This window comes from Phaenicophaeus curvirostris, chromosome 38 (genome assembly GCF_032191515.1).
Source record: "Phaenicophaeus curvirostris isolate KB17595 chromosome 38, BPBGC_Pcur_1.0, whole genome shotgun sequence".
Lineage (NCBI taxonomy): Eukaryota > Metazoa > Chordata > Aves > Cuculiformes > Cuculidae > Phaenicophaeus > Phaenicophaeus curvirostris.
In genome coordinates, this window is record NC_091429.1 from 1,674,735 (window position 1) to 1,732,929 (window position 58,195).

Sequence of the window (58,195 nt, forward strand, 5' to 3'; positions counted from 1 at the left end):
TCGCCCTGGTGTGCCAGTGGGATGAGGATGAGGATGAGGATGCTCGCCCTGGTGTTCCAGTGGGATGAGGATGAGGATGCTCGCCTTGGTGTTGCCAGTGGGATGGGGACGAGGATGCTCACCCTGGCGCTGCCGGTGGGATAGGGATGCGGATGCTCACCCTGGCATCACCATGGATGAGGATGCTCACCTTGGTGTGCCGGTGGAACGGGGAAGCTCACCGTGGTTTGCCGGAGGAGCCGGTGGTTTGGGGTCTCCTCCGGCAAGCGTAGCCGCAGAATTGGCCGGAGGCTCCGTGTGGGGAGCAATTCCGCTAACGCAGCAGATTCACCTCCCACCCTCGGCGCTGGGAGTTTTTCGCCGCGTTCCCAAGGCTTTGTCTGCCCGCAGTTCCCCTCCGCCCGCGGCCAACCCTGGCGCCAAGCGGCCACAAGCCCACACCGGGGCAGAACCATCGGCTCCCGCCGCGACCCCAGCACTTATCCCGAGGGTGCCGGACGGCTCCGGCTGGGCGTCACGTGCCCAAAGCACCGAGGCCACGCGGGAGGGAGCCCCCGGCCACCCGGCACGTCCACACCCCACGTAGCACTTAGGGGCGGCCGCGGCAGAGCCGGGGGCACCCGGGATGTTTAGCACTTGGCCCCGGCTCCACGCACCCAGGGACGTGGCGGTGCCAAAGCTGAAGCCTCCACCACCTCGCCGGGCGCCGAAGCACTTAGGGCCCCTCGCGCCGAGCTCCCTGTGCACTGAGGCCAACATCGCCGTCGGTCCCAGCGTCGCGGCCGGACACAAAACCAGGGGGCTGTGCCGGGAGAGTGTCCCCTCATCACCATCTCCACCACCGCCACCATCACCGCCACCGTCATCCCTCGAGGCCGAGTGGGGAACACGGCTCAGCCCCGAAATCCCTCGTGGAAGCCAAAAGTCCCGCGCCAGCAGCTCTACGGTCAAGATCCCCCAGCCCCACGGTTGGTGCCGTGGGTCAGTGCCGGCTCTCGCCCTGCACCGGAGCCGAGGACGGCGCAGCCGGAGGGGAAGAAACACCGCAGCCCCCGCCGGGGTCCCCCTCTCCACACCATTCAGTGCCTTCTGGGGGGCCACGTCCCCCGGCAGTGCCGCGTCTCACCGCGGAGCCACAGCAGCCGGAGGAGGGGGGAGTGCCGCGGTGGTGCCCGGCCGGTGCCACTCGTGGAAACACTTTGCTGGTCCCTGTCTCGCTTCCAACCATTGTGGAGCGTGAGGGCTCGTCCGGCTCCATCCGCCACCGCTCCTGTCCAGCCCCGAGACCAAGCGCAGTGGCCACAGGCAAGGGTGTGCCGGCACGGGGGGCACTGTCCAGCTAACCCAGCACCAGGACACGCCGCCGGCAGCGGAGCCACACGCCGTGAGAGCCACAAGCTGCTTGGAAAGGACTGGAAGGGGCACGGAGCCACCATGGATCTACTCGGGGTCTGGGTGGGATCCTCCTGGGATCCTCCTGGGATCCGCCGGCCTGTGCCGGAGCCGCAGCTGATGCCGAGGGGTTCCCAAAGCCCCCAGCCCAGATGGTGGCCACTGGCCTCGTGTTTGGGGGATGTGATGGGCGCTCACCCCAGGATTCAGAGCCTGGAACAGGGGGTGGTGGAGCAGGAAGACAAGGGGGACCTCCCGCAGCCATCGATCCCCCATGGCCATTGTCCTCCATGGCCATCACCCCCATGGCCTTCATCCCCCATGGTCATCATCTTCCATGGCCTTCATCCTCCATGGTCAACGTCCCTCATGGCCATCACTCTCATGACCATCATCATCCTTCATTGCCATCATCATCCCCCATGGCCATCATCCCTCATGGCCTTCATCCCTCATGGCCATCACCCTCATGGCCATCATCCCTCATGGCCGTCATCATCCTCATGGCCATCACCCTCATGACCATCACCCTCATGGCCATTGTCCCCATGGCCTTCATCCCTCATGGCCATCATCCCCATGGCCACCATCATCCCTCATGGCCATCGTCCCCATGGCCATTGTCCCCTCGCCCCGGCACAGCGAGGTCCAGCCCACAACCAGGAGGTCCCATCCACCCCTGGCATTGAGGAGCCATGGATCCCACCCCCCCCAAAAAAACCCCACCTCCCAACAAGCCCCACAGGGCTCTTGTAGGCAGATGGCGCTGACCAGTCCACCTTGGTCACTGGTCCCAGTTTGGAGGCACCACTGGTCCCAGTTTGAGGGCACCACTGGTCCCAGAGCCCCTCAGGAGCAGCGCTGCGGGCTGGGAGGGGGGTGGTTGTGCGTCCCCCTTACTATGTTATAATTATTATCATTATTTACCGGTGTAATTGGTTCTGTGCGTAACGTCTTAGGTTTCTTTTCTGTTTGTTTGTTCGTTGTTTTGTTCCTCGTTTCTGTCGTTCTGGGGTGTCCGGGGGGGACAGGAGGCGCTGCCAGGGTGGGGGCTTTGAAGGGGGCACACGCGGTGAGGCCGGAGCGTGACCGAGGCTGGCAGGGGGGGTTTGAATGGCGAGACCAAACACAGCACTTGGACATCGACAATAAACACGGAAAAAAAAAAAAAAGACATTAAAAACATATTTAAAAAAAAAAAAAAGAAACAAGCAAAGAGTTCAAAGTGTCCAGCTCCATTCGGCACCGCGGCTCCATCGGCACCATGGGCTCCGTTTGGTACCGGGGGCTCTGAGGGCTCTGTTGGCACCAGGAGCTCCATCGGCACTGGGAGCTCCATCAGCACCGGGAGCTCCACCAGCACCAGGAGCTCCATGGGCACTGGGGGCTCCACTTGGTACCAGGGGCTCTGGAGGCTTCATTAGCACCGGGAGCTCCATCAGCACCAAGGGCTCCATCAGCACCAAGAGCTCCATCGGCACCAAGGGCTTCACCGGCACCGGGGGCTTTGGGGGCTTCATTGTCACCAAGGGCTCCAGCAGCACTGAGGCCTCTGGGGGCTCCATTGGCACCAAGGGCTCCATTGGCACCAGGGGCTCCATTTGGTACGAGGGGCTTTGGAGGCTTCATTAGCACCAGGAGCTCCATCAGCACCAGGAGCTCCATCAGTATCAAGGGCTCCATCAGCACTGGGGGCTCCATTTGGCATGGGGGGCTCCACCAACACCAAGGGCTCCATTGGCACCAGGGGCTCCATCAGCACTGGGGACTCTGGGGGCTCCATTGGCACTGGAGGCTCCAGAGGTTCCATCAGCACCAAGGGCTCCACCGGCACCAGGGGCTCCATTTGGTACCAGGGGCTCTGGGGGCTCCACCGGCACCGGGGGCTCCATCAGCACCGGGGGCTCCATCTGGCATGGGGGGCTCCACCAGCACCAAGGGCTCCATCGGCACCGGGTGCTCCATTTGGCACCGTGGGCCCCAGCGCCACAGCGGCTCCCTCTGTGCCGTCCCCTCCACCACGTCCCTCGGGAGCTCCCGGCCGGATCCCGACCTCGGCCTGGGAAACGGTTCCCGATGCTTCTCATTTTTCCCACGCCCCGAGCGCCGGCCGGAGCCACCGACGGGCGCGTGGGAAGGGCCAGAAGCCGCCCCGATGCCCTGTGCCTGGCGCCGAGCCGCTTGCTGCCGGGGACGGCGATGGGGTCGTCTCCGGGAACACCGTCCTTGGTCAATGCCAGCACAACACCGGGACAACCGGCCTGGAGGACACGGCCACCCCAGAATCGGCTCAGGCCACTGCAGGGTGACATCCCCGTCCTTGTCCCAGGCAAACACAGGGACCCGTTGGTGCAGGGCGGCTGGTGCCACCTTCATCCCCTCCAGGTGCCCCGAGGCTGAGCAAAGCTGGGGGGTTGGCTCCAAGGAGAGGATGGAGGAGGTGGGACAGGGCTGGGGACACCTGGGACAGGGCCGGGGACACCCAGGATGGGGTGGGGGACTTGAAACAGGGATGGAAGCACCAGGAACACGGATGGAGACCATGGGACAGGGATGGGGATACAAGGGACAGTGTTGGGGACACCTGGAACAGGGATGAAGAGAGTTGGGAGAGCGATGGAGGACACGAGACAGGGCTGGGAACACCCAGGATGGGGTGGAGGACATGAGACAGGGATGGGGACACCTGGAACGGGGATGGAGAACATGGGACAGGGCTGGGGACCATGGGACATCGACAGGGTCCATGGGAAAGGGGTGGGGACCCCCATCGTGGGACCTTCATCTCCAGATAATGGCCGGGTGGGAGCCCCCCTCCCCGCGCTTCCTCCCGCTGTAAATCTGGGATTTACAAGTGGCCCCGAGGAGCAGTTTATGGAGCCTCATTAGGGGCTGAGCTATGCCGGGAATGTCACAGCTAATTACGGCCGGAGGGACAGGGTGGGCAGCCCAGGGGTCACTGCCCCCGGCCGGACGTTGGGGACCAGGCGCAAGGACACAGGCGCTCGCCCCGCCGGGGCAGCCACACTCTGTGGATGTTGGCCACGTCCCAGCACGGATCCTGCAGGCAACCAAGTCCCCTGTCTCTGCTCTGCACCCCTCGTTCCTGCTGGGGTGGAGCCACCATCCCATCCCAGCCAGGAACCCCCATCCCAACCCAACCAGGAGCTCCCATGGAGCCCCCATCCCATCCCAACCAGGAACCCCTATCCCAACTCAACCAGGAGCTTCCATGGAGCCCCCATCCCATTCCAACCAGGAGAAGGAGGAGGAGAAGGAGGAGGAGAAGGAGGAGAAGGAGAAGGAGAAGGAGAAGGAGAAGGAGAAGGAGAAGGAGAAGGAGAAGGAGAAGGAGAAGGAGAAGGAGAAGGAGAAGGAGAAGGAGAAGGAGAAGGAGAAGGAGAAGGAGAAGGAGAAGGAGAAGGAGAAGGAGAAGGAGAAGGAGAAGGAGAAGGAGGGCAAAGAGAAGGAGAAGAGGAAGGAGGTGATGAAGAAGGACAAAGAGGAGGAGGAGAAGAAGGAGGAGGAGGAGGTTTGGGAGATGATGCTGGTGGGACGCAGAGCCTCACTGGCACCACGATATTGGGTCCCCGCTCCCGGCCCCCTCTCCAGCCTGACCTAGGCGCCCGCTGCCATTTCCAGCCCCGCGGCCCCCGTGACGAGCGCCTTCATGGCGCATTTGGGCTGGGCTCGGCGTTGCCGGCTCTCACGCGGCGAGCCCCGACTCTCCTTTTCTTTCGCTCCCTTTCCCACACTTTTCCCCGCTCATTGTGCGCCCGCTGCTTTTTTTCTCCCCCTATTCAGCCCAAATTAGTCACGAGCAGCCGCGGCTCAGGGAGGGAAAATAAATTAGAGGTGTTTGATGCTCTGGGATTGGGCTGATTCTCCTCTGCAACCGGTGAGGGAAAGGGGCAGCAGCCTCTGGAAAACGGTTTGGGTGCCCATGGCCAAGGGAAGCTCATCCCAACAACGGGAGGAGACAGCAAGGGACGATGGGGAGAGGATGCAGGTGTTGCTTGGCCAGGAGGATCCGCTGGGAAGGACCAACAGGATGTCCTGAACGACTGGAGCAAGTCTGATGAGGGGATGAAGAGTTGGGATAGCGATGGCACTGGTGAGACCGCTCCTCGAATCCTGGGGTCAGTTCTGGGCCCTCCCCACAAGAAGGATGTTGAGGCTCTGGAGCGAGTCCAGAGAAGAGCAAGGAAGCTGGGGAGGGGGCTGGAGAAGAAGAGGAGCGGCTGAGAGAGCTGGGGGGGTTTAGGCTGGAGAAGAGGAGGCTGAGGGGAGACCTCATTGCTCTCTGCAACTCCCTGAGAGGAGGTTGTGGAGAGGAGGGAGCTGGGCTCTTCTCCCAAGGGACAGGGGACAGGACGAGAGGGAATGGCCTCAAGCTCCACCAGGGGAGGGTCAGGATGGACATCAGGAAAAATATTTCACAGAAAGGGTCATTAGGCACTGGCAGAGGCTGCCCAGGGAGGGGGTTGAGTCCCCTTCCCTGGAGGGGTTTAAGGGACGGGTGGACAAGGTGCTGAGGGACATGGGTTAGTGATTGATGGGAATGGTTGGACTCAATGATCCTGGGGGTCTTTTCCAACCTGGTGATTCTGTGATTCTATGACACAGGACAGCACTGGGACCCCTCCGTCCTGCCCTCATCTCAGGGTGAAGCCGATGGGATCCATGGCCGGAGCAGCATTCCCAGGGGCCACCCTCAGCACCACAGGAAGACGGGACACTGGGAGCACCCATGGGATCCCAGTAGCACCGCTGCCCTGAGCCCCTGGAGAGCACCGCACAAGCCAGCAGTGCCTGGATCATTCCATCAGGACCTGGAATAAGCGGCGATGGTGAAGCAGAGAGGAATCCACGCTGCCCTGGCAGTTCAGCACGGATTTTGGGCCTCAGCACCCAACCATTGGCTGCAGGAGGCAGCCCCGTTACTTGCCCGTGGTTCCCACTGGGGTGCCAGCTGCATCCAGACTACCACGCCGCTGCCTGAGGTCGGAGCAGGAGGATCCGAGCAAGGCCGTGAGGATGATCTGGAGAGGCAGGAGGGGCTGGGGCTTCATCCAGGTCACCCGATGGCCACGCTGGGACGATCCCGAAGCCGAGTCCCCATACAGCCACGTCTCCGGCTGCTCTGGCTCCCTCCCGGCCCCTCGCTCCAGCCCTGAGCTGCAGCCACGCCGAACCGAGACCCAGAACCGCCTCCAAGAAGCCGTTTTATTATGAAACCATGGAGGAATGGCCAACGTCCGCCCTGGCACAGAACAAGCATCGCGAGCGAGGAAGCAGCAAGAGATTATGAGCCAAATAGAAAACCCCGTACAAAATCCAACACGGGAGCCACCGGACTAACGTGGCTACAAGAAATCGGGAAGGAGCGAGGGAGAGCGATTCACTCGGCCACAGATGAAGCCGGATGAAACCCGGAGCTGTGGCTTTTAGCTGCCCTGTGGGAACATAATCAGACACCTGGGGATCACCGGGAGTCGCCGAGGGCACGTGGACACCAAGAGCGAACATCACAGCACAGGAGCGGGCGAAGAATTCCACATTAAAACCATCTCTATTGCTTCAGGGATCAGGCGTGTATCCTCCGAAGAGCTCGGAGTGTACGGAGCGGCTGCATCCAGCACCCAAGGAATCACCGGTAAGAGGTTACGGTCAGAAACACGAATCCCAGGACGTCTCCAGAAAAGAGGATTTCAGCCACGGTGCCCGAGCGGGTGGATTTCCACGTGCGCCAAGGCATCTGCGGGAGGGAAAGCTCAGCACAGGGTGGGAGACGCGGAGGGATGAGCGACGCTGATTCCTGAGGGAAAGGGGAGCAGGTGGCTCCCTCCACCCCAGCCCAACGCCACTGGGGTCCAGGCACCCTGGGATCTGCTCCTCACAGCCCCCTGGAACAAAGGTGTCGCCGGGAATGCAGAAGCCGCGATTTCCGAGCTGCGGCAGTGCTGCCTCCGCAGGACTTGGCTGATTTGTTTCTAGCATTTCACTCACAGGGTTGTGGTTAAAGCAGCGAATGAACCGTGTCCCTGTGCAGCTACCAAGAGCTCCCAGCCGGGTCCTGGGATAACACCGGGTTCTCCCACAGCTCAGAGAGGGCCAAGGCGAATCCGTGTGGGAAAGCAGAGAGGGCCGAGGTCAAACCCAGCCTGCGAGCAGAGCCAGGAGAGGAGAGGATGCGAGGGACCTGGGGAACACTGGGAGCCAAAGATGGAATCGGGTGGGACGAAGCGAGCAAAGGCATCGCTACGTTTCCCTCCTGGCTTTAGGTGGGTTCCTCAGCAATCCTGGCTGTGAGATTCCAATCAGCCTCAGGCAATCGGGAAACTACCCTGCGCCTCGGCTCGTGCAGACACTGTGGCCATCGCTGGGAACACCAGCTGATTTATCTGAAAAAAAACCCTCTCTGGTGCTTGGGCTGAGACAGGGATGATCCCAGAGCTCTGGAGCAGGACCCGGGTAAAGCACCTGCTCCAGAGAGACCTCGGCACAGCCAGAGCTCAGGGTTAATCGCATGGAGAACAGGGCTGTCCGAGCGCTGGAGCACAAATGGACACGGCACCTCAACGCAGGCTTTGCCTTAGTGGCTTTGAGTCCGAGGGCAGAGCAGAGCCTGCTCCGGCTCCATCCCTCTCCAGTTTCCCTTCCCTTCTCCTCCGTTCCCCAGGCAGAGCTGGACGCAGGCGTTTCCCTGCGGCGCTCGGGACACCGGGACGCTCTCCGTCCCTCCCTGCCGGACCCGGGCGCCACCAGCAACTGGGAAACACCGAGAACACCTCCTTCTTGGTCCGACTTTTCCTTGCTTTTGAACTTTGTAACTTGGAAAAAACACGGAGCACAACCATAAAACTACGGGGATTCCCTGCCTACTCCGACTAAAACGTAGGGAAAAGGGTGCGGGAGCGGGAGAGAGAGAGAGGAGGGGAACGCACGCTCGGGAGGCACGGCGCCGACGGGCTGGAGGACGGCATCAGACGATCCCGAAGCGCTCTGCTCTTTTCCTCTTCTTTGCCTGCAAACAGGGAATACGAGAAAAATCAAACCCAAAGAGAAACTAAGAGTTCTTTAACATCAACAAGGAATTAATGAGAAATGGGGTATCGGTAACAGCACAAGAAGGACATGGAGCTGGTGGAGCGAGGTCGTGAAGATGATCCAAGGGCTGGAGCACCTCCTGTGCGAGGAGAGTTGGGGTCATTCAGCCTGGAGAAGCTCGTCGTTCAGCTTCAGAGAGAGCTTAGAGGAGTTTCCAGTACAGAAAGGGGCTCCAGGAAAGCTCGGGAGGATCAGGGAGTGCAGGGAGAGGATGAAGGGGAACAGTTTTGAGCTGGAAGAGGGGAGACTGACATGAGATCTTAGGGAGAAATGTTCTCCTGGAAGGGTGGGGAGGTGCTGGACCAGGTTGCCCAGGGAAGTGGTGGCTGCCCCATCCCTGGAGATGTTCGAGGTGAGGTTGGATGGAGCTTGGAGGTGTCCCAGGGCTCCCACCCTGATCCAGTGGGAGGTGTCCCTGCCCATGGGGTTGGAACTGGATGAGCTTTGAGGTCCCTTCCAACCATCCCACTCCACGATTCCATGATTCTCGGCTCTCCTCCCTCATGCACCAACACAATCCGAGATGCACTTGCTGATCTGAAAGGTCTTTTCCAACCTGGTGATTCTATGATTAACACCAGCTTCGTTGAAGGGAGCGACCAAGTGTTTCCCCGGACAAAGAGCAGCCCTGGCTGGAGCAGCCGCGCTGCTGGAGTCACCTCGCCTGGCTGGCAGCGCGCTACAAAGGGGCTGAGCCGGGAACAATGCCGACTTCAGGGGCCTGGAAACCCTTCCCGGCGGAGGGGAGGTGGGAAATGTAAAAGGGCAAGGGGTTAACACTCGCCTATTCATGGCAAAGGTGAGGGGGACACACTCACCCACATTAAACACGCTACTCCAGTCGCTCCGATCCGCCTGCAGGGCGATGCACGAGGGGCGTATAAATCTTGATTTTTAGCAGGATAAATAGCACAGGGGGCAGCCGGACCCGGATCGGGAATCCCCAGGGAAAGGTGCATTTGAGTGCACACAATGCTAGTAAAAAGCTCTTTTTGTTCCCAGCACAATCTCCGAGTGACCTAACGGAAAAGCCTGGAATCCCTAGCCCAGCCGAAGGGGCTCTTGCTCCCAGGAGCAGCAGAAGGCTGGGAACGCTGTGGCGCTTCAGCAGTAAAACCCAAAACAAAACAGGCACAAAAGCACCTCTAAATCCCACCAGAATTGTGGAAACGGCTCTTGGGAACCAAACAAATCCCACTTCTCCATCACTGGGCCCAGGAGATGCCATGAAAGCTGTTTCCAAGCCTCACTGCTCACCCTGCCACAACCTCCACAGTCTGAATCCATCTGGATTCCCCTCCCGGCACGGTCCCTTTGTCCCCAGGAGAGGGGTCTGAGCTGAAGTGGCAGCAGAGGTGTGAATGCAAACCTCGCCTAACAATGCAGGAGCTACCGTGCTGGAGCACGTGGTGATGTGGGACAGGGTAAAAGTGGGTAAAAGTGGACAAAAGAACCCAAAATCCCCATGCAGAGCTCGTGGGATGGAAACGCAGGGAGAGAGCAGGGCCTGGAGGGGAAGAGATGGACATAGGGCTAGCATCTCCAGCTTCATTACAGCATACAGGGATTTATGGATGGAGACCAACAAGAGCATCCAAGGGGAATCCAAGGGGTTGTTTAGCCTGGAGAGGAGGAGGCTGAGGGGAGACCTCCTTGCTCTCTGCAACTACCTGAGAGGAGGTTGTGGAGAGGAGGGAGCTGGGCTCTTCTGCCAAGGGACAGGGGACAGGACGAGAGGGAATGGCCTCAAGGTCCACCAGGGGAGGTTCAGGCTAGACATTAGGAAGAAATTTTTCACGGAATGGGTCATTGGGCAGTGGCAGAGGCTGCCCAGGGAGGGGGTTGAGTCACCTTCCCTGGAGGGGTTTAAGGGACGGGTGGACGAGGCGCTGAGGGACATGGGTTAGTGATTGATGGGAATGGTTGGACTCGATGATCCAGTGGGTCTTTTCCATCCTGGTGATTCTATGATTCTATGACTCTATGAATCAGGGTGTCCAGAGCATCCAGGATGCAGAGAATAACAAGGAGCAGATGCATCAACCCCCCTTCTGGAAGCATCCAGCAAGAGGAGCTGGATGCCACCGTGTGTCGTGGTCGGCTCGGTAACAGGCTCCAGCCTGTTACCAGCAGGAGCTGGAGGAAAAGCCACAGCAGATCGGACACCAAGGAGAAAGGGGCTGAGCACCATGGGATCGCTCCCACCCACTCCCCATCACTCAGGAACAGCTTTTACCTCTGTGTCCTCTGTGGCTCCAGTCCCGGCTGAACTCGTCACGATGCCAAACCGCTCCTTCCTCTTCTTCAGCTTCTCATCTTCCTCGCTCTGCCATGAAGGACCAGGATTTATCTGGTTGGCAACCCCCAGGGTGTTCATCCCATTCCTCCAACCTCCCGCCCGCAGCTGGCTACCGGAGCACCAGCTAAAAGTAGGAGCAGGGCAGCCGAGATGCCAAGAGCACCTCAAAAAACCCTTGGGAAGCAAGTAGGAGAATCCAAGAGCCACCCCACGGAACCAACACTGCGCCGCTCCTCTTGTGAACGTTCTCACTGGGAGATGCAGGCTTCACCCTCAACCCATCTTCCCAAAGTCCCATTCCATTATTTCCGGCCCAAGCGAGTGTGTTGCTACCAACAATTCCCAGATTTCTGCTTCTCCAGGGCCTCCAAAACCCCTGGAAGCTCTTTCCCTCCACTGCCAACACCCACGCCAATGTCTTGACCATCAGCACTATCTTGGCTGTTCTCATCCCGGCTGTTCCAAGCCTCTTCCAGGCCATTTCCCACCATCCCTCCCTCTCCTACCCCTGAACCCATGTCAGAGCTCTCAAAAACCAGAACTCCATCTTTTACACCCCGTTTACACCCACCGGATCATCGAGTCCAACCATTCCCATCAATCACTAACCCATGTCCCTCAGCACCTCTTCCACCCGGCCCTTAAACCCCTCCAGGGAAGGGGACTCAACCCCCTCCCTGGGCAGCCTCTGACACTGCCCAGTGACCCTTTCCGGGAAAAATTTTCTCCTAATGTCCAGCCTGACCCTCCCCTGGTGGAGCTTGAGGCCATTCCCTCTCGTCCTGTCCCCTGGCCCTTGGGAGAAGAGCCCAGCTCCCTCCTCTCCACAACCTCCTCTCAGGGAGTTGCAGAGAGCAATGAGGTCTCCCCTCAGCCTCCTCTTCTCCAGCCTAAACCCCCCCAGCGCTCTCAGCCACTCCTCTTCTTCTCCAGCCCCCTCACCAGCTTCCTTGCTCTTCTCTGGACTCGCTCCAGAGCCTCAACATCCTTCTTGTGCTGAGGGGCCCAGAACTGACCCCAGGATTCGAGGAGCGGTCTCCCCAGGGCCGAGGCCAGAGGGAGAAGAACCTCCCTGGCCCTGCTGGCCACGCCGGGTCTGATCCAAGCCAAGATGCCATTGGCCTTCTTGGCCACCTGGGCCCCTGCTGGCTCATGGTCAGTTGCTGTCAACCAACACCCCCAGGTCCTTCTCCTCCAGGCAGCTCTCCAGCCAGACACTGATCCGTTTAAGCTCCAGGTCACAAACATCCCCGTTGGCAGCCGAACGCACGCAGGGTTGGCCGTGGGGAAGCCATCAGCGAGCAGCGGGGCAGCCTCACCGTGCCGAGCTCTGACGTCAAGAGGCCTCTGGCACCGGCACAGCGCTCCTGGCATTCCCGTGTTGTGGCAACAGGGCAGCTGAACCACAAGCTCCGAGGTTCTCACACGCTCTGGCTCCGTCAGGAGCCACCGGCAGCCCTGTGGCCCCAGCGTCTTTGATCTCTGCTGTGTTTCCAGCCCCTCACCACGGGGATCGCTGCTGAATTGCATGGCAGAGCACCCCTCCTTCCCAGGAATCCTCTCATGGGGTTCTCCTCTCCATGCTTTGATGCTGGAGCCATCAGGAAAGGTACAACCATCCATTCCATTGATAAGGATGAGGGGACAGCGGGAAGGTGTCCATCCTAGGTTTTGGTTGGGAAGCCACCAAGCTCAAGCTCCAGCTTTCAGGAAGAAGCGACATCCCCGAAAAGCAAGTTGGGAACAAAGAGCACCAGGAGGGATTATCCTCACAGGGATGGAGAACAGGAGGAAAAGGCCGGAGCAGCTCAGCACGGGCACAAACCACACAAAGAAAACCCACCCTGGGCACCAGCCCCACCCAACTGGTGCTCAAAACCATCGCTGCTAGGTGAATCCCAGTGCCACCTCCACGGAGCAGCACCATGTCCTTAATAAAGGGACATGGAGGCTCCTGGGAACGCAGGGAGCTGCGGGTTTGAATTCATTTTCTCGCTCCACCAACCCCCTGCCCTGCAGGGAGAGCACGGAACCATCGCAGTAAATCAAGGCGGCCCTAACGATCCCACTGCCTTGACCCCCGGCCCGGCAGTGTCAGATGCACCCGCGTGTCCAATAAACTTCACTCCATCGCAGCCCTCGCTGACAGGGTTTGATCCATGGGGTGCTGAAACCCAGCTGAGCAAAATTACCCATCAACCGGCCGCCAGCGCGGCATCCATCAACCCCGGCAGCACCGGCACCGCGTTCCAGCCTCCCAGTTGGTGGGTTTATTCCCCAGCCCCCTCACCAGCTTCCTTGCTCTTCTCTGGACTCGCTCCAGAGCCTCAACATCCTTCTTGTGCTGAGGGGCCCAGAACTGACCCCAGGATTCGAGGAGCGGTCTCCCCAGGGCCGAGGCCAGAGGGAGAAGAACCTCCCTGGCCCTGCTGGCCACGCCGTGTCTGATCCAAGCCAAGATGCCCTTGGCCTTCTTGGCCCCCTGGGCCCCTGCTGGCTCCTGTTCCACCAACACCCCCAGGTCCTTCTCCTCCAGGCAGCTTTCCAGCCACTCCTATTATCATAGTATCATAGAATAGTTTGGGTTGGAAGGGACCTTAAAGATCACCCAGTTCCAACCCCCACGATGGGCAGGGACACCTCCCACTGCACCAGGCTGCCCAAACACCATCCAACCTGGCCTTCAACACCTCCAGGGATGGGGCAGCCACAACTTCCCTGGGCAACCTGTTCCAGTGTCTCACCACTCTCAAAGTGAAGAAATTCCTTGTTATGTCAAGTCTAAACCTGCCCCTCTCCAGTTTATACCCATTGCCCCTTCTCCTATCACTCCAAACTTTTGTGAACAGTCCCTCTCCAGCTTTCTTGGAGCCCCTTTCAGGTACTGGAAGGTCTCTATAAGATCTCCTCAGAGCCTTCTCCTCTCCAGGCTGAACAACCCCAACTCTCTCAGCCTGTCCTCGTATGGGAGGTCCTCCAGCCCTTGGATCATCTCTGTACCCTCCTCTGGACTTGTTCCAACAGCTCCATCTCCTCCTTATGTTGAGGATTCCAGAACAGGACCCAGTTCTCCAGCTAAGTTTTCAAACCACCCCATCTTCCCATCATCACACAACCACGGCCACACACGGGTCAGGCAGTGGCCGGCTCCATCGGGGCAGCTCCTGCTGCGCTGGAAAATCCCACGTGGCTGCGAAATCCCTGCCCCGAGGCTGTGTCACGCTCTGTGAGCAGAGCAAAGCTTTCTCATCAGATTAAAGCATCCCAGGAGGAAACGCTCTGGATCTGCAGATGAACCCTGAGCCTCCTCATCAGGGATGCAGAGTGACAGGAGCCTCCATCGCCGCATCCCTGGCCGCGTGCATTTCAAGCCAGACCCTTCTGGTCCCCTCCCAGACCTCGTGTGAGATGACGGATGGGAGGGATGAAAAGTGGAGCCCCAAGGCGCTCGGGCGACGGCAGATTAATGACGGTGTGGCCTTGACCTCCCAACGGTGGAGGTGACGGAACACTCGAGGGTGACCACGCTTCCAATTTCACACCCAGAGGCAAAACAGCAGTGGACGAGGGTTTTATTCTCCGCCACGCTCCAATCTGGGATGCGCAGCTGCCACCCGCCGCCTTCCCAGAATTCATCTCCACCTATTTATTCTTCCAGCTCCTTTCTGGGGGTCCAAGCGCCGCTGAGTCCCTTGGATGGTCCACGCACCAGCAGGAGATGGGGAGCACCAGGGAAGCGCAGGGTTTATACAGAAATATTCCCCGCGTGCCTTACAGCCCTTCCCACTCCATCCATAAAATTCCCTTTTAGCGCAGGGCATCACGGAGCAGAGCAGGAATGGTGAGAGGCGTTGGGTTTCATGCTCCACTCCGCAAAAGCCCAACGGAACACAAGGGGAACTCAAGATGCTCCTTCTGACCCAGCTCTGTTGTCTCAAACACCTCTCCATGCTTCCAGCCAAGGTTTGGAGCTGGACACAGTTTGTTTGTGGATGACACTGAGCTGGGTGGAAACGTGGATCTGCTGGAGGGTCGGGAGGCTCCAAAGGGATCTGAACAGGCTGGATCCATGGGCTGAGACCAACGGCAGGAGGGTTAACGAGGCCAAATGCCGGGTCCTGCCCTTGGGGCACAACAACCCTGAGCAGCTCCAGCCTAGGAGAAGTCTGGCTGGAAAGTGCCTGGAGGAGAAGGACCTGGGGGTGTTGGTTGAACAGGAGCCAGCAGGGGCCCAGGGGGCCAAGAAGGCCAAGGGCATCTTGGCTTGGATCAGACCCGGCGTGGCCAGCAGGGCCAGGGAGGTTCTTCTCCCTCTGGCCTCGGCCCTGGGGAGACCGCTCCTCGAATCCTGGGGTCAGTTCTGGGCCCTCAGCACAAGAAGGATGTTGAGGCTCTGGAGCGAGTACAGAGAAGGGAATGCAGCTGGAGAACAGGCCTTCTGAGGAACGGCTGAGAGAGCTGGGGAACTTCTCAGTTCCTAAGAGCCTTCCCAGAGCTTTTCCTAACACTCCCACAGAGCTGCCAGCACTGCATCTGGCTGGGAAGAGGGAGCTCAGGGTCCCCTCCAAGCCATGTCAATGGAGAGCTTGGCACTGCCAGGGGACACGGAACTGCTGCATCTGCTCAGGATGGAAAGAGCTGGTGATGTTCCCTAATTAAAAGGGATAAACGGGAAAGAGGGGATCCTCCAGGGACCTACACAAGGTTGGATTCCACACAAACAGCAGGGTCTGGGGCCGCGTTCACCTCTCTCCTCCACTGGGAAGAGGGGGAAAGGGGAAACCTGATGCTGTTTCTCCTTCCAGAGGCTCGGGAAAAGCAGGAGCGAGGGCCAGGGTTGCCATTCTTCCCCTGCCTCCTCCAAATTCCTGCAGCCAAGAGGTTCAGGAGCCCCTGAATGGGACACGATGACATCATTGATGGAACCATAATGGAAGGGGAGCGAGGAGGGGGGAGATGTATTTGTGTTCTGGACAAAGGCGAAGTTCTGTCTCCCAGCGGGGACCGGTGAAGAACCAGCTGCCTGGGCAGAGGGAGGTCAGGGAGTCCCGGCTTTGTCCCGCGGGAGCGAACCCTCCGACACTCCTCGAAGGTTTGGCCGGGCCGCGAGGCCTTTCAGGCGGCAGCGGGAGCCGGAGAGCCCTGACCCCAAGGCATTTGTTTTTAAACTGACATGGGGGCGAGGGGGGAAGCGATTCCAAAGGGATCGTGGTGAACATCAAACCTGTTCAAGAAGCTGAAGCTGGACGGGACAGGGGTGGAAGCGCAGAACTGAGCCGCTCCAGGGCTGGTTGTTCCCAACAGCTCCTTCCCTTTGCACCAGGACTGGGGAAAACACGGAGGCACAGCCTGGGGAGTGGGAGAACCGAGCTGCGATGCTGCCACGATGGCAGGAAACCCTTCAGCCCCTTCCCTGACAAGGAACCAGCAGGACAACGGGGGAAAAAACCAACCAGGAACGATGCTGGGCAGCTCTATGACCCCACGCTTGCCTCGCCTCCCACACGGCCAGGTCGCTCCCAGGAGCGCAGGGCAGCTGAGGCAGCAGGGGAGAGGAAAATTATTTTGGATATGCTGGAGCGGAAATGCCAGAGGGGAGGAAAAAACAGCAGCTGAGAGAACCAGAGAGCGAGGGTCACAGCAGAGGCAGCGGGAAGGGATGTGCCGAGGTGCTGGCTCTGAGCCTTTCCAGTCCCACAGGACGGCACGGCCGAACTTGAACCCTTAGTGCACCACCGGGTTTGAGGGAATCATAGAATCATAGAATCACCAGGTTGGAAAAGAGCCCCAAGATCATCAAGTTCAACCATTCCCATCAATCACTAACCCATGTCCCTCAGCGCCTTGTCCACCCGTCCCTTAAACCCCTCCAGGGAAGGTCACTCAACCCCCTCCCTGGGCAGCCTCTGCCAGTGCACAATGATCCTTTCCGGGAAAAATTTTTTCCTAATGTCCAGCCTGACCCTCCCCTGGTGGAGCTTGAGGCCATTCCCTCTCGTCCTGTCCCCTGGCCCTTGGGAGAAGAGCCCAGCTCCCTCCTCTCCACAACCTCCTTTCAGGGAGTTGGGTTATTCCCAAGAGCAGAGAACGGTCTGACACAACCCATGATTTGCCTTCCAGGAAACTCAAGAGCTCAATTCCCTTGCACAATCTCACCACTCGCCAGCTGGATCACCTGGGATAGGGACTGGAAACCACAGAGCTATCCCCATCCCTCTCCTGGAGGAGATGCCCATGGCTGGAACCAGGCTGGTACCACAAAACCAGCACCCTTGGGTGAAACTGTGGCTTTGCCTGCCAGGAAGAACAGAAAAGGGGGAAAAACTGCAGTTTGCAACTTCGTCCTGTAAGCCCAGATCTCATTTTCCCTGGGAATGAGGCCCTCGGAAGGCCTGGGATCATCTTGGAGCACGCCGACTGCTGGCACGTAGGCTGTGCCGAGCCTTCCCTTGCCATGCCCACGGCTCCAACGGTGCCGCGCAGCCTTTGTCCCACACTGAGCCTCCCAGGACGGGGACGAGAAGGGCTCTCCGGGTGCCGGAGCGTCCAAAACAAAGCAACAACCCCCCGACCGCGGCGATTCCGTCGGCACAAACCCCTTCCCTGCGGCCCCGAGGGGGCAGGGGCAGCGGGGGCCTCGCTTACGGCACCCCCGTGTCTCAGCGCCCGCCGTTGCCAGCGCCATTCTTCACCTTGTCACTTCCCATTATCCCGAAGCAACGGGCCGGCACTGGAAAACAGTGACGTCACTTGGCCGGGGCCGGAGAAAGGAGCGGCAGGAGGGGACGGGAGCTCACCCCGAGACCCGCGGGGGCCACAGGATTAGCGCTCCGCTTCCAGAAATCCTTATGGGAACCAGCTGGAAGCTCTCCAGCGTTCACCTGGAGAAGCAGTAAGGCCGGGGAGGACCAAATCCACCTTTTCTCCCCTCAAATTGAGGTTCTCCCTTTATCCAGGCGCTGTTGCAGCCAGAGAGCTGTGCCAAACCCAGGGTTTGGTGCTCCCATGGAAGGCACAGCCTGATGGTTTTCCAAACTCTCAGAATCCCATTCCATTCCTTGCTACCTGCACTTCTCGTAGTGGGATTTTTCAACCTTGTTCCTGCACACCCCTGCGATCCCAGCTGCATCCTTCTCTCCTGGCAGCGCTGAGGGTCCAGAACAAACACGGACACATGCGGCGTTCCAAGGCTTGGCCTGCATTTCACTCCTTAATCTCAGTCTTTAATCTCCCACTGGAAATCCAGCTTGGAGGGAAAAGGGAAAATCCGTTAAGAATTACCTAAAGCAGCATTTTCAATTCCTACAAATATTAAAAGCACGATGTCTTGGGAATGTCAGGGCTGGAGCTACGCAGGCTCTCACCACATCCCGGTTACCTGCTCCTCAAATCCCAGAATGCTGCTCCAAAGCAACAAAAATGCTTTCACGTGGCTGATTTGAGTGCCGAATGCTCCATAAAACATGGAAAAAGCAGAATTAGGGGAGCAGGCCTGGAGAGGGAGGGTGTATGGACAACATATGATGAAGCCGATTGGTTTCTCGGGATGAATTCCAGCCTACTAGGGATCCCAGCACTTCCCTGGGTGGTGGTTGCGTGTTTTCATGGGAAAGAAAAGTGATGTTCAGGGCATGCAGCCTCCCAAAGAGCCTCCCAAGGAGGGATGTGCCAGCTGTGCCCTCGGATACGAAGATTTACCCTCTCACTATCATCTCAGCACCAATTAATCTGGTTGTTTTCCCTCTCCTTGGCATCTCCGCCAGCCCACGGAGCCCCGTGAGCCACACGGGTGTCAGAGATCCCGGCTCCTACCTGCTCCTATGAAACACATCTTCATTAGCTGCAATTAAACCCACAGCTTCGTTAAATCATTAACCCTTCCCAGCCAGTAGGCTTTGATCCAAGAGGATGTCGGCACCCTGGGCTGCTCAGGATCCGAGCCGGGATGCCTGCGGGGCTCCCAACCTGTCCTATAGCTGCGATGTTCCAGTCAGAAAACAAGAAACTTAGAAACATAGAATCATAGAATCACCAGGTTGGAAGAGACCCACCAGGACCATCAAGTCCAACCATTCCCATCAATCACTAACCCATGGCCCTCAGCACCTCGTCCACCCGGCCCTTAAACCCCTCCAGGGAAGGGGACTCAACCCCCTCCCTGGGCAGCCTCGGACAGGGACCAATGACCCTTTACAGGAAATATTTTTTCCTAATGTCCAGCCTGACCCTCCCCTGGTGGAGCTTGAGGCCATTCCCTCTCGTCCTGTCCCCTGTCCCTTGGGAGAAGAGCCCAGCTCCCTCCTCTCCACAACCTCCTCTCAGGGAGTTGCAGAGAGCAATGAGGTCTCCCCTCAGCCTCCTCTTCTCCAGCCTAAACCCCCCCAGCTCTCTCAGCCGCTCCTCTTCTTCTCCAGCCCCCTCACCAGCTTCCTTGCTCTTCTCTGGACTCGCTCCAGAGCCTCAACATCCTTCTTGTGGGGAGGGCCCAGAACTGACCCCAGGATTCGAGGAGCGGTCTCCCCAGGGCCGAGGCCAGAGGGAGAAGAACCTCCCTGGCCCTGCTGGCCACACCGCCTCTGATCCAAGCCAAGATGCCATTGGTGGTTCAAAAGGAGAGAGGAAAGCTGCTTATTTTAGTTTGGATCAAGAAAAGTGTTGGCTACCATGACGGCAACGTGGCAAACAGGGAATTTGCGTTGCCCCAAGGGCTCCTGGCGTCTCCTCAGTGCCAGTGGGAGGCTCCCAAAGTCCTTTTTATGGATGTAGAACAACCTCCCCTTGGGATGATGCTCCCTCAGCTCATCCACCCCCTGCCCGGGGCGCTCAGTGCTCTCGGAGCAGCTGCCGAGGGGAATGTTCTGGAGTCGTGGGGTTGAGGACAGGGAGCGGAGCGATGGGATGGCGGCTGCGGGTCAGCGAGCGGGAGCTCTCGCCGGAGGCCTCGTGGGGGGATCAGTGCTGGGTTGATTTATTTCAGACATTAACGCCACGGTGCCCTAAGAAAGGAGCACCTGCCTCTCCTGCCCCGCTCCTGGCTCTCCTCCCGGCCCCGGGATCTCATTCGCTCTTTGCTCAGAGAGGAACTGGGGTTTAAACCCAAAGGATTGAAACCCGGAGGGGGCAGGGGGCTCAGCCGAGTTCACAGCCGCTGCTGCAGCGCTGCCTGCGCTCCCTGCTCGCAGCAGGGCCGAAACCCCCCTCCTCTCCACTTCTCCCCCACACCCCGACCCCTCCCGATCCAATTTGAATGGGAAATGAAGTGTGGCTGGGGACACAATGCGTTATTGTCACGTTCTGCTGCGCTGCGGAATAAAAACCTGCCAGGAGCCTGTAAACACTCGCAGCCGCCAGGCTCCTCCGTAATGAAAAGCCATAAAGAACACCCAGGTGGGAAGCACAATGCTACCGGCTAATTAAAGTCACCAATAATATTCCTCCCAGGAATGCGGGAGCGTGTTCCGCTCCGTGGGAGAAGCCACTTCCAAGCCCATGAACTCGGCTTCCTGGGGGAGTAAACAAAAAAGCAGCATGGCACAGGGAGGACGGGCACCGGGCATGGCTCCGTGGGGAGGATACGGCTCCGTGGGGAGGACAGGGCTCTGTGGGGCACCTGGGACACTGGGCACAGCTCCATGGGGAGGATACAGCTCTGTGGGGAGGATACGGCTGCATGGGGAGGACACCTGGACACTGGGCACAGCTCCATGGGGAGGACACGGCTCTGTGGGGAGGACACGGCTCCGTGGGGCACCTGGACACAGCTCCGTGGAGAGGACACGGCTCTGTGGGGAGGATACGGCTCCGTGGGGCACCTGGACACTGGACACAGCTCCGTGGGGAGGACATGGCTCCGTGGGGCACCTGGACACTGGACACAGCTCCATGGGGAGGACACGCTCCGTGGGGCACCTGGACACTGGACACAGCTCCATGGGGAGGACACAGCTCTGTGGGGCACCTGGACACTGGACACAGCTCCATGGGGAGGACACAGCTCTGTGGGGCACCTGGACACTGGACACGGCTCCGTGGGGAGGATACGGCTCCGTGGGGCACCTGGACACTGGACACAGCTCCGTGGGGAGGACACGGCTCCGTGGGGCACCTGGACACTGGACACGGCTCCGTGGGGAGGATACGGCTCCGTGGGGCACCTGGACACTGGACACAGCTCCGTGGGGAGGACACGGCTCCGTGGGGCACCTGGACATTGGACACAGCTCCATGGGAAGGACACGCTCCGTGGGGCACCTGGACACTGGACACAGCTCCATGGGGAGGACACAGCTCTGTGGGGCACCTGGACACTGGACACAGCTCCATGGGGAGGACATGGCTCCATGGGGAGGAAAGAGCCCCAGAGGGCACCTGGACACTGGACACAGCTCCATGGGGAGGACACGGCTCCGTGGGGCACCTCAACACTGGGCATGGCTCTGCGGGAAGGACATGGCTGTGCGGAGAGGGCACAGCTCTATAGGGAGGACACAGCTCCATGGGGTGCCTGGACACTGGGCACAGCTCCGTGGGGAGGACATGGCCCCGTGGGACACCTGGGCACTGGGTACAGCTCTGTGGGGAGGACACGGCCCCGCGGGGTGCCCAGCCGCAGCTTGCTGGGACACAAAGCCCAGCACTGGGTGCTACAGTCGGCCTGGCTGCTGCCTCCGGGCTTTAAGAAGCCCTTCTCCCCACCGCAGGTCTCCTTCGAGGGGTTCGTTTGCACCCAGGGGAAGGGCTGAGGGAGCTCAGACCCTCGCTGGGTCAGGGTGTTACCAGGCACTGGGATCACAGCACAAGCTGGGAAGCAGGTTCCAGCTCCAGGGAAGTCGCGCACACACACAGGGCAGAGCCCTCCTGGGGAACCGGAGCTCCTGGGAACCAGGTCAGGGATGCTCGAGCGGCCTCGCACCCACAGCTCCGCTCATCCCAGCCTTGGGCACTGCCTCCTTCCCTCACCCTGGAGGGATCGGAGTGCCAAGGGGGGAACAGCGACCTCCAATGCCAGATTTTCTACATCAGTAAATCTCCGGGGCCATGGAATAAAGCGGAACACTCAGAGAAACAGAAAATAAAGGCCAAATGCATCCCCAGAAGAGGAGAGGGGCTCATTGCACAGGGACAGAGAGAGGCTGTGCCTCCCTGAATTCCACTCTTTCCCGCACGGAGAGGAGAGCTCTCCAGGCTGGACAATTCCCTGTCCCTCACCGCTGTTTCTGAGCAGAACGGCAGCGCAAGGCTCTGTACGGGCCAGAGGCAGCGGCTGCTTTGGTTAGGAAGCGCACGGGATGCTGTGTTAGCTCTCCACCCTCTCTTCTGGATTTCCCAAACACGGTAAATCCATCTTCTCCTCCGTTTGTTACGGAATATATTCTGAGCAGGGACAATCGAACAGCAAGCACGTGATCCCCCAGTACGTGTTTGCCTCCGAGCACACCCCTTCGGCAAATCCCACCCTTCCCTGGCTCATCCCAGACCCCCGCCAGCTCCAGTGCACGGAGGCTGAGCCCCATCAGCTGCCGAGGACCAGGACCGGGAGGCAGATACGCTCCAAAGCCGAGGAATAGTTCTCCCTTGGAAAACTAAGCAGCTGTAAGAGCAAATCCAGCCTTCACAGAGCTCATCTCATTTAGAATTCCAAGTTATTTCCTACTAGGGAGTTCCACATGCCTTCCCTTCCAAGCGCTCATTACCTGGATCATTACCGACCTGGCTCGTTACAGCTCTGATTCCTGCCCCATTGGAACCAGGCGTTTACACGGCGCAGTCAAACATCTGAGAACAAACCATGGTGCAGCCCACAAGCCAGAGCCACTTCCCGAGCTAAAATCCAGATGAACACCCTTAAAACTGTCCCTCTATCCCACAGTCGGAACGGAAAACCAGACGGAGCCACACGCACACCCAGAAGGGATGGAGAAACAGCGCTGAGGAAGCTCCTCAGGCTCTGGGGCCCAGAGCATGAGAGGGAAACCTCAGGCAGCTCCTGGGCTTTGGATGGTGCCGGAGCACCGGGCTAATCCAGAATCATTGAATCACTAGGTTGGAAAAGACCTTGGAGATCAAGTCCAACTGTAAAAGGAGCAGAGCATCCCGGAGACCAAGGCATCTTACCTTCTTGGAGAGCGAGGAGACGTTCAATCCGAACCTTTGAGCCCTCTCCTTTAGTTTATCCATGTTCACCTGCAAAGAGATGGGAAACAACTCAGATTTTAAATAAAACCCTCATCACTCAAAGTTGCTGGGATTCGGGGAGGCTGCCTCCTGGATCAGTGCTGGGGAAAATGCCGGGCGCCGCGCTGTCCTGACACCCAATCCCACCAACGCCAAGAGCTGTGGGAGGAACCAGCATCCAAGGACGCAGATCAGAGGATAAAACGCCCCTGGAGCTGCTCTGCTCCCAAGGAAGTGGCTGATGTGGAGCGCGTGGCTGTTCTGGAGCGTCCCCACCAGCCTGGGGCCTCACCTGGAATACCCAGAGACAAAGAGGCCATTATCCCTGTGAGCTCCCTGGAGGTGTTCGAGGCCAGGCTGCATGGAGCTTGGAGCCCCAGATCCACTGGGAGGTGTCCCTGCCCTTGGAGGGGGTGGAATTGGACGGGCTTTGAGGCCTCTTCCAACTCAAACCATTCCAGGATTCCATGATTCAATGATTCCATTCTAAACCTCACTCATCGGCACAAGCCTTGCACCCGGAGGATGCGAAGCCCTCACGTTCCGTGCAGGCACGACATCCTGGTGGGTGCATCCCCGACTCCTCCATCATTCCCAGGCCATTCTAGGGTTTTATTCCAGCAGACAGGAACCTCTCCCTGCAGCCACACCCCACGCCAATGGCCCGAGCGGCAGCAACTCTGGAACAAGCCACGATCCTTACCGTGGGTTTGCTGTCTGCGGAGAGGCCTGGAATGAGAGAGCAAGGAAAACGCAGTCAGGGAACAGCACCAGGAGCCACGGCTCCCACAGAATGAGCCTCCCACTTGCTTTTCAACCTTCTCCCGCTCCTGCCCCACAGTCCCAAGAGGGCTCCGGCCACAGATCCCAGCATTTTAGGAGCCAGATGGTGTCTGGCACACAGCCCAAGGACACCACAGGAAAAGCTGGCACGGATCTTCCAGCGTGAAGATAAGAACGCTGGGAAAAGTGCCAGAATTCCCAAGGGAACGACCCAGGTCCTGTTCTTGTGACCCTACAGCCCCACTTGGAGCTCCTGGGCATGGTCAGTAGGGGAGGATGATCTTTAAGATCCCTACCAACCCAAACTATTCTATGATTCTCTGGGAATAACCAAATATTCGCACCCCATGGATCAATTCTGCTTCACCCCCTCACCTTTTGTGGAAACCGTGGCCAAGCCAAACCTGTGGGAGGCAAACAGAGCTCCGTGAGCACCAGCAGAGTCGGGATCGTGGCACCGGACACCATCAGCAGCTCCTCCAGCAGAGCCGTTCCCTGATTCCGCGTGTCCGAGGGCAGGAGGCAGTGGAACCACCCAAGTGCAACCCCTGCGGCAGCTCCCGCTCGCTCCGCTCACAGTCATTCCCCATACAAGTAGCCTCTGGGCCTGGAAAGCTGTTGGATCACCTGCAGTTCACCATTTTCCCTTTCCCTGCCCCATTTTTCCACAGTAACAGTGAGAACCACCAGCGATTCCACACGGATTTCAGCCCAAGCAGGCAGCACAGCCAGCTCCGAGCACCCTACAAGCGGACCCAGGCCCGGGTTGACACTGGAGGTTCATTTTCCAACCCCTCCCTAGCAGTTGTTCCTGTATCCAGCCCAGCACCGCGTTCCCCTCACACTGACACCGCTAACAGCCGTGTCCGGAGAGGCTCCTCCCGAGGAAGAGGGGGAAAAGGCTCTGAGTGTGGACTCACCGGGCCGCTCGTGCTGCCTTCTTGCTCTCCAGGCTGACAGGGACGTTGAAGCGTTCTGCTCTCTTCTGCATTCTCTGGAGGAGGGAGAGAATGGAACCAGCTGAGGAATAGGGAAGATTGGAAAGGTATGGAAAGGTTCTTCTCTTCCTTTCTATGGAAAAGGCCATGGAAACAAGCTGGAAAAGGGGATGGGGGGCTGGTTTATTAGAGAGAAGCCTGTTCTGGCTGGCTCGGCCCCACAAGCGGAGTTTGCTATCAGCAGTGCAATTCGAGGCAGAATTCAGCTAGTCCAAGAGGACTCAGCAAGGTTACCTGGGGCACGGAAAAGCCTGGAGGCATTGGAAGCGCCAGAGAAGGCACAGCCGAGTGTTAAATCCCTGGAAGGGGAAATATTTAACATCGGATTATGACACCAGGGCCCAAAAATGTGTTTGGAGGTCAGAGGAGCAGGGTTTGTGCTAATGGAAACATTTACTTTAGCCGACAGCACAGCAAGGAGTGGGATAACTGCGAGCCTCAACGCAGGAGTGTTTGGAAAAGCCAACTGGGAACGGCGTTCCTCACCCTCTCAGTGCCGAGGGGCTTTGACTCAGCCAAGGAGGAACAGGAAAGGTAGAAAAACACCCCCTTGGGCCAAGCCTGGTTCGTTCTTCCCAACACCTTGAGTATCAGAGAATAGTTTGGGTTGGAAGGGACCTTACAGATCATCAGGTTGGATTGGGTGATCCTTGTGGTGCCTTCCAACCTGGCATCCTATGATTCTATCATCACCAGGTTGGAAAAGACCCGCTAGATCATCGAGTCCAATCATTCAATTGTGCTTTAGGTAGGAAAAGAACTCCCTCTTATCAGGACAAACCACCTAGGATGTAATTTTTCAGATATGCCCCCGTTTCCCACTCAGCCAAAACTGTAGATCTCCTGGGAGCAGGCTGAGAATTTGGAGAAAAGCAAAGCACGAGGACGAGTTTGTTTAACGAGTTCCCTAACGAAGGTGGCCCCACATCACAGGGCCGTGGCTCCTTGGGCAGTGCTCCCAGCTCCCCTCGGTGCCGTGTTTCTCCTCATTATTCCCTCCCCGCGATCCTAATCCCCCGCTTGCGCCATCGCCCCGGTTGCTGTGGAAATGCTCCGGTCCCAAACAGGAGATTAGAGCTCCGGAGTGGAGAGAACAGCAGGGAGACAGGAATCACGTTTCCACAGCGACTCCTTGCTTACGGAAGACGAGAGAAAAAAAATAACAGGGGTGGGGGAGGATGAGAGATCCACAACCGGATTCCTGGAATGCAAAGGTTCCCAAGGTTTCCCCAGAGAATTCAGCAGCTCCCAAGTGCCCTCGTGGTAAACAATTCCAGGGATGTGAGTGACAAAGAATCTGTTAGCTCCCATTCGCCCCTCCCGACCGATGGCTCCCTGAAGGCAATTCCCAAAGCTCCAAGGTTTTGTGCCTCTGGATCCACTGGGTTTGTGGGATCCGAGGGACAGTGATGGCCACGGCCTGGTGACGCCGCAGCAGAGCGTTCCAGGTTCCCAGCAGCAGGAGACTCGGATTTACAGAGCGGTGTCACCACAGAGGGGTCTGGGTCTGCTGGCCTTGGTCACCCGGAGCAGAGGACACAGCGGGACAAAGCCCATCCCTGTCTGCAGGGGAATAACTAGGCCAAACTGGGAATACTGAGATAGGATCTGTGGTCGAGGAGCAGCTGGGAGAGGGGCTTTAACAGGCATCAGAGCGAAACGTCCCTTTGGATCCAGCCTCCAGCAGCCAGGGTGTCCCACAGCCGGTGGAATTCCACAAGGAAAAGCAAAGCCAGCAGCACATGAGAGACTCAGAATGGAGCAGGCACGGAAACAGACCCCTCGAAGGATGATGGAGCAGGATCCTTACCTCTATCTGCGATATCTCTGATGTGATTTTCACCACCTTCTTTTCTGTAATCCTGGAGATGTTGGGGAAAAAAAAGAGAAGTTGGTCAGGGCTGCTCCCACCCAGCCCACGGCCTATCCTGGTGGGAGAGGCACTGGGATTCTTCTACTGGACCCCAGGCCGCACCGAGGGACGGGTGGGGACAGGAGTGGGGCACAGCCGGCACCACACGACGGGGACAGGAGGCACCAACGCCAGCAGGAAACTGGGAAACACCGGGAAACGCGTAACCACAGCCTTGGGATACACTGGAAGCAGGACAGACGCAGAACAGGGAAGCGTGGCAGGGGTTCTGGGAGCCTCACTAGTGCCTTGAGCACTGCTGAGTCCCTTCGGTAACACCAGGAAGGCCCAGCTCCACACACCCCCAGCCCTGCAGGGATCACAGATCCCGTTTAATAGAAGGTTCTGGAGTTTGGTGGGTGCTGAGGATGCGCCTTGAAAGGCCTGGTGGCATCAAACCACAAGGCCGCCCCACGCATCCCAACTAAACCCGGCACAACTTCCAGCTCGGAAGAGCCGTGGCAGCTCCGTGAGCAGCCCAAAGCCCGGCCCCGAGGAGCTTTATCCCTTCGTGGCCCCGGGACACAAAGGGCGGCTCTGTTCGAGTTCATGGGGCAGCCCGGGCCCACGCTTCCCGAACAATACGCAGCCAGCAACAGCCGGACCGGGAATGAGACCCAAGGAAAATATAATGGAGTGGGCGTGCTCCGAAGTTTATGCTCCGAAAACAGAGCTCGAGGGGAAAACAAAAGGGGAAGAGACAAGGTTCGGAAGTTCCCAGGCTAAACGGAATAGCATCCGAACAGCTCCCATAAAACAGTGGGGCACGGCCGGCTCGTTAGGGGCTCCCATTTGGAAAAGCGCGCGGCTTTTGTTCCGGAGGCCGGGACAGGTTTCTCGTTTTATGCCCTGAAAGGCAGTAATGGTTTAATGGCACTTTCACAGGAAGCAATTCCGCAGGGACGTGGTGCGGGGCGGCTGCCGGAGCGCTGGACGGGCACAGCACGCCCCCTCCTGCCGGCACGGGCGGACAGACGGACACACGGACAGCCGGACACACCGCCGGGCGAGGGGCCTGCCCGGGGCTGGGGAGAGTGGCTGCGCGGACAGACAGATGGACACTCACACGTCGGGTGATTTGGTGGGGGTCTCCTCGGCTTTGGCAGGTGGCTCCGCCGGCTTCGGCTCTTCCTCCTGGAAGTCAAGGGGTTGGAGGGATCAGACGATGAATCACAGCAGATCGCGCTGCGGGGCCACTGCTCTGGCTCAAGATCCCACGCAGATCATTCCGGCTCCCACACCCACAGCTCGTGTGCTGTGCCTGCTTGGCCCACACAGACTCTTGGCCCATTTTTCCAAAGTCAGATCCCTTACGGAAAAGCTTGGGCTTCGCACAGGAGATAACGGAGTGGGACTCCCTGACCCACAGAGCGGGAAGGACCTTCTGGCTTCCCCCCAGTGGTGAAACCAGGGAGAAGCTCTCTGTGCTGGCAGGAACAGAGCTGGACGGTGGGAAGAACCGGCGGCTGTTTCAAGCTCAAAACCCTTTCCCAAGCCGCTCTCCCCACTTTCCTCGGGACAAATCCGCTCGCTCCCATGGGACACATGGCCCAGCACCACCAGGGCAGCCAGTTCTGCTCCCTAAAACCCTTCCCTAAAGGGCTCAGCTCAGGACAAGGATCCACACCAAACCACAGTGAGCCCCCCGCGCTCCCATCCAGCCTTCGGCATCCAACCAGCGGGATCAAACCCAGTGGGGAACACGGTGCTGCCAGAAAGCAGCCCCAGCTCCGGTCTTGCCCGTTCCTCCGGCACGGAGCGAGGCATCGCGGCGGGAGCAGGCCCGCGGGATTTACCTCTATCTCCTCTCCCAGGACGTCTTCCTCGTTCGCCTCTTCTTCAGCTGGAAGAGGGAATAAGAGAGCCATTGCAGTGGAACGCGGCCACGGCGGCAGCCCCGGCTGCACCGAGAAAGCCTGCTGGGAGAACTTCCCTCGGCTCCAGTAGAGCATGAGGAACGGGGCTCTTCCCTTCGCCAGGGGATCCCTCACCCCTTGGGCAGCTCCCGGCTTCGGGAACGCCCCTGGGAATGCACCCACCGTGTTCCTCCAGGTACGCCTGCAGCCGGTGGATCAGGTCCTGTTTGTTGCCTTTGGTTTCCAGGCCGCGTGCCAGGCATTCCTGCTTCAGCTCCGCCAGCTGCGCAAGGAGAGGATCCCGTTAGCACCCACACGGAAACGAACCTGGAAACGAATCCGGAAACGAACCCGGAACGGCGGAAGCACGAATGAGGCCGGCATGGGAATCGCGGCTGGGTTTGTCACTGGGAGCTGAGACAGTTCTTTGGGATCGAACTTGAACCACGGTTCTGTAAGTCAACGCTTTACAGCATGGAATTTGCTTTCGGGATTCACACCAGGGTTTGGGTTCAGGGCTGACTCCGGTTTAAACCCCACTGGCAAACTAGAGAACAAAAATGGCAAAGCCGGGGCAATTCTTGATGCAGGGATGCCCGAGGGCATGGGAAAATCATGAAAACTCTGGGAATGGGGCAGCAGGACTGGAGTGAAATCCCAATCGGCTCAGCTGCTTCGAGCAGCGGAACCACCCCCAGATCACACCGGGATGTGGGATGCAGAAGGGTCCTGTGGGACACAGGCGGATGGTCCCAATCCCAACCTGCGTGGCGATGCCACGGAGTCGGGAATTAGCCACGGCAAGTGCCAGGATCCGGGTGGCGCATCCCAGGAGAGGGAGGTGGCTGGGAAAGCCAGGGATGCACCGGGAAACAGCGGGATGCTTCTCAATCCCAACCGCGCCAGGGCCGACAGTCACGGCCAAAGGTTGGGAATGCATCCCAGAAGAGGATTTCCAGAAAGCCCTGGGACATTTCCCAATCCCAACAGCACTTGGAGGGGGGTCACAGTCACTGCCAGGGGGATGAGAATGGGCCAGGGCAGGTGCTGGGATCTTGGAGAGGGGGATAAGGGGTTGCTGGGAATTCCCAGGATGCATCGGAAGCTTCTGATCCTAATTGCACTGGGAGTCAGGGTCACTACCAGGGGGATGGGAATCACCCCAGCAGATGCTGGGATCCTGGAAGCGCCTCCCAGGAACCCCAGGGAAGCACCAGGAGCTCCCCAATCCCAGCCTGAATGGTCACTGCCAGGGTTGGGAAAGGGCCAGGGTGGATGCTGGGATCCTGGGAGAAGAGGATTCCCAGGAAACCTCTGTGATGCTCCCCAATCCCAGCTGTACTGGGGGTCACGGTCACTGCCAAAGGGTTGGGAATCGCTCCAGCAGGGATCCTGGGAGTGTCTCCCAGTAGAAGAGAGTGAAGGGATAGCTGGAAAACCCAGGCATGCACTAGGACGCTCCCAAACCCAACCACACTGGGGTCATGGTCACTGCCAGGGGCCGGGAACGTGCTGGGAACAGACCAGGACAGGGGTCCTGGGAGATCAAGAGATCCTGGGAGAAGGATTTGAGGTGCTGGGGGATGAGAATCTCAACATGAGCTGGCAAGGTGAGCTCTCAGCCCAGAAAGCAAACACGTCCTGAGCTGCAACCAAAGCAGCGTGGCCAGCAGGGCAAGGAAGGGGATTCTGCCCCTCTGATCCTCTCTTGGGAGACCTTATCTGGAACATCGGCTCCAATTCTGGAATCCTCAACATAAGGAGGAGATGGAGCTGTTGGAGCGGGTTGGAGGCTACAGAGATGATCTGAGAGCTGGAGCACCTCCCATATGAGGACAGGCTGAGAGAGTTGGGTTTGTTTAGCCTGGAGAAGGCTCTGAGGAGACCTTAGAGCAGCTTCCAGCAGTAAAAGGGGCTCCAGGAAAGCTGGGGAGGGGCTCTTGATCAGGGAGAGGATGAGAGGGAAAGGTTTTGAGCTGAAAGAGGGACAGACTTCGACTAGACACAAGGAAGAATTTCTTCCCCATGAGGGTGGGGAGGCCCTGGCCCAGGCTGCCCAGAGCAGCGGTGGCTGCCCCGTCCCTGGAGGGCTTCCAGGCCGGGTTGGACGGGGCTTGGAGCCCCTGATCCAGTGGGAGGTGTCCACGGGGTGGGACCGGATGGGCTCCGAGGTCCCTTCCATCCCATCTCACCCCAGGTTTCCACGATTCTACGAAGCCCCGACCCTCCCACCGCCCCCCCGGGGCTTCGCCGCTGCCTGAGGGCCGTGGCCGGAGCCCCCGGGGCAGCCCGAGGCCGGGCGGCGACACCCCCGGTACCTTCAGCTTGTGCAGCTCCACGGCCTCCGCCGCCATCTTGTCGCCCTCGCCGCGCGCCCCGCCCCCGCCATGGCCCCGCGCCGCCTCCCCATTGGCTGAGAGCCCCGCGCCAGAGCCAATGGCGAGCGGGGAATGGCTGAGCGGCGGCGGCAGCTACCAATGAGAGCGGAGCAGCGCGGGGTGGAAACCAATGGGGAGAGGGGGCGGGGCTCAGAGGAGCGGCCAATGAGAGAGGAGGATCGCAGAGGGGAGGTGAATGGGAGAGGGCGGGGCTTGTCTGAGCGGCGGGAGCAGCGACCAATGGGAGAGAAGGATCGCCCGAAGGGGGCGGGGTTTATGCGACCAGCAACCAATGGGAGCGAAGAGTCGCGTCGCGTCGGCCAATGGGGAGAGAGGGGGCGGGGCTTGGCGGGCCGCGCGCTCTTGCGGGAGAGTGGGGGGGTGCGGGAATGGGAGGTTGGGGGTCGGGCTTCTAGGACCCCTCAGAATCCCTCTAAGACCCCCCCAGAGCCTCTCTAGGGACCCGCAGAACTGCTTTAGGGACCCCCATGGCCCCTCTAGGGTTCGTGCGTAGGAATCGCCCGCAAACTGGAGTGAGACCAAGAGAGAAGGAGCCGCTTTTGAAAGGACCGGGGAGAGAATCCTTAACCCCTTCCTGCAGTACCGAGCTGCGCTCGCTCGGTGGCAGCACTGAGCACCTGCAGTACCGCGATACGGCCACACGGCGGCAGCACTGAGCGGGGGGCGCTATTTTTCTCATTTTCCCTATTTTCTCTATTTTTGGGATGAGCTTTGGAGCAGGTTCTGGCCCCGGACCCGGCTCTGGGGAGGCCGCACCTCGAATCCTGGGGTCAGTTCTGGGGCCCTCGATACAAGAAGGATGTTGAGGCTCTGGAGCGAGTCCAGAGAAGAGGAAACTGGGGAAGGGGCTGGAGAACAAGGATTACGAGATAAAAAAAAGCCCTGGTAGAAGCAGTGGAACAAAATGCCCCATAACAACCCCTGGCTCAGTTGGCAGCCGTCCATTTGTCTTGGTCACCGTCACTGGTTTTTCATTCTGTACCTCACTGTCCCTGTTATCATAATAATCACAGAATAACCAGGTTGGAAAAGACCCACTGGATCATCGAGTCCAACCATTCCCATCAATCACTAACCCATGGCCCTCAGCACCTCGTCCACCCGGCCCTTAAACCCCTCCAGGGAAGGGGACTCAACCCCCTCCCTGGGCAGCCTCTGCCACTGCCCAATCACCCTTTCCATGAAAAATTTTCTCCAGATGTCCAGCCTGAGCCTCCCCTGGTGGAGCTTGAGGCCATTCCCTCTCGTCCTGTCCCCTGGCCCTTGGGAGAAGAGCCCAGCTCCCTCCTCTCCACAACCTCCTCTCAGGGAGTTGCAGAGAGCAATGAGGTCTCCCCTCAGCCTCCTCTTCTCCAGGCTAAACCCCCCCAGCGCTCTCAGCCGCTCCTCTTCTTCTCCAGCCCCCTCCCCAGCTTCCTTGCTCTTCTCTGGACTCGCTCCAGAGCCTCAACATCCTTCTTGTGGGGAGGGGCCCAGAACTGACCCCAGGATTCGAGGAGCGGTCTCCCCAGGGCCGAGGCCAGAGGGAGAAGAACCTCCCTGGCCCTGCTGGCCACGCCGGGTCTGATCCAAGCCAAGATGCCCTTGGCCTTCTTGGCCACCTGGTCCCTTCCAACCCAAACTATTCTATGGTTCTATGATCCACAGTCCAAAGCGGGAGGGGGAAATGCTTCTGCAGGACCAGGCACAGGTGGGTCTTGGCCCCAGGTGAGGGAAAGAGGGAGGAGGCCGTGGAGCTGCACCTCAGCTGGCACAGGGGTTCAGCTCGGAGCCAATCTGCAGGGATAAAGAGGCGCACAGCTCACAGTCCCCTGAGAAAGGGTTTAATGGGAGGGGATGGCACTGCTCTTTCTTTCAGACAAAGAAAATAAAAAGGCAGACTGCGGTGACATCCCCAGGAGGAACATACGTGTGTGCACACCATGTACAGAGCAACCCTGGCAGTGCCAGGCACCCCAGCTCCCCCCCAGACCCATCCCTGTGGTCCAGAATTGCCTTTCCCTTCTCCCTCCTTGAGCAAGACGGGGGAACGGGGCTTGGGGAGGGATGCTCGCCAAGCAAGGATTGATTGCAGTCATTACAAAGACTGGGATTTAAGGGGGGCAGTGGGACCATTGCGATGGGGCCTGCCCAGGGGGTCGAGGAGAGTGGAACTCTTTGGTTTCAACGTTAAGGCTGCACAGAGCTAACTTGTCCGGAGCTCTAGGAAAGGCAGGAAAAAGGTTCCAGGCACTGGAATGGTCAGGAAAACTAGTTTTCCGCACAAAGAGGTGACCTGAAGCACCTGATCAAGACCGCGGCTGTGTCCGGGACCCAGCGATGTCCCTCTCCTGAAAGAGCCTGACGCTCACAGCCTGAGGGGGAGGCTTCAGGAGTGTTTCTCCCCCACCTCCTGCCACCCCACGCAGAAATCTGCACGTGAGAAGGGATTTCACGCCCCTGTGTGGCTGGCACATCCTAATTTAGGACAGGGAGTTGAGGAAATGGCTCTCCCCAGCCAGCGTGCTCAACATGGAGCTCATCTCACCCACAGCCATGTTGGCACCACCAGACGAAGGAAGCAGGAGGCCAGGGGGACCGGGCACCACTGCGGGTGTCTCTGCATCTTCCACAATGGCAGCAAAGTCAAGGTGCGTGTTCTCCAGGTCCAGGGAGTCCAGGCTGTTGGCCACCTGCTCCCCTGAATCCAGGGAGTAATACGAGCTGCCTTTGGGTCCTTCCAAGCTCCCACCATAATGCCCAGGAGCTCCACAGCTCGCTGCCGTTTGACCCAACAGCTTATGCCCACCTTTCCCCACCTGCACAGGTGTCCCCTGGCTTGGGTAATACAGGTGAGCACTACCAGGCCCCTCAGGTGTGGGGCGGGCTGGGGGCAAGCGGAGTCCACGCCGACAACTGGCTTCCACCCCCTCATAGGAATGAGCTGTCTGATCCAGGTTGCCTGCATAGTTCAGACTGGTGGGATGACCGGGTGGTTTAGGGCCACCAGGTGGATGTGGCACCACCTCCGGGTTGAAGCAGGGGGTGTTTAGGAGGTGTTGGGTCTCTCCCAGGTGCTGCAGGTGATCTGGTTTGGTTTGGTAACCAGAGTACTTGGGGCTGAGGTAGAGCGGGGCTTGCGGGGCTTGGCACTGCCCAGCTTCACCGCCCAACCCCAAGGCAACCTTCTCCCCCTTGGAGGCTGCTTGGTCTCCCCACATGAGAGCCTGCTGGGCCTGCACGTAACTACGGACCATCACTTCTTTGGTGTGCGCGGTGGGGGTCTGGGCTCTTCTAGCGCCCTGGCTCAACAGCCCCATGTAACTGACTGGTGCCTGTTCCTCGGACTGGTACCCGCCGGGCCCTACGTTCACAGCTTGGCCAAAGGATGCAGGAGGCGGCATGGGTCCAGCAAGCTTGGGGTTCTGGCAGGGCGCAAGAGCCGGGGCAGGGGCAGGGTAACGTTGCTCAGATTTGATCTGTAGTCGGTTTAGCCGGTACCCGCCAGGAAATCCACCGTCCTGGCCCGAGCTCACAAGTTTGGCTTGCTGCCCACAAGAATTGGGCAATAGGTACTCAGTACTTTGATGGTGACACTGTGACCCGGAGACGGCAGCAGCAGAAGAACCGACACTTGGCTGCCTGGAACTCATCTCCAGGTTGCCTTGGAGAGGTTCATCCCAAGGAGCTGACACGGTCCCATCGCCGGCATGCATGCTCGGGAAGTGCTGGTTCATCTGGCACGGAGGGAGGGAGAACTCGGACTGAAGCAAGCCCTCCTCCATGTCCCCATGGCCTCCTGGGTTCAGGTGCATACACCCTGCTGTCCGGTGCGCGCTGCTGAAGAGGCCTTCACACTGGAGCTCCACACCTGAACCCCGGCACGGGAAACTTTCCTCGGGGTAGTTCAAGTACTGTTCCATCTCCAGCAAGCCAGACTCCATGCCTGGACCAGGGCCCTCTACGCTCACGCTCTCCAAGAAGACGTTTTCACTGATGCTGGGTGGGCGTGGGGAGAAGACGTGACGCTGAAGATCGGCGTCAGAACCCCCCAAGGGCTGCAGAGCAGTTCTACCCACACCCGACACGTTCACGTTCCCCACGCTCTTAAAACGATGCACTTTGGCTGCAGCGGGAGGGTTGGCTGCCGTCCGGGCAGGGTCACTGGCGCGTCGCACACCGTTGCGCGGCACCAAGTGAGGGGGAACGCTGCCCGCGTAGCCAGGGGAATCGTTGGAGCTGTGCCTTCGCAGCAAACCGTTTGCAAGGAAGCGGGGTTCAGCCGGCCCAAGGTAGTCCCCGCGGAAGCCGCCACGGCCACCCATGGCCACCCGCTCCACGCTGGGCAGCGGGGTTGGGGGGGGACCACCCGTGGCCGCGGCGTATTTGGCTTTGAGGCGGTAGCGCTGGGCTGGAGTAAGGCTGCCCACACCCGGCAGCCCCCCGCAGGGGTTGGCATCGCTAGAGCGTCGCGACTCATCCGGAGAGATGGGGTCGTAGGTGTCTGACGGGCCCGAGCCGCCAGGCATTGCCCTCGCCTCGCCAGCCGGACACGGTCCAGCCAGGTACGGGGACACCAGGGACGAGCGCCGGCTCACCGTGTAGGCTGAGCTGACGGTACTGGTGGCACTGCCGCGGCGCTCGCTCAGCGGCACGGCCACCTCTGCTGCCGACAGCTCCGCAACGCGCCGGTGCGAGGCAGCTGCTGGCGGCACCGACATCCCAGGCACCTCTCCAGGCAAGCCTAAGGAAAGAAAAGGAAGAATTAATTACACCAGGGCACGCGGGACACAGAGGAGGAACAAGAAGCCACCTCCAGGACCAGGATTTGACCTCTTCCATGGTTAGTGCCAGCTGGGACAAGAAGCGAATTCAAGTGGTGGCGACAAAGAGGGGGTGAAAGATCTGAAGAAAAGACCTGAAGATAATAAGAGTCCAAAGATGGGGCATGGTTAGTGCCTTCTGGGACAAGAAGGAAGTTCAAGTGGTGGCAACACAGAGAGGGTGAAAGATCATTGAGAATCACTTAGGCTGGAAAAGACCTGAAGAATATAAAAGTCCAAAGATGGGGCATGGTTAGTGCCTGCTGGGACAAGAAGCAAATTCAAGTGGTGGCAACAAAGAGAGGGTGAAAGATCATTGAGAATCACTTAGGCTGGGAAAGATCTGAAGATAATATGACTCCAAAGATGGGGCATGGTTAGTGCCTGCTGGGACAAGAAGCAAATTCAAGTGGTGGCAACAAAGAGGGGGTAAAACATCATTGAGAATCACTTAGGCTGGGAAAGATCTGAAGAAAATAAGAGTCCAAAGATGGGGCACAGCCTAAATGTGAGGGTTTGCCACTAGTGAAAGAAAGGAGTGGAAATGGCTCAGGCTGCAAACCAGACCTCTCTTGACACAGTGCCCACGGGACTAGCTCTGCATCCAGGTGGGACGGCCCCACAGTCTCACCGGCTCCAGGGATCGCTGGCAAATTCAGGCCCTTGGTCGCTGCCGGCTTCCTCATCTGCTTCAGTTTGTCAATACGGAGATTTTCTAGCTTGTGGAGGGCCATGAGCCCCGAGGTGCCCATGGGCTCACCGGGCACCACGTCCTCCAGCGTGGACAGATCCTCATAGCTCCCACCTGCGTTGCCCGCCATCTCCACGCCGCTGTCGTTGTTGGTTGTACTGCCGAGCGGGGAGTGTTCGCTGCTGCACGACGACTGCCCGCCTGGGCTGGGCTGCGGCTTCTGGGGGGGTCCCCGAAAAATTAACCAAGGAGAAAGGGGTCAGATATCCACTCCACAACTTAACCTGCAAACCCACACCCTGCCAGACGTGGAGAGGACTCCCCCTACCATGCAAAATGAGGGGAGACCTCATTGCTCTCTCCAACTCCCTGAGAGGAGGTTGTGGAGAGGAGGGAGCTGGGCTCTTCTCCCAAGGGACAGGGGACAGGACGAGAGGGAATGGCCTCAAGCTCCACCAGAGGAGGGTCAGGCTGGACATTAGGGAAAAATATTTCATGGAAAGGGTCATTGGGCAGTGGCAGAGGCTGCCCAGGGAGGGGGTTGAGTCCCCTTCCCTGGAGGGGTTTAAGGGCCGGGTGGACGAGGTGCTGAGGGACATGGGTTAGTGATTGATGGGAATGGTTGGACTCGATGATCTGGTGGGTCTCTTCCAACCTGGTTATTCTATGATTCTGTGACTCCTCCAACAGGGCTGGTCAGGCCCCCTTTCCATCATCACACCCCTAGCTCCTTACCAAGCCCAAGTCAGGCACCAAGAGTTTGCTGTCATCCTTTCGGGCTTCAGAGTATCTTTCTCCATTTGTATCTTTCTCCTGCTTCATGTCTGGGGGGCCGCTGGGGGTGGGCAGTGCACGGCCGGGCACCACATCCCCGCGGTGCTTCTTGGTGACGTGGGCGTCGGGGCCGTGCACCGTCTTCACATGTTTGCGCAAGGAACTGGGGTCGGTGTAGCGCTTGGTGCAGCCTGGAATCTTGCACACGTAGGGCTTCTGTCAGGGAAAAAAAGGTAGGCATGGTGGAGAGAAGGTGTTAGCTCCAACTAGAGACCACCACCACAAAGTACATCAACTAAAGCCCCCTCCCCTTCCTTTTGAGTAGGCTTGAGAACGGAGGAAACTGAGGGTGGGAAGGGATAAAAGAGGCTGAGTCCCCTTGGAGGGGACACATTAAGGCTTTGGAGGAGGTCATAGGGAGCAACGAAACTGGTGAGGGGGCTGGAGAGCAAGTCTGAGAGAGCTGGGGGTGTTTAGCCTGGAGAAGAGGAGGCTGAGGGGAGACCTCATTGCTCTCTGCAACTCCCTGAGAGGAGGTTGTGGAGAGGAGGGAGCTGGGCTCTTCTCCCAAGGGACAGGGGACAGGACGAGAGGGAATGGCCTCAAGCTCCACCAGGGGAGGGTCAGGCTGAATGTTAGGGGAAAATTTTTCCTGGAAAGGGTCATTGGTCCCTGGCAGAGGCTGCCCAGGGAGGGGGTTGAGTCCCCTTCCCTGGAGGGGTTTAAGGGCCGGGTGGACGAGGTGCTGAGGGACATGGGTTAGTGATTGATGGGAATGGTTGGACTCGATGATCCGGTGGGTCTTTTCCAACCTGGTGATTCTATGATTCTATGATTCTAATCAGGAGGCATATGGGGAGCCCAGAAGAATGCAAGGAGCCCCCCGGATGGGTCTGTACCTCATTGGAGTGGGTGCGGTTTTGATGCTTGGCTCGGTCCGAAGCGTTGGAGAAGGCCTTGTTGCAGCCCTCATGCTCGCACACGTAGGGTTTTTCACCCGTGTGTGAGCGCAGGTGGGTCTTGAGGTTTTCCAGGCGTGAGTAGGCTTTGTTGCAGCCCTCAAACTGCACAGGCAAGCAGGGTGAACCATACCACACATTTCCAACAGCCCCTATTACCACATCATCCCCCACACGACGCACACCCAGAGCACCACAGATACGTATCACACCTCCCAGCCAAGGCACAACACACCTGCCCTCCTCCACCTTCACACTGCTCCACAGCCTTTTACCCTTCTGGCTTGTGTGATGCCACCTCTCTAAGCACAGGACACGCGTCTGCGCTGCACCCAGCCTCTTACATCCCTCTTTTCCTCATGTGCATCGCTGCCATCGATCGCACAGGCTCTGGCTTGCCACACGTAACCCCACTCCACGCTCCAAACCACCTTGTTCGTCCATCCCACCTCGTTTTCCCCACCACACATCTTCCATCAATGTCGTATACGGAACAGGACAGCTCGCACTCTGCCCTGAGCTCCATCCCAGCTCAGCCGAGGCTTTGCGAAGGCTCATTCATTCCAGCTTACCGTGCATTTGTGAGGTTTCTCGCCTGTGTGACGTCTCATGTGCACCACCAACATATACTGGGCTTTGAAGGGCCTCTGCTCGCGGGAACACGCTGCCCAGTGGCACACAAACTCCTTCTTCTCTCCATGGATATGCTCGTTGTTGATGTGCTGAGGAGAGAGGGGCATCACTGGTGGCGCTGGGATGGGTGCCAAGGATCGGGGACATAAAAGTATCTTAAGAGAATATCATGGGAGAAATGGATGTAGAAGGACTGGGGTGGTGGGTGGAGACACCAGAGATTGAGAGAAAATAGAGTAGTTGGATGGTGTCTGGAGGCAGGGGATATAGGAGATGGTTGGGTGGTACTTTGGAAGGACCAAGAGAAGATCAAGGGGATATCGGAGAGCCTGGAGTGTCTAGAGGGAGACAAAGAGCAAAGGAGGACTTCGGGATGAACCAGTGGTTCAGGAGACCTGCCCCAGGGGTGAGGAAAGCCAGACTGGGTGCTCCCACTGGGGACATAGTATGGGAGGATCACAAAGAACTTGCCCATGGGAAGCGGAGGATGCTTATCCTTCCCCTCCTAGGGGCAACTTCCAATATTGCGCAGGCGTACAGGTGAGTTCTGAGGGCAAGGGAGCTCAGTAGAGGACAGTCTTAGAGCAGGGTTTGCGGGCTGACACAGGCAGAGGCCCAAGGGTAGGTTCTGGGTCTGGGTGTCCCCAGGCAAGACCCAACTCACATGCACCAGCTGCTCCTGCGTATCGAACTCCTTGGCACAGCTGTCCCAGTAGCAGTTGGTTTCATACACGGTCTCAGACTCAAGTTTCCCATCCTCCTTCTCCAGATCTTCCCGAACATCAAGCATCCCCAGTAAGGGGTCCTGTGGGAGCACAGCCAAGATGAGCACACCAAGGTACGACCCGTCACGTACCAGTTACTGAAAGTGGTGCCAGGGAGAGTTTAGCCCTGTGGAAGCGGAGGAGGTCTCAAGGCCTGGGGAGTACCTGGGTGCCTGTGGAAGCTGGACTGGAGATATCACCCTCGGATCTCTCCTCTGGGTATTTGACAGTCAGAGGGCTGCTCAGGCTCCACTCCAACTTGAGCTGCTACCAGGGCGGGGGGGAAATGGAAACCAGTCATAGAATCATAGAATCATAGAACCGCCAGTTTGGAAGAGACCCATCGGATCATCGAGTCCAACCATTCCCATCAATCACTAACCCACGTCCCTCAGCACCTCGTCCACCTGTCCCTCAAACCCCTCCAGGGAAGGGGACTCAACCCCCTCCCTGGGCAGCCTCTGCCACTGCCCAGTAACCCTTTCCATGAAAAATTTTTTCCTGATGTCCAGCCTGACCCTCCCCTGGTGGAGCTTGAGGCCATTCCCTCTCGTCCTGTCCCCTGTCCCTTGGGAGAAGAGCCCAGCTCCCTCCTCTCCACAACCTCCTCTCAGGGAGTTGGAGAGAGCAATGAGGTCTCCCCTCAGCCTCCTCTTCTCCAGCCTAAACACCCCCAGCTCTCTCAGCTGCTCCTCAGAAGGCCTGTTCTCCAGCCCCCTCCCCAGCTTTGTCGCTTTTCTTCTTCTCAGTCAGCACTGAGATGCTTCCTGGACCACCACGTATATGGGATGCACGGCTTACACAGGTGCGAGACCCCCTTACCTGGCAGTGTTTGAGGGTCCCACAAGCCGGGGCACGGTGTAGGAGTCCTGGATGAGTGGACAGGTGTTCATGGGAGCTACATGGTGGTGCTGGGGGGGTGTGGCTGTACAGGTGGCCTTGACCCTTCTGCTGACCTGGTGGACTCTGGTACCCCAGCGATGGACTGCAAGGAGCAAGAGGGATAAGCAGGTAGCACGGCCAGAGAACAGAAATTCAGGTTTTCCAAGCCAGGTATCCCAGGTGCCTGAATCCCAGTCACTCCTTCCTTAACCCACCATCCCATTCCACTCCCACCTTCCCAAGCCCTCACCCCAGGCGCTCCCCAAGCTGGGAATCAGCATTCAGGCTCCCAGAGTGACAGACGGAGCCGCAGCCTCCCACCCACCTGATGGTGCTGATGGAGAGGTGGCCGTAGGAGCCACCGGCCGAGGCGCAGCGGGAGTTGATGAACGCAACGAGGGAGTTGGGTGAGGTGCGGATTACGGTCTGCAGGTCAATGCTGGAGTCTGACAGGGGCGAGATGGACAGTGCTCGCTTCTTGCCCAGTTTGCCTGCGCCACGGGGTGTCGAGAAGCGTGAGCCTGGGATGGCAGCAGAGAGTAGGGGGAACTCCTCTCAGCACGGGTCCCGGGGGGCTGAAGAAGCCCCCAAGGACTCAAGCCTCGCACTTGGGAGCCTGAAGGAGCACGGGAAGGGAAGGGAAGGGAAGGGAAGGGAAGGGAAGGGAAGGGAAGGGAAGGGAAGGGAAGGGAAGGGAAGGGAAGGGAAGGGAAGGGAAGGGAAGGGAAGGGAAGGGAAGGGAAGGGAAGGGAAGGGAAGGGAAGGGAAGGGAAGGGAAGGGAAGGGAAGGGAAGGGAAGGGAAGGGAAGGGAAGGGAAGGGAAGGGAAGGGAAGGGAAGGGAAGGGAAGGGAAGGGAAGGGAAGGGAAGGGAAGGGAAGGGAAGGGAAGGGAAGGGAAGGGAAGGGAAGGGAAGGGAAGGGAAGGGAAGGGAAGGGAAGGGAAGGGAAGGGAAGGGAAGGGAAGGGAAGGGAAGGGAAGGGAAGGGAAGGGAAGGGAAGGGAAGGGAAGGGAAGGGAAGGGAAGGGAAGGGAAGGGAAGGGAAGGGAAGGGAAGGGAAGGGAAGGGAAGGGAAGGGAAGGGAAGGGAAGGGAAGGGAAGGGAAGGGAAGGGAAGGGAAGGGAAGGGAAGGGAAGGGAAGGGAAGGGAAGGGAAGGGAAGGGAAGGGAAGGGAAGGGAAGGGAAGGGAAGGGAAGGGAAGGGAAGGGAGGGAAGGGAAGGGAAGGGAAGGGAAGGGAAGGGAAGGGAAGGGAAGGGAAGGGAAGGGAAGGGAAGGGAAGGGAAGGGAAGGGAAGGGAAGGGAAGGGAAGGGAAGGGAAGGGAAGGGAAGGGAAGGGAAGGGAAGGGAAGGGAAGGGAAGGGAAGGGAAGGGAAGGGAAGGGAAGGGAAGGGAAGGGGAAGGGAAGGGGTAGGGGAAGGGAAGGGAAGGGAAGGGAAGGGAAGGGAAGGGAAGGGAAGGGAAGGGAAGGGAAGGGAAGGGAAGGGAAGGGAAGGTGACTAAAAGTTAAAGCATGTTATTAAGGGTATCGTCCAAGTGCCACTTAAACATTGACAGGCTTGCTTCTCTAGGAAGCCTCTTCTGGTGTTTGACCACCATTTTGATAAAGAAATGCTTCCTAAAGTCCATTCTAAACCTCCCCTGGCATAGCTTTGAACCATTGCCATGTCTCCTATCACTGGATCCCAGGGAGAAGAGATTAGCACCACTGTGTCCACCTCCCCTCCTCAGGAAGCTGTAGAGAACAATGAGGTCACACCTCAGCCTCCTTTTCTCTAAACTGGACATATCCAAAGTTCTTAGACATTCCTTCCAGCCCTGCGAGCAGTTTTCTTGCCACCCTCTGGGCGCATTCACATCCTTCTTGAAGTGTAGGGCCCAGAATCTCACACAGCCCTTGAGGTGAGGCTGTACCAGTGCTGAATACAGCAGGATGAGCACCTCTTTTGACCAGATGGTCAACACAAACCAAGGAGATGCCTAAACCTCTTGTAGAACCCCTACCTGCTCCACGGCTTCCCAAGACTGGACACTTACCATCACCACCGCCTACGTGCTCGGTTCCTGGCACCAACCCATAACCACGGTGACCGCTCATGAGGTTGGACTGATGACATAAGGGGAAATCAAGTCCTGACAGGGGAGGAGAAAGGCGGGAAGAGGTATTAGGGTGGATGGCACAAGGGGTAGAGGAAATCCCCAGCGCATCCCTGAACCCAAGGACTGAAGTTGAAGTCGGGTGCCCTTCGCACCCTGCCAGGACGAGGGGGCTGCAACCAACCTTGCGGTGCTGGGGCAGCCGGGGCTGGTCCTGGGGGGCGCAGACAGCGGCGCTCAGCATAGCCCGGAGCCGGGGGGCTGGTGGGGTTGAACATGTTGCCACAGCAGGAGGACGGGATGTCATCCAGAGGGACCTGGGCAGACTGGAGAAGTGGCCCTGTGAGAACCTCATGGGGTTCAACAAAGCCAAACGCAAGGTCCTACAGCTGGGTCTGGGCAATCCCCTATTTCAGTACAGGATGGGGGGTGATGGGATTGAGAGGAGAAGGACTTGGAGGTGCTGGTTGATGAGAAGCTCAACATGAGCCAGCAATGTGCACTTGCAGCCCAGAAGGCCAACCGTGTCCTGGGCTGCGTCCAAAGCAGTGTGGGAGCGCGGAGGGAGGGGATTCTGCCCCTCTAATCCTCTTTTGTGAGACTTCATCTGGAGTCCTGTGTCCAGTTCTGGACTCTTCAATGTAAGAAGGAGATGGAGCTGTTGGAGCAGGTCCAGAGAAGACTACAAAGATGATCAGAGGGCTGGAGCACCTCCTGTATGAGGACAGGCTGAGATAATTGGGGTTGTTCAGCCTGGAGGAGAGAAGGCTCCAAGAACACCTTATAGAGACCTTCCAGTACCTGAAAGGGGCTATGAGAAAGCTGAGGAGGGACTGTTCATAAAGGCTTGTGGTGATAGGATGAGGGGCAATGGGGATAAACTGGAGAGGGGCAGATTTAGACTAGACATGAGGAAGAATTCCTTCACCATGAGGGTGGTGAGACACTGGCCCAGGTTGCCCAGGGAAGTTGTGGCTGCCCCATCCCTGGAGGTGTCCAAGGCCACGTTGGATGGGGCTTGGGCAGCCTGATCCAGTGGGATGTCCCTTGGAACTGGATGATCTTTAAGGTCCCTTCCAGCCCAAACCATCCCGTCAGTCTCCACCGCGGGGCGCGGCTGGTCCGGAGGAGGAGGAGGCGGCGCCTGTCATTCCGCCCGCGGCCGCCAGGGGGCGCTCGGAGCCGGTTCCCACCCCGGGCTCTGGGGGTCGCTCGGGACTGGGGGGCAGAGACCTCATTGCTCTCTGCAGCTCCCTGAGAGGAGGGTGTGGAGAGGAGGGAGCTGGGCTCTTCTCCCAAGGGACAGGGGACAGGACGAGAGGGAATGGCCTCAAGCTCCACCAGGGGAGGGTCAGGCTGGACATCAGGAAAAAATTTTTCATGGAAAGGGTTATTGGGCAGTGGCAGAGGCTGCCCAGGGTGGGGGTTGAGTCCCCTTCCCTGGAGGGGTTTAAGGGATGAGGTGCTGAGGGCCATGGGTTAGTGATTGATGGGAATGGTTGGACTCGATGATCCGGTGGGTCTTTTCCAGCCTGGTGATTCTATGATTCTCTTCTATGATCTGCAGGTCCCACCCAGCCCTGCCTCGCCCATGGGTCCCCACCCTGCCTGCAGGTCAGAGCCCTGCCCCGTCCCACCCACACATCACACCCCTGCCCACAGGGCTCAGCCCAGCCCACTATCGCATCCCTGCCTGCAGGTTCCTGCCCTGTGCCTGGATCTCATTTCCACCTGCCACTCGCTCCGCTTGGCCCTGCCTAAGGTCAGATCTCCAGCCTCGGCTGTGCCTTCAGGCTCTGCACCCAGGTCCAGGACCTCAGTTCCATCCCCTCTGGTGGTCACTGTCCCGCCCCAAGACCACCAAGGGGTTATATGAAAGGCAGAGGCTCTGGGAGGAGAAACAACCACAGGGTGAGGGAGAGGCACATGTGGAAACAAGGGTCTCTCCCTCTTTGAGCCACCGAGGGAATCACCTCAGACAAGGGGTCTGGGGGAGTGGGAGCCCCTCACCCCGCTGGGGAAGTGCTGGGTTGCATTTGGAACACGGGGGGTGAGGGGGGCAGCGATTCTTCCGCATGAATTGCCCCTTTGAAAGCTTGTCTTGGGGCTTTGTGAGAGTGTCAGCCAGAAAGAATGGAGGGGGGGGAGGCAGCAGGGCAGGCAAAGAGGGAGGGAGGAACACGGGAAGGTGGTGGTGCTGGGGACAGGCAAGGGAAAGAGATGAGTAGGGGAAGAGATGAGTTGGAAAACAGGAGGTGGGGGTGCCAGAGGAGGGGGCTCTTACCTGCTTGTGGGACCTGAGCCTCGCAGCAAAGGTGGGGGATCAGTTCCAGGGGAAGCCTCCCATCTGCCCCCTTCCCCAGCCACTACAGCTAATGAAAAGCAGGTTTGCATGTCCCTCACAAAATTTGTCTAGTTAGGGAGTCAAGTGCAGCACCTCCATGGTCACAGAATCACAGAATCACTAGGTTGGAAAGGACCCACTGGATCCTCGAGTCCAACCATTCCTATCATCCTTCCTGAACGCAGCTATTCCAGGTGCGCAGACACACACGGATGTATGAAAATACATTTGCACGTGTACGGAGAGGCACGTGCAGCTGGGAGATGATGGGGAGTGCCAGAGTTCCATAAAGCCAAAGCCCTGTCTCCCCATCTTGAGAATCGGCACCTGAGCTCCCCAGGCTGCCCCAGACCCGCAGGTTTAGCCCACCAGCTCCTTGCTCAGTGTGAGAGCAGGCAGGTTGCTACCATGCAGCACAGTAACCACATACAGCTCTGCCCTGGACCCACAGCGGGTCCCACCAGCCCACAGATCCCTGGCCCGGACTGCGGACTTGCTGCCCTTCTACACTGAGTTCCAAGAAGGGCACCTTCTGTGGGACATCTACCGCCTTCAGGAAAAGGGTTAATTCACCCATAGCCTTAGAATCATAGAATCACCAGGTTGGAAAGGACCCCCAGGATCATCGAGTCCAACCATTCCCATCAATCACTAACCCATGTCCCTCAGCACCTCGTCCACCTTAAACCCCTCCAGGGAAGGGGACTCAACCCCCTCCCTGGGCAGCCTCTGCCACTGCCCAATCACCCTTTCCATGAATAAGATTTTCCTAATGAAAACACGTATGTCCTATGGAACACACAGAAAGCTCCACATGCATGCAGATAGCACGCATACACACAAAGCACACGCATGCACAGGTTCATGTAAACATGCACAGCACACGTGCAGGCAGCACACACGGGGAATACACAGGCATGTAGCACAAGCCACGTGCCACTCCCCAGCCTTGCACATCATCACAGAATCGTGGAGCGATCAAGCTTGGAGGACACCTCTGGAGATCACCTAGTCCACCCCCCGCCCACTAAAGCAGGATCATCTCAAGCTGGTTGCACAGGAACGCATCCAGGTGGGATTTGGCTACCTCCAGAGAAGGATTTGGCTACCTCCACACCTTCCCTGGGCAACCTGTTCCAAAGCTCCGTGACAGAGCACTGGCAAGTTGGTTTTCCTCATGTTCAGGTTACTGTGTTCTAGTTTGTGCCTGATGCTCCCCGTCCTGTCACTGGGCACCACTGAAGAGAGTCCGGCCCCCTCTTCCTGACCCCCACTCTTTGGATATAGATCAGCATTGATGGGATCCCTTCTCCGTCTGCCCTTCTCCAGGCTTGAACAGCCTCAGGTCTCTCAGCCTTTCCTCCTAAGAGAGATGCTCCAGGCCCCTCCTCATCCCTGTGCCCTACGCTGCGCTCTCTCCAGTAGTTCCTGGTCTCTCCTGAGCTGGGGAGACCAGAAACTGGACATGAGACTCCAGATGGAGCAGAACAGACTCCAGTCTAGGGCAGAACAGAGGGGGTGGAGAACCTCCCCTCACCCTGCTGGCCTCAGTTTTCTCCTTGAACCCCAGGGTACCCTTGGCCTTCTTGGCCATGAGGGCATATTGGTGGCTCATGGATGGCTTGGTGTCCACCAGGACTCCCAAGTCCTTCCTCGCAGAGCTGCTTTCCAGCCAGCCAACCCATAACTTCTCCTGGTGCGTGGGGTTGTTCCACCCCACGTGCCGGACTCTGCGCTTGCCACTGTTGAACTTCAATGAAGTTTCTTTCCACCAAACTCTCCAGCCTGTCCAGGACATCATCTTCTGCCTGGGGTGGTACTTTCTCTGTGCCCCCACCAAGCAGGACTTGGGGCAGCTCAACAGGCACTTGGGGCGCAACAACCCTGTGCAGCTACAGACTAGGGGAACAAGGGCTAGAAAGCTGCCTGGAGGAGAGGGACTTGGGGGTGTTGGTTGACAGCGACTGACCATGAGCCAGCAGGGGCCCAGGTGGCCAAGAAGACCAAGGGCATCTTGGCTTGGATCAGACACGGCGTGGCCAGCAGGGCCAGGGAGGTTCTTCTCCCTCTGGCCTCGGCCCTGGGGAGACCGCTCCTCAAATCCTGGGGTCAGTGCTGGGCCCTCCCCACAAGAAGGATGTTGAGGCTCTGGAGCGAGTCCAGAGAAGAGCAAGGAAGCTGGGGAGGGGGCTGGAGAAGAAGAGGAGCGGCTGAGAGAGCTGGGGGTGTTTAGCCTGGAGAAGAGGAGGCTGAGGGGAGACCTCATTGCTCTCTCCAACTCCCTGAGAGGAGGTTGTGGAGAGGAGGGAGCTGGGCTCTTCTCCCAAGGGACAGGGGACAGGGCGAGAGGGAACGGCCTCAAGCTCCGACAGGAGAGGATCAGACTGGACATCAGGAAAAAAAATTTTCCCAGAAAAGGTCATTGGTCCCTGGCAGAGGCTGCCCAGGGAGGGGGTTGAGCCCCCTTCCCTGGAGGGGTTTAAAAGACAGGTAGATGTGCTCAGGGACATGGTTTAGTGGCAGATAAGGATGAATGGACTCGATGATTTAGGAGTTCTTTCCCAGCCTGGTGATCCTATGGGGCTTTGGTTGTGTGCCGTTCCCTGGTCCAGCAGAAAGGAGGAGTTTGGCGAGCAGAGCCAGCCTGGCAAGGACTGGGTGTCCCCTCCAGGGCACCCGGCAGGCAGGCGGGTGCCAGGCGGGCACGGTGGCAGGGACACGGCTCTGATCCCACACCGAGCACCAGCATGGGGAGGGGGGCTACGCCAGTCAGAAAGTGCCCAGAGCCCACAGGTCCCAGTCCTAGGATGCTGCCCCAACCCCAGGATGCTACCTCAACCCCAAGACGCTGTCCCAGCCACTGGATATTATGCCAACCCCAGGATGCTGCCCCGGCCCCGGGATGCTGCCCCAGACCGGGGATGCTGCCCCAGACCGGGGATGCTGCCCCAGACCGGGATGCTGCCCCAGACCGGGATGCTGCCCCAGACCGGGGATGCTGCCCCAGACCGGGATGCTGCCCCAGCCCCGGGATGCTGCCCCAGACCGGGATGCTGCCCCAGCCCCGGGATGCTGCCCCAGACCGGGATGCTGCCCCAGCCCCGGGATGCTGCCCCAGACCGGGATGCTGCCCCAGCCCCGGGATGCTGCCCCAGACCGGGATGCTGCCCCAGCCCCGGGATGCTGCCCCGGCCCCGGGATGCTGCCCCGACCCGGGATGCTGCCCCAGCCCCCCGGGTCCGGAGGGGCCCCCCCAGACCTCGTGGCCCCCGGAGTAGGGGAAGCTGGAGGGGGCTGGGGACCGGAGGAGCCAATGGGAGGCGGAACGCGGCTCCCCCCTTCGCCTCCCCCGCCCCGGCCCACCCAAGTCGCAGCCTATGGGCATAAATCTGAGAGCCAGGCGCAGCCGGGATTGAGGGGAATCTTCCCTCGGTCTCCTCCTGCCAAGAAACTCAAACTGAAACACATTCCTCCTCTCCTCTGCCAAGAAAACAAGGAGCGCAGCCAGCAGCAGGAGCGGTTGGAGCAGGACTGGCTCCAGGCGCCGAAATGCCGCACAGGAGGGGGTCAGGACTGGCCACCCCCCTCCCCCCCGAGCTCCTTGCCTTTTATTTCCTGCAAACACATCTAAAAATCTGTCATCTGGCTCCAGTTTCCTGAGGACACTGGGGAACGGGGAGGGGAAGGGAAGGAGGCAGAAGGGAAGGCGCAAAAAGGGGATGTCGGGACGACTGAGAGAGCTGGGGGGGTTAACCTGGAGAAGAGGAGGCTGAGGGGAGACCTCATTGCTCTCTGCAACTCCCTGAGAGGAGGTTGTGGAGAGGAGGGAGCTGGGCTCTTCTCCCAAGGGACAGGGGACAGGACGAGAGGGAATGGCCTCAAGCTCCACCAGGGGAGGGTCTGGCTGAACATCAGGAGAAAAAAATTCACGGAAAGGGTCACTGGGCAGTGGCAGAGGCTGCCCAGGGAGGGGGTTGAGTCCCCTTCCCTGGAGGGGTTTGAGGGATGGGTGGACGAGGCGCTGAGGGCCATGATTGATGGGAATGGTTGGACTCGATGATCCAGTGGGTCTCTTCCAACCTGGTGATTCTATGATTCTATGGGTGGGAAGGAGGGATACACGCTCCTTTTAGGAGGGAGGGAGCTGCATGAGGAGGGGGGGCTGCACCCCACAGCATCCTGCGACAGGACAGACCCCCTCCCCAGCTCCTGCCCCGCAGCAGGAATGCTCCCTGCTCCCACCCAGCCGGTCTGCAGCAGCGGGTGCAGCGGGTGCAGCGGGTGCAGCGGGTGCAGCAGGGGGGCTCCTCTCCAGCCCAACACACAGGGCTGGTGGGGAGCACTGCGCCTAGGAATTATCCCCATCCCCTCCAGCCCCAGCAGGGTTAAACAACCCCCAAATCCCACTGCGGAGGCAGGTGATGTCAGGGCTGGATTATCCAGCCGGGCCGAAATCCCAGCTGAAAGACCAGCAGGCTGGAGCTGTGTGTGGCACAATCCATCAAGCCGCCGGCACAGCCCCCAGCGTGGGGGGCCTGGGGGAGGGCTCCGTGTGTGCATGCGTGGGGACATCTGTGTTTCTGTTAGCGTGTGGGTGTGAACGGACGAGTTTGGCCATATGTGTTGGCATGTGTGGGATCCGCGCGTACGGGTGAGCAAGTTTGGGGGGTGCTGGTGTGCACGCACTCACAGATGCGTCCGCACGCATGCTCGTGCGTGTCTACATACGTGTGGGATGTGCAGATGTGCGTGCCTAAGTGTGCATGTTGGAAGCCACAACAGTAGCTAACAGGGAGCCACTATAATATGTCTGAAGACCCAGTCCCCCAAAACTTATTGAGGGCTAGAGCACGGAGACACGGCAAAAAGCGGGGTCCAGCAGGGATGAGGGTGGGAAAACACCCCAGGAGGCCACCGCTGCTTATCTTTTTCTCTCCCCCTCAGGTGAGGTGGGCTCTAGACCTGGGGTAGGCAAGCCCCCGAGCCCACCAGAGGCACAGAGCCCTGCGGACGCTCCTGCAGCCCTCACCCTCCGCAGTCTCGTGACCCAAGGTCAGCCACATGCCCAATTGGTTTAACCCTCCAGGGCCTTAGGAAAAACATTGATCTGCCTTCCCCCACTGGGGCAGCGCTGCAGACAGAGCCACAGCCAGGGCAGCTCTGCAGACACGGGACAGCAAAACAGCAGAGGGGTAGGCTCAGAGGCAGCACGTAGGTGCAAGGAGCAAGGCTGGACGCTCCCTCACGCGTCCAGGAGCAAGGGAACACCACATCCTAGCTGCCTCGCAAGGCAAGTGGGGTCTGCAGCATCCCCAGCGATGATGCCTCCCGCACGCGGCACAACCCGCTCAGGTGCCACCGCTGGCACCCGTTGGGAACGGGGAAAGGCCGCTGGTGGCGTGGCAAAGACAGCAAAATTTCCTCTGGGAAGAAGACCCTTTTCCCCACCCTGGGAGAAAGTTGGAGCTGCTTCCCCTGACCCCAGATGCCTTCACACGTCTGCCTCCAGCAGAACCCATACGCAGACCTCCCGCCCAGCTGCCCTGCTATGAATCTGACCCCTCTGTTAGACCAGGAGTTCAGGGCGAGCTCCTCTGCATGGGACAGCTAATCTGCCCGGGACTGCAGCTGCCACAAAGCACATTGCTTCAGGTTCAGGGGGTCTGAAAGGGGACGATTCAGGGTCGTGATCCCATGCTGGTGTGGGCTGCCAAGCTCATTCCAAGGTGGTCCCTTGTCTGGAAAAGACGAAGCAGAGAAGCTTTGGGGGAAGTTTATGCATGGGGGGGGGGGGGAAAGGGGCAGAGATATGCATGCCAGGATGGATTCAAGACATCCTCCACTTGATTCTCTCTCCCTTTCTCCTGTCCCGGCTGCCACTTTCCGAAAACGTAACACATCCTCATTCCCCACCGCATATCAAAATTCTTATCTGCACTTCGCACCACTTTGAGTAAAGACCAGAGGTCCCTCCCCAGCCCACCCACCCCTCCAGCAGCACAGCCTTATACAAACCACACTACGCCGCTGCATCCCAGCAAGGTGGGGTGGGGGAAACAATCCAGCCCCTTGCTCTCACATGCATCCACACCCACTCAAGCCCATGCACTGACATGCCTCTAGAGATGTTAACACATGCGAACACATGTGTGCTTTGGGAAGAGGGGAAGGCAGGTGAGCCTGGGGTGCAATCCTCACTCTCTGGTCTCCAGGACATCCCAGGGTGCTGACAGCCCATGGCAGTGAGCTGGAAGGTGGGAGCTCACTGCTCCATGCTCCCTGCGCCCGTTCCCCCTGTAAAGCAGGGACTGGCAGACCCCAACCACAAGCCGAGCCACTCAGGAAGCCGTGGTGAGCTGGGCAGGAGCGGTGCTGCTTGCTAGGTGGTCCCAGTGCAGGCAGGGAGGCAATTGTTGCAGGCTTGCATATTGTTTGCTTTGGCCCCCAGTCCGCGCTACCCCAGCAAATTGCTCACGAAAAGCCACTTCACTGGGCTGGAGTCTGGGTGGGGGCAAGGTTTTAGGGTGAAGGCAAAGTGGGGGTGCACACACAGCAGCAGCTGCAATAAGGAATTTTGATGCTTCCCCCTTCCTTCCCAGTGCTGGAGGGAAACTGCAAAATTGAACATGTGGGACCCGTAAAAGCCCATCTCTGGGTCACGGCTGTGGGAGCCCCTGCTAGGCACAGCTCCTTCCCATGGCATCAAGGCACCACCTCAAAATCATAGAATCATAGAATAACCAGGTTGGAAAAAAACAGCACGTTTGTGGGTTACACGGAGGGATTCCCCCAGCACAGGGGCTGCAAGGCAGGTAAAGGTAGGACACGCAGGCAGTGGGTGGCAGTGCCATCCGTCCTCCCACTGCAGGCAGGATAATTCACACCGAGCCCGTTGCCACAACTCCATCCTGCAGGATTCCTCAGGAGATGGGAGCAGGAGGATGTGCAGAACCTGGCACGGACTTGAGCAGACGCTAAAGGATTAGATATACAAGAGTGATCCCTTTGAGTCTGTGCAACTGCCGTCTCTGGAGATGCTGAGCACGGAGCAAGGTAAGCACTGCACTTGGGGGATTTAGGAAGCATAAGTCGCTCCTCCTTTGGGGCAAGAGACCCCCTTTGTCTGCTGGAGGAGGGGGGTTGGTGTCCTTGGGCTGTTCCCAAAAGTCCCCAGGGATCCCTTGCCTGCTGGACACATTCATCTCTCTCAGAAGTATCTGCTGTTGGTGGAAGCGGGTGGCACTGATGCCTCCTTTCCCGTTCTTTGACTGGCTCTACCCATCCCCACACCGCCACCATCCTTTAGGGCCATGGGGGGCAGCAGCCAGAGCTTTGCCTCCCCCCACATCAGGGGTTGGATTTTGACAGTGGGGTTGTGCCACATCTGGAAACACCCTCCCCACTCCAGCCTCAGACGCGGATGCAGCAGAGCTGAAACCCGACTCTGTGTTTTTGCTGCTGGTTCCCTCTCGGAGGCAGCTATTTTATCAGCTGTTCACCTAGCTATTCTGCAGCTCCTAAAGGATTTTGATGTGCCTTAAGGATTGGGGGGGGTACACAGGCTGTGTTCTTGTGAGGATTTCTGTAGGAGAATCCTCCCCGTCTCACCACGGACACACCCGATGGACCTTTTTATTTATTGCATCACTGTGATTGCTAAAGACCAAGAGAAGATACCAAGAGAAACTAAGGCAAACAGAGGAAGACTTCAGTACCACAGATGTAAGACACCAACCAGGCAGATAACTGTGCATACAGGTATGTGCACACACACACATAAACACTCTGTACACACGTCTATAAGTGTGCACACACATACATAGAATCATAGAATCACCAGGTTGGAAAAGACCTACCGGATCATCGAGTCCAACCATTCCCATCAATCACTAACCCATGGCCCTCAGCACCTCGTCCACCCGGCCCTTAAACCCCTCCAGGGAAGGGGACTCAACCCCCTCCCTGGGCAGCCTCTGCCACTGCCCAATCACCCTTTCTGTGAAGAATCTTTTCCTAATGTCCAGCCTGAACCTTCCCTGGTGGAGCTTGAGGCCATTCCCTCTCGTCCTGTCCCCTGTCCCTTGGGAGAAGAGCCCAGCTCCCTCCTCTCCACAACCTCCTCTCAGGCAGTTGGAGAGAGCAATGAGGTCTCCCCTCAGCCTCCTCTTCTCCATTGCCACCAGGTTTCACGATGTCCTGCTCAGGGACTTCCCATGCTGGGGATGCTCGTTCCCTCCTGCTCCTCAGTGCCGTGCCTGACCCTGGCCAGCCTGCTCTGCCGGCCTCAGGCTCCTCACGCCAGCCAGGGAGTGATGCTGAGTGGATGCCTGAACCCAACAGTCCTGGAAGTTTTAGAAAGGTGGACAAAGGGGCACAAGACGCACTTGGAACCATCTGCCCAAGAGGCCGAGATGGTCTCAGCTATACGGGGACCCGAAGCCGAGCTCACACACACAACCCACCTGCCCCCAGCCCCAACTCTCCAAGTGCTAAAGCCAGGAGCAGCCCTCGTACAAGCTGCAGAAGGACGTTCAGAGGAACACAGGGAAGGACGTGAGGCATTCCACAAGTCATGTGAAAAAGCAGCTCTGCCCTCCCCACAAAACCAGAGAGGCTCGATAAAGTCACCTAGGGTCCATTTCCCACAAACAGTTGGACCGGGTGACCTCTCGCGACCCATTCCAACCTGGGCTATTCCAACTCTATTCTAGGGCTCCAGGTTTCCCATTCGTGGGATGCTCCTGCGGCAGCCTCGGTGACAGCCCAACACCGGGGCGGCGGGGGAAGAAGTGGAGCCCCAGGGCCGGTGGGATGAGGGCTGGAAAAGCCGAGGTGCTCCAGGAATTCTGGGAGGCTCCTTGGGGTGCACAGAACCTCCCTGCTCCTCAGCCAGATGCTCCTCTTGCCCGCATGACCTGGCCAGGGGGCTGGCAGGGGAGCAGCATGGAGGGGACCTGGTGTCCCAGCAGCAAAGCCTGCGGCCTCCGGAGCCCTGCCCGGGGCACGGGGCACGGGGCGGGGATGGGGAGGTCTGCCCGGAGAGGGGAGAGGGGGGCAGGGGCTGCAGCAGCAGCATTAGGAGCAGCAGCAGGATTAGGAGCAGCAGCAGCAGGATAAGGATAAGGAGCAGAATCGGGAGCAGGATAAGGAGCAGCAGGATTAGGAGCAGCGGCAGGATTAGGAGCAGGATTAGGAGCAGCAGGAGCAGGATTAGGAGTAGGAGCAGCAGGATTAGGGGCAGCAGCAGCAGGATTAGGAGCAGCAGGAGGAGCAGGATTAGGAGCAGGAGCAGGATTAGGAGCAGCAGCAGGAGCAGCAGGAGCAGGATTGGGGCAGGTGCGGGATTAAGAGCAGGATTAGGAGCAGGATTAGCAGCAGGAGCAGCAGGATGAGGAGCAGGATTAGGAGCAACAGGATTAGGAGTAGGAGCAGCAGCAGCAGGATTAGGAGTAGGAGCAGGAGCAGCAGGATTAGGAGTAGGAGCAGGAGCAACAGCAGGATGAGGAGCAGGATTAGGAGCAGGAGCAGGAGCAGCAGGATGAGGAGCAGGAGCAGGATTAGGAGCAGCAGGAGCAGGATTAGGAGCAGCAGGAGCAGGATTAGGAGCAGGAGCAGCAGGATGAGGAGTAGGATTAGGAGCAGCAGGATGAAGAGCAGGAGCAGGAGCAGCAGGATTAGGAGCAGGATTGGGAGCAGGATTGGGAGCAGGATTGGGAGCAGGATGAGGAGTAGGATTAGGAGCAGCAGGAGCAGGAGCAGGATTAGGAGCAGGAGCAGGATTAGGAGCAGGAGCAGGAACAGCAGGATTAGGAGCCGGATTGGGAGCAGGAGCAGCAGGATGAGGAGTAGGATTAGGAGCAGCAGGATGAGGAGCAGGATGAAGAGCAGGAGCAGGAGCAGCAGGATTAGGAGCAGGATTAGGAGCAGGATTGGGAGCAGGATTGGGAGTAGGATGAGGAGCAGCAGGACGAGCAGCAGGATGAGGAGCAGGACGAGCAGCAGCAGCAGCAGCGTGGGTGGCAGCGCCCCCCGGGCGCCGGGGCAGGACCCCCCTCCCTGCCGCTCCTCGCGGTCCGGGGGAGCCGGGGGCGGGCTCGGCGGGGACGAACTCGAGGTGCGGGACGGGGTGAGGAGCGGGGGGGACAGCGGCGGAGCCCCCCCAGCCCTCCACCCCCAGCTCCATCCCCCCCCCCCCCCCCGGGGACCCCTCGACGGCTCCTACCTGCGGGCGGCTCCGAGCGGCGGCGCAGCCACCGGGGACCCCGGGAGCCCGCAAGAAAGTGGCTGGAGCCCCCACGGAGGGTGTCGGATGGTGAAGGCGGCGGGTCCCGCTCCGCCGACGTCGGGAGGCGGCGGCGGCGGCTCCGAAGGCGCTCGGGACCCCGGCCGGGAACGGCTGCAGCCGCTCCGAAAACCCGGGCTGGATCCCCGAGCGACGGGGCAGGCGGCTGGGGGGGGGGGGGGGAGGGGGGAGGCGGAGGGGGGGAGAGGCATTTGCACGCGCAGACACACGCGTGTGCACACACACACACACACACGGAGAGAGGGGAACGAGGACTCGCGGGGCAGCCGGCAGCAGCGTGCAAAGAGCCCCGAACGTGCACATGGGGGTGTGAGGGCGCAGAGGCGCGTGTGCAAGGGCTCGTGTCCGTGTAAACTGACACGCATGTGCTTGGGTCCGTGTAGACAGGCAGACACGCATGTGCTTGTGCCCATGTAAACAGACACACATGCACGCGCTTGTGTCCATGTAGACAGGCAGACACGCACGCACGTGCTTGTGTCCGTGTAAACAGACATGCATGCACGCGCTTGTGTCCATGTAGACAGACACGCATGGGCTTGTGTCCATGTAGACAGATGCACATGTGCTTGTGTCCCTGTAAACAGGCAGACATGCATGAGCTTGCGCCCATGTAAACCAACACGCATGTGTGCACTTGTGTCCATGTAGACAGGGAGACATGCATGTGCTTGTGTCCATGTAGACAGACATGCATGTGCTTGTGTCCATGTAAACAGACATACAAGTGCTTGTGTCCGTGTAAACAGACTCACATGTGCTTGTATCCACATAAACAGACTCACATGTGCTTATGTCTGTGTAAAAAGACATGTGTGTGCTTGTGTCCATGTAGACAGGCAGACAGCATGTGCTTGTGTCCATGTAAACAGACATGCAAGTGCTTGTGTCTGTGTAAATAGACACGCATGTGCTTGTGTCCATGTAGACAGACACGCATGTGCTTGGGCCCATGTAAACAGCCACACAAGTGCTTGTGTCCGTGTAAACAGACATGCGTGTGCTTGTGTCCATGTAGACAGGCAGACATGCGTGTGTTTGCATCCGTGTAAACAGACATGTGTGTGCTTGTGTCCATGTAAACAGACACGCATGCATGTGCTTGTGCCCGTGTAGACAGACATGCATGTGCTTGTGTCCATGTAGACAGACACGCATGCGCTTGTGTCCGTGTAAACAGACACACATGGGCTTGTGCCCATGTAAACAGACACACGTGTGCTTATGTCCGTGTAAACACACATGCATGTGTGTGCTTGTGTCCATGTAGACAGGCAGACATGCATGTGCTTGTGTCCGTGTAAACAGACACACATGCATGCGCTAGTGCAAACAGGTGTGTAAATGGACACGCGTGTATGTGCTTGTGTCCATTCAGACGTACACGCGTGCATGCGCCTGTCCCCATGTAAACAGACACACACGCATGTGATTGTGCCCGTGTAAACAGACACGCATCACTTTCTCCAACTCCCTGAGAGGAGGTTGTGGAGAGGAGGGAGCTGGGCTCCCAAGGGCCAGGGGACAGGACGAGAGGGAATGGCCTCAAGCTCCACCAGGGGAGGGTCAGGCTGGACAGCAGGAAAAAAATTTTGATGGAAAAGGGTGACTGGGCAGTGTCCGAGGCTGCCCAGGGAGGGGGTTGAGTCCCCTTCCCTGGAGGGGTTTAATTGACGAGGCGCTGAGGGACATGGTTGATAGGAATGGTTGGAGCTGATGATCCTGGGGGTCTTTTCCGATGGGGGGGGGTCTATAATTCTGCGTGGAGCCCCTGCTTGGCGTCTGGTTTGAGGCCACGGGGCGAGGGGGGGAGGCGGGTGGCGTGGAGCTGCCCGGAGGGGCGGCTGCCTTTGGGAAACCGCGCATCGTTCGGGCTCGTGGCGGCGATTCGCACCGGGAAACCGTCCCCAGCACCCCGAGCCGCTCCCGGAGGAGCCCCCGGGACCCCGAGGCTGAGTCCCGGTCCCGGGATTTGCGGGGGGTGAGGCGGGGGGGAGTAGGGGCGCACGGGCTGCGGGCAGCGCCCCCTGGTGGCGAAAGGAGGAATCGCCGCCTCCCCGGCGCCCGCGGGCGTTAAAGCCGCTCCCGGACCCGGGTCCGGAGGGAGCTCGGGGCGGCGGGGACGCGGCTCCCTTCACAGCCCCCCACCCTGAAAAGTGATCTTGCCCCCAGCAAGCAGGGTCTGCAACCTCTCCCTTCCCCTTAAACTGATTGTTAACTATAGAATCGTGGAATAGTTTGGGTCGGAAGGGACCTTAAAGATCACCCAGTTCCAACCCCCCTGCCCTGGGAAGGGACATCGCACTAGATCAGGGGCTCCAAGCCCCATCCAACCTGGCCTTCAACACCTCCAGGGATGGGGCAGTCACAACTTCTCCTGGCAACCTGTTCCAGTGTCTCACCACTCTCATGGTGAAGAAATTCTTCCTTATATCTCGCCTAAACCTGCCCCTCTCCACTTTATCCCCATTCCCCCTCGTCCTATCACCAAAAGTCTTTATGAACAGCCCCTCCCCAGCTTTCTTGGAGCCCCTTTCAGGTACTGGAAGGTCTCTAGAAGGTCTCCTCGGAGCCTTCTCCTCTCCAGGCTGAACAAGCCCAACTCTCTCAGCCTGTCCTCGTATGGGAGGTGCTCCAGCCCTCGGATCATCCCTGTAGCCTCCTCTAGACCCGTTTCAACAGCTCCATCTCCTCCTTATGTTGAGGATTCTAGAAGTGGACACGTTGCCGGCTCATGTTGAGCTTCTCACCCACCAGCACCCCAAGCCCTTCTCTGCAGAGCTGCTCTCCATCACATCATCCCCCATCATATACTGAAATCCGGGATTGCCCCAACTCAGGGATGTGCACAGTGTCTGAACAGTCTTCCTGCTCCCTCCCCATCTCAGCACTCTTGCTCCAGCCAGTGCAGCTGGGGCTGGGACAGGCAGGGAATCATCCTACAAAGACACCAGATATCACGTTTCCCTTCACCAGCAACACAGCATCTTCCCTGTCATGGTAAATGCGCGTTTCATGCGCGTGTAA

At 58.9% G+C, this 58,195-nt stretch overlaps 2 protein-coding genes across 5 annotated transcripts; both read right to left on the reverse strand.

Moving 5' to 3' along the window:
* Positions 1-6,604: 6,604 nt before the first annotated feature.
* SARNP (SAP domain containing ribonucleoprotein) lies at positions 6,605-30,906 on the reverse strand. Of its 3 annotated transcripts, XR_011339333.1 has the most exons (13): positions 30,843-30,906; positions 28,708-28,807; positions 28,465-28,511; positions 27,735-27,802; positions 26,567-26,618; positions 24,679-24,752; positions 24,134-24,162; positions 23,679-23,704; positions 22,916-22,984; positions 10,739-10,828; positions 8,340-8,419; positions 7,402-7,556; positions 6,605-7,150 (listed from the first exon to the last, which is right to left on the reverse strand). XR_011339333.1 is itself a non-coding variant. In XM_069879670.1 (12 exons), exons 1-11 carry the CDS (start codon positions 30,876-30,878, stop codon positions 8,378-8,380), a joined length of 633 nt encoding a protein of 210 aa, XP_069735771.1. In that variant the 5' UTR covers positions 30,879-30,906; the 3' UTR covers positions 6,605-7,150; positions 8,340-8,377. The 3 variants fall into 3 exon arrangements, 2 of the variants coding, with proteins under 2 accessions (XP_069735771.1, XP_069735770.1); XM_069879670.1 differs by lacking the exon at positions 7,402-7,556; XM_069879669.1 differs by having other exon boundaries at positions 6,605-7,556.
* A 2,479-nt stretch (positions 30,907-33,385) lies between these two features.
* GLI1 (GLI family zinc finger 1) lies at positions 33,386-42,549 on the reverse strand. 2 transcript variants are annotated; one of them, XM_069879697.1, is made up of 10 exons: positions 42,462-42,549; positions 40,754-40,949; positions 40,369-40,531; positions 39,712-39,810; positions 39,447-39,587; positions 38,722-38,871; positions 38,090-38,254; positions 37,152-37,406; positions 36,357-36,636; positions 33,386-35,646 (listed from the first exon to the last, which is right to left on the reverse strand). In XM_069879697.1, the coding sequence occupies exons 1-10, from the start codon at positions 42,520-42,522 to the stop codon at positions 33,386-33,388; spliced, it is 3,771 nt and encodes a 1,256-aa protein (XP_069735798.1). In that variant the 5' UTR covers positions 42,523-42,549. The 2 variants fall into 2 exon arrangements, with proteins under 2 accessions (XP_069735798.1, XP_069735797.1); XM_069879696.1 differs by having other exon boundaries at positions 39,712-39,813.
* Positions 42,550-58,195: the final 15,646 nt, after the last annotated feature.

Excerpts from the sequence above, each read along its gene's own strand:
- SARNP (XM_069879670.1), bottom strand. The coding sequence starts at position 30,878 with ATGGCGGCGGAGGCCGTGGAGCTGCACAAGCTGAAG. Across the intron at positions 24,163-24,678 it reads AAGGCAGCACGAGCGGCCCG|GTTTGGCTTGGCCACGGTTT; the intron begins GTGAGTCCACAC and ends TGCCTCCCACAG. Across the intron at positions 23,705-24,133 it reads GGCCACGGTTTCCACAAAAG|GCCTCTCCGCAGACAGCAAA; the intron begins GTGAGGGGGTGA and ends CTCTCATTCCAG.
- GLI1 (XM_069879696.1), bottom strand. The coding sequence starts at position 42,522 with ATGAGCGGTCACCGTGGTTATGGGTTGGTGCCAGGAACCGAGCACGTA. Across the intron at positions 39,814-40,368 it reads GGACCCTCAAACACTGCCAG|CAGCTCAAGTTGGAGTGGAG; the intron begins GTAAGGGGGTCT and ends CCGCCCTGGTAG. Across the intron at positions 37,407-38,089 it reads ACCGCACCCACTCCAATGAG|AAGCCCTACGTGTGCAAGAT; the intron begins GTACAGACCCAT and ends TTTCCCTGACAG.